At 48.2% G+C, this 71,813-nt stretch overlaps 3 protein-coding genes and 1 long non-coding RNA gene across 4 annotated transcripts in view; 1 reads left to right on the top strand and 3 right to left on the bottom strand.

The window, feature by feature from the left end:
• Positions 1–33,952: 33,952 nt before the first annotated feature.
• LOC103638883 (auxin-responsive protein SAUR71) lies at positions 33,953–34,948 on the bottom strand. Its single transcript, XM_008661671.3, has one exon. The coding sequence runs from the start codon at positions 34,747–34,749 to the stop codon at positions 34,465–34,467; it is 285 nt and encodes a 94-aa protein (XP_008659893.1). The 5' UTR covers positions 34,750–34,948; the 3' UTR covers positions 33,953–34,464.
• Positions 34,949–41,290: 6,342 nt separating this feature from the next.
• Positions 41,291–42,497, bottom strand: LOC103640196 (binding partner of ACD11 1). The gene is made up of 3 exons (XM_020544701.1): positions 42,486–42,497; positions 42,030–42,113; positions 41,291–41,944 (listed from the first exon to the last, which is right to left on the bottom strand). Exons 1-3 carry the CDS (start codon positions 42,495–42,497, stop codon positions 41,291–41,293), a joined length of 750 nt encoding a protein of 249 aa, XP_020400290.1.
• A 16,843-nt stretch (positions 42,498–59,340) lies between these two features.
• On the bottom strand, positions 59,341–61,636 carry LOC103640198 (uncharacterized). Its single transcript, XM_035962845.1, has 2 exons — positions 61,231–61,636; positions 59,341–59,709 (listed from the first exon to the last, which is right to left on the bottom strand). The coding sequence occupies exons 1-2, from the start codon at positions 61,348–61,350 to the stop codon at positions 59,410–59,412; spliced, it is 420 nt and encodes a 139-aa protein (XP_035818738.1). The 5' UTR covers positions 61,351–61,636; the 3' UTR covers positions 59,341–59,409.
• Positions 61,637–71,452: 9,816 nt separating this feature from the next.
• The window catches only part of LOC109942330 (uncharacterized), a 530-nt gene continuing 169 nt past the window's right edge, over positions 71,453–71,813 (top strand). The window contains exons 1-2 of the long non-coding RNA XR_002265075.1: positions 71,453–71,559; positions 71,638–71,747. This is a non-coding gene — a long non-coding RNA (uncharacterized lncRNA). The remainder of the gene's footprint in view (positions 71,560–71,637; positions 71,748–71,813) is intronic.

Below are 71,813 nucleotides of genomic sequence, written 5' to 3'. Positions count from 1 at the left end.
CCTGAATTGAGAACTATGCTAAATGCAACTTATGAGCACTAACGTTAAAGCATCACATATGCACTCAAAAGGGAGGAAAACATCAAGCGAAATTCATTTTGAAATGCCCTAGGGGGCAACACAAATAGAGTTTTTCAAAGCACGGGACTACACGATTAACTCTCATACATGCAGGGCTCTAGCCAAAGTGAAGAAAAACTTCACTACCCAATGCATGCAGAGGACTGGGCATACTAACTTCAGACCAGACAACTTCTCTTCTGGCAGGGCTGGCACACAACTTCAATCTGAGACATCTCCTGGATGGGTCAAGAGGGAGCTGACATTGATGACTTCTTCTGGCGGCGACTGAGATAGCAGGACAGGGTCGAACTCTTCTTCAAGCGGGACTGGCTCTTGTAGCTCCTCTGAGGGCGGCGGTGCTGGCGGGGTGCTTGCAGCTTCTTCCTTGACCTCAAGGGATGGTGCTGGAATCTTCTTCATGGTGAGGGGCTCAAACAACTCTGGCGGGGGATCTTGGGAGGATTCAGGGTGCTCTTGCTTATCCATAGCCTGAGGGGAGACTGGAATTCCTTCCAAGACTATGGCTCCTTCCGGGAGTTCCCAAGCCTTCTTTTCTCCTCTGATAGAGACCGGGTGACCTTCAAGAATCTGGGGGTCTTCAGCTCTCCTGGGTTGAACTGGGTTGGATGGAGCAGGCTCTTGGATCCGCAGGGCTCTACGTTGGTTATGGGTTACCAAGTAGGCCTCCATCAACTTCTGGATGTGCTCATCCTTGGCTTGCTTCAGGGCTTCAACAGCAATGACTTCACGACTTTCCAAGGCAGCTACACGGGCTTGAGCTGTGGTGAGATCCACATGGAGCTTACGGTTGAGCTTCTCTGCATCTTCTGCTCGAGCAATCATCTGACGGTGGTGCCGAGCCAAGAAATCATATTGTGCATCCAGGGTGAGCAGGTATGCAGTGAGGTACACGACTGTGGGGTCATCCTCAAGCAGCTGCTGCCCTTCCAATGCACGCATCCTGGCCATCCAAGCGGGACAGTTTCTCTGAAAGGGCGGAAAGAATCTGAGCGGAGTGTCAGCCACTTCTTCTTCATAGATCTGACACAGGGCCCTCAATGCCTTGCGAGCGACGACTTGGCAGGTGTCTTTGAATCTGTGCCCAGCAGCAGTGACACTCCATTCCACATGGTGTGGACTGGATCCAATGTATACAGTCACGACACACTTCTCTGTGCCATGCTCGACGAACTCACGACCATCATACTCTGGCTGGCTCCTGATTCCGAGGCGGACTGTGCATGCTCTCAGCAACTTGGGGAAACCATCTTCATTCTGGCAAAAGCTGGTTTGGCAACGGACCTCCATCTGACTTCTGAGAGAAGGAAAGGGGGAAAGCATTTTTGAAATGAAGGGATGAGAGCAAGATTTTTTTTAAGAAAATAGTTTGGACTCAAAAACTTTTGATCAGGCTAAGGGTTACGTCCTGCGGCCAACCTAACAGCTCCGATACCACCTGAAGCGTCCCGAATCCTCTGGGACTCAAATGTGATACAATTACTAGTCCCAGGAGGCTAGTAAACACATTTATACATCAGATGATACCAAATCTGCTTAAACGAGACAAACCTACAAAGGTGGCGAACAACTTTAAGAGTTGGTCCACAACTCGGGACATATCATCAGAGTGGGGCTGAAGCAGCCCGATATACGCAGCGAAGCAATTCAGCGGTCCAACAGCCACAGGCAAGGTTGGGAACAGTCATAACTCTTACCCGATCTCCTTTTTCTGAAAAAACAACAAATAAGCAAGGGTGAGTACAAACGTACTCAGCAGCCCACCTTCACCCGCGGAATGGGGAAATCAGATATAATGCATGGAATATGTAGAGCTCAAGATATTTGCAGAAACAACAATATTTTATGCAGGGTTGTTTTGAAAAACATTTTGTATTTTGCAAAGCGCATCCTCTCCAAAAGGAGCAGGAAGTTTTTCAGTATTATAACAAAATCCCCTGGACTAAACCATCCAGGTATCTCAGCAGTTTCCCACTGGTTTTCCTTTTCAAAAACAGCTACTGGACTTCCCGTCCACCATAGCTCACGGCTCAACCGCCGAACCTTTTAAAAACCACTTTTCTCAAACGCACCCTTTTTTTGGAAAACAAAACATTAATTGCCATACCATACCAGACTCGTCCATTTCTGTGGACACAGACTATTCGAATAGGTTTTCAAACTCTGCGCAGAGGTGTACACTTTACCCACTAGTTCGGCTCTGCGATCTCATGGCCGATGAGATCCGAATCCGAATCTCTTTCTTTCCTCGCACGTCCTAACCTTAACAGTTATACCGGAAGGAGTCAGGCCACCGCCATGTCCAAACCGGACAAAACTTTCCCCCTCCTTATCCTCCCGGTGCTCCCCAGCCTTCATAACCCTGGGGTTGGACCGTACGAGTTCAGATTGAGTGACTGCCCACACAGTCTCGAGTGGTTGTACTTATCATAAGTACAGGTAGTGAAAGATGACAAACCGGTCCTTATAAGAGGGGACAATCCTTCTGCTCATGCCTAAACCAGCTGAGCCATCACCTTAGGCCCTCCCCTAAACCAGGGAGTCCTTGATCATCCCTACTCAAAGGTGATAAGGGTGAAAACCCTTCATCACACACATTTTGAAAAGCATTTTCTTTTGAAAACTCACACCTTTCCTCAAATCATTTGTAACAATTATATCAGGGATTGATTGCGGCAAGTGGCTGGGTGGCCATAATAACTTGTCTCAAAATCATATTATGCATAAAATAACAGGCTGAGGGTTGTGGTTGTAAAACATAGGTAATTTATGCATCAAAGGGATCCAGTGAGCTTGCCGTGCTTATTCGGCGAAGGGGGAAGGGGAGCTCGTGGAACTGGCTTCTGGCTCCACCGCCTAGCGTAGACTTGCAGATCTGGCCTCCATGAGACGGCACGAACGCTCCGATAACTATGCAACATGAACAAGCAAACATACAAACCAGCAAGTATACCAACAAATATTTAGTATAGTGGTCAGAATAGCGATATATGGATGGGTAGAGTCTTGAGTAGAATCTGTGTCATGTGGTGTTGTGATATTACTGGTGGTGGAGCGGAGGTGCTTACCAGGAGGGTGGACTGGAGGCGAAGCGACACTATGTGTGTAGCCGGCAGAGCAGAGTAACTGAGTGGGTGGGGTGTTTGCCTTGGCTGAGGGTGTTGAGTGTGTGTGGAGAGGGAGAGGGTAGCTGGGTGTATTTATAGCTGGGTGTATGTGGTGTAGCACAGTGAAGTTCACTGTTGGTGAGAATAGTGACGAATGAATCGTCTGACTTAGTATGAACAGGAGAGTTATAGGCAGAATATGGGACAAGAGTATTTTGGGAGTTTTCTGGAATATGGACCATGCTTAAGGGATGACATGGTTGGGTAGGGAATAGTTTGATAAGAATTTAGAAACGAGATTTATTGGAATCTGAGTTTGGGAGCCTGGTTCGAAGGATTCTCAAAGTTAAGCGTGCTCAACTTGGAGAAACCTAGGATGGGTGACCAGATGGGAAGTTCCCTACTGGAAGAAAAATCACAGTCACCGGAGTTCGTATGACTGGAATATGGGTCTAGCTGGTCTTAGGTGGACTGGACAACATGATGTACGAGTAGTTGAAATTTGGGATGACTAGATGACCGATGAATAGTAACGATGATCAGTAACGATGAATAGTGGCGATGGAAAAGAAATTATAGATATCATCGATGAATAGTAACGATGATGAATAGTAATGATAAATAGTAACGATGATGAATAGTGTATGTGAATAGTAACGATGAATAGTAATAGTGAACAGTAATGGTGAATAGTAATGGTGAATAGTGATAGTGAATATTTCGTATGAACGAACGATGAACGATGAATAGGAACTATGAACGAACGGACGAACGATCGAATGATCGGACGAACGAACGATCGGAATTTCGACAGCATAACGGCAGGAAAAGATTATTTGGACGAACGAACGGACGAACGATCGAATGATCGTACGAACGAACGATCGGAATTTCGGCAGCATAACGACAGGACAAAGATTATCTAGAAGAACGATGAATAGGGACTATGAACGAACGATGAACGATGAATAGGGACTATGAACGAACGATGAACGATCGAATGATCGAACGAACGAACGATCGGAATTTCGGCAGCATAACGGCAGGACAAAGATTATCTGGAAGAACGATGAATAGGGACTATGAACGAACGATGAACGATGAATAGGAACTATGAACGAACGATGAACGATCGAATGATCGAACGAACGAACGATCGGAATTTCGGCAGCATAACGGTAGGAAAAAGATTATTTGGACGAACGAACGGACGAACGATCGAACGATCGAACGAACGGACGAACGAACCATGAACGATCGGACGAACGATCGAACGATCGGACGAACGAACGAACAAACTAAGAACAGGGGGACGAACGATCGAAGAACGATCGAACGATCCTTGTGCTAGTGTGTGCTTGTGTGGAACATGGAGTGGGTGTGTGTGGGGGGGGAGAGAGTTGCCATGAAATGGCTTGGGGTGGGATGAGAGGAGGCCCTTGCCCCTCTATTTATAGCCATGGTGGGGGGGATTAGGGGGAGGGATGAGAGGATTAGTGGGAGGATGAGATGATTAGTGGGAGGTTAGCATGTATTTGTCTTGTATAAGTGAGATTTGCTTGTAGAGCTCACCGTATGACACTGGAGGCATACGTATACGTATGAGCATGAGGAAAGTTATGAAGAAAATATTTGTAGGGACTTGAAAAATGATTCTGAAGGTATTTCTCAAGAGGAAAATATCCGGAGATACATCGGTGGAATATTTTGGCAGTATTTCTGGAAAGAAATCAAAGGGGGGTTACTAGGGAAATATCTGAGCAGTATTTCTGGAAAGAATTTGAGGGGGATCACTGGGGAAATATTTGTAGGATATTTTGAGGAGGATTTTAGAGAGAATATAGACCACTATAATTTATTTGTTGATATCAACTCGCAAACAAACATTTTGAAATGAAATTTGAAATTCATTTTGAATTTAGGGCGAGTTTGAGAAAATTTTAGAATTTGAATTTTTGGGATGCTACACAAACCTCTTACTCCAGTGATATTCAAATGTCATTGGTTTGACCCTGAAGTTACGAGACGGACACATTCTAATCTTGGGCTAGTCGAAATTCGACAGGATTCCACCTTACCAGGAGACGATGTCTATATTGTGGCCCAACAGGCCACACAAGTGTATTATCTTCCATATGTGTGCCAAACGAAACAACATCTTAAGGGTTGGGATGTTGTGTATAAGGTATCACCGCACGCTAAATTACCTGTTCCAAACGATGAAGATTATAACTTAGACCCGGACACATATGACGGAGAGTTCTTCCAAGAAGATGGGCTCGAAGGGCAATTTGAGATAGACTTAACCGAAGCGATCGGAATGGAAGTAGATATTGAAATGGTTGTTGATGACGAGGATGATGAGGTGCAAAATGAGAATGACTTAGAAATACTTGAAGGCAATGCCAATGACGAAATTGCGCCTTCAGATGATGTCGACTATGAAATGGTTGATAGTGATGATGACACTTATGATCCGGCTAACCCGGACACATATGAAGATTATTTTTAATCGATGTAATGCTATATTTCATTTATTTTGCATATGTTTCTAAATACATATTTTTTATCTGTGCTTAATTGTTTACTCTTAATTGCAGGTTGTTGGACAAAGATGGTGGGCGGTGGGACGAGGACGAGGAGGGGGAGGGGGGAGGGGGAGGAGGAGCACCCGTAGGACGGAGGAGCAGGCGCAGCAGGACGACGCCGTACAGCAGCAGGTGGAGCAGCAAGCCGCTGTCGATGCGGCACAGCAGGACGACGACGATGCGGCGCAGCAGGACGACGACGACGACGACGTCGCTCAGCAGGACGTCTCAGGTTCTGGCTCCTCAGGTTCGAGGAGTATCTACCTGCGAGGTCCCGCGAGCCTCCCTAAGCGACCCATACTTCGTGACAGACGTCCGCTGATACGACCCGATGGAGAGAGGTAGGTAACTTTAGATATTGTTGCTGCCTTTTCATATTATATGTTCAAATTAATAATAGAAACTAATACTTCATCTTAATCACTTGGACAGGTCTTGGATGGTTTTGGAGACTGCAGGGGGTCACGGCCGCAACCCCAATGGCATCCTGGGCCTTCTATGCCGGGAACACTTCCCTGGACTTGTCGAGTACACCGGAGTGACGAGCCCAGCATACACCTTCGACCACTACGCCGTCGCCCCCGATGCAGTAGATCGGGACGGCAGACAATTCAACAACAAGGCGGAGCGGGTGAAGCAAGAGCTGTGGGTAAGTCTTCCTCGCACTATATTGTTTAATAAGTCGCATTTGTTGCATATTCTTGAAATAATGTATGGATACATCGTCTTTGTATGTAGGATTTCTTCAGGCGCGATGCTGGATACGAGGCCAGGGCGGATGTGGTGTCTACGACATGCTGTAAGAAGCTCGTCGTGGACATGCACTACGAGGCGCGCATCCAGGCCATCGTCACTTACCACGGCTCCGTCCTTGGGGAGAAGGTGAACAAGAAGGACGCCCGAACCATGTCGTTGACTCCGGACCAGTACTTGCAGGTAAATACAAAACTTTATTATTGGTACTAAATATGGTTATTTTTTTCTTCTGATATGCTGTGTACTTATATTTTTTTAGATGATTCCTCATTGGTGCGCCGCGCATCCTGAGTGCTGGGAGCAGATGGTGCAGAGGTGGTGCTCGGCTGAGTGGGATGAGGCGCACAACGCTAGCCGGGAACGGCGTTTGCTGATGCAAGGTCCCTCCCACCATCAAGGCAGCCGCAGCCTGGGCAAATACGCGGAAGCATGAGTACGCGCTCTTTTTTATTTAGGTATATAACTTTCGATTAGACATGATTTCTAACCATCTCGTTGGTTTTCTCGCAGTCGGCGGCACATGGTGGCGCGCCTTGCTCCACGTTCTCGGCATATGCCATGGCCCACAAGGGGAAGGCGACGTCCGACGTCACCTACAACCCGGATGACGGGCCCGAGGTGTACACCAACCCCGCCATCCACAGCCGACTCAGTGAGTACACCGCCATGGCCAAGGAGGTCCATGGGCCAGATTACGATCCGAGGACCGAGGACATCGACGGAGATGTCCTCATGAGGGTCGGAGGAGGCAAGAGGCATGGGCGGTACTGGATTGCCGACGGGGCAATCGACTCGTCCTCCACTCCCACTCTCTCTCAGGTGCGAGCAAGGAGCACGAGCGCGAGCCCAGCCATACGACCTCGGCAGGACACCTCACAGCATCGTATCCAGCAACTCCAGGTTATTCCTTATCTATTCATCGTTCATTGATTTTTATATATCTTCTCTTTGCATTATCGTAACATTAGGGCGAAATATTACAGACTCAGCTAGATGATGAGAGGAGGCAACGTGAGGAGCTAGAGAAGAGGATGGCGGAGATGTTCGCGTACATGCAGAGCCTTGGCGCCGCACAGGGTCATGCTCCACCACCTCCGTTGTTCCCTGCAGCTGACCCTACAGAGTTCACTACTCCTGTGAGTATCAAAATTTTAGTACTGCATGATATATATTCATATGTTCTCACACATACAATCTGTTCTCTGTGCAGGGTCAATCGGCAGCGTCGGACAACCCTCATGCTTCGTCCAGCCCTTCGCCGAACCAGTCCAGATGCCCATCTCGTTGATGATTTGTTTTGTGATGATCCAGACTTACCTTTATGAGTGTTGGTGATGTTTGTTACACTTTATCTTGTGAGATACTTGGTGATGTTAGTGATGATGCAGACTTGTATCTGTTTTGTGATGATCCTGACTTTAGTGAGACTTGTGATCTGTTTTGTGAGACGTTGTGATATATATGGTGTTGATGATAAATGTGTTCATTCTGTGATGTGCTTGATATATAATGTGATGTGAATGATATATATCTTTTGTTTGTTTGGATGGAACAACAAAAGCAAATAAAAAAGGGGCATTCTGGTCACTTTGCCGAGTGTAACACTCGGCAAAGGGTTGCTTTGCCGAGTGCTATGACCATGGCACTCGGCAAAGAAGGAAACCTGGGAACCGGTAAAGACATCTTTGCCGAGTGCTGACAGTGGCACTCGGCAAAGAAGGAAACCTGGAAACCGGCAAAGACATCTTTGCCGAGTGCTTTTGCCAAGGCACTCGGCAAAGATACTGGCAAAGGGGCCCACTGGAGGGTTCTTTGCCGAGTGCCAGTCCACCAGACACTCGGCAAAGAAACCTCCTTTGCCGAGTGCCTACTAGGGCTCTCGGCACAGGGACTGGCTGTGGGGTCCACTAGACCAGTCTTTGCCGAGTGTCGCCGTTGGCACTCGGTAAAGGATCCGTCACCGTCACTTGGCGCCGTGACGGTGACTTTTCTTTGCCGAGTGCCAAATGGCACTCGGCAAAGTCTTTGCCGAGTGCCCGACAAAAAGTACTCGGCAAAGAAGCTGTTGCCGATGTACAGTTCGCCGAGCGTTCTTTGCCGAGTGTTACACTCGGCAAAGCCTTTGCCGAGTGTAAAATAGCCTTTGTCGTGTGTTTAGAACACACGGCAAAGAAGCTGATTCCGGTAGTGCGTTTTAAGTCGTCGCCAACTTAAGTCGATTGCTCCGTTAGTAGGGTATAGTGGTCACCCTAAATCAAGTAAGCGCGAGCATGTTGCACCGTTTTTAGTCGTCGCCGACTTAAGCCGATTGCTCCGTTAGTAGGGTATAGTTGTCACCCAAAGTCGAGTGAGCGCGAGCATGTTGCACCGTTTAAAGTCATCGCCGACTTAAGCCGATTGCTCCGTTAGTAGGGTATAGTGGTCACCCTAAGTCGAGTAAGCGTGTTGATTCCTAGTCCAATCGAATCGAAGTCAAGTGATAGTTAACAGTTTGAATGCCCTTGAAAATGAAAACTTTATTGATGATGTATTCTCCCATTATAGAGTACAATGTTGCCCCGATAGCTTTCGAGGTCTTGCTAAGGGTAAAACTTTCTAAGATGCTCTATGTTCCATGAATTCCCCACTTCCGTACCATCTCTTTGAGTAAGTCGATATGATCCTGGCCGAGTGACCTCCGATACAATGAATGGCCCTTCCCATAGTGGTGACAACTTATGCCGTCCTTCCCCCGTTAGAATTCGGCGAAGGACCAAGTCCCCACTACAAAGGATCGATGTCGTATAGCTTTATCATGATAGCGCCTCAAGGTCTGCTGGTATCTGGCTGACTGAATTACTGTGTTCAATCGCTCTTCCTCCAGCACATCAATATCCTCTAGCCTAGTAGCTTCTGCTTCAGCTATGCTTTCGAAGACCAGCCTTGGCGCCCCGAACTTGAGGTCGGCGGGTAGCACCGCTTCCGAACCATAGACCATGAAGAACGGGGTATTTCCATGCAGGGCTCGACTAGGTTGAGTTCTCAAGCTCCAAACCACATAGGGAAATTCTCTGATTCACTTTCCCGCAAACTTTTCAATTTTGTCGAACACCTTCTTCCTGAGTGCTTCCAGTATCATTCCATTGGCCCTTTCCACCTTATCATTGGCTCTTGGGTGTGCTACTGATGCATACTTGATCTGGATACTCCGTTGTTCGCAGAAATCAAAGAATTCGGAGCTAGTGAAGTTGGACCCAGGTCAGTTATGATGCTATTTGGTATCCCAAACCTGAATATTATGTCTTGTATGAACTCCACTGCCTTGGCTGAAGTTAAAGAAGCAATAAGTTTGTATCTATCCATTTGGTGAATTTGTCGATGGTGACCAACACGTGAGTATAGTCTTCCTGAGCTTTCTTGAAGGGTCCGATCATGTCCAATCCCCAGCACGCAAATGGCCATGTTACAGGTATGGTCTGCAGCTGCTGTGCTGGTAAATGTTGTTGCTTTGACAAGAATTGGCAAGCTTCACATCTCTGGACTAACTCGGTTGCGTCACTCTTTGCTGTTGGACAATAGAAACCAGACCTAAAAACTTTCCCAACCAGAGTTCTGGATGCTGCGTGTATTCCACACTGTCCGGCGTGGATCTCATCTAATAGTTGTTGCCCAGTGACCGAGGAAATGCACTTGATGAGGACTCCTGTCGCACCCCTTCTATACAGTACGCCCCCTATGAGGGTGTAGTGGGCTGACTGTCTCGCGATGCGTTCTGCTGCAGCCTTATCATCCAGTTCTTCTTCATTCCTTATATACCTGATGATAGGCTCTCTCCAGACATTAGGGTCCGATTCTAGTTGGCTCAGGGTGTTGCACTCTTCCGCCTGATCTGAGGGAATACTTGGGCGTGGCACCTCCTAGACGAAGACTACATGTGGGACCTAGGCCCAACTGGATCCTAGCTTCGACAACGCGTCTGCTGCTGCGTTGCAGTCTCTTTCCACGTGATGGAATTCCAAACCTTCAAACTTGTCTTCAAATTTTCGGACGGCCGTACAGTATTTGCCCATGGAATCAGTCGAGCAACCCCAATCTTTATTTATCTGGCTTATGACCACTAATGAATCTTTGTATACCATCAATCTCTTAATGCCCAGTGATATGGCAATGCTCAACCCATTGATTAGTGCCTCATATTCTGCTATATTATTCGATGCCAGGAATAATAGCTGAAACTTACTTGAGTTGCCCACCTCCAGGGGCAATGAAGAGGATTCCTGCGCCTGCTCCCTGTAGTTTCAGTGAGCCATCGAAATACATCCGCCATACTTCAGTAGCTTTCGGGTTGTCAGGAACTTGTTGCTCGGTCCACTCTGATACGAAGTCAACTAGTGCTTGAGTCTTCACTCCTGTGCGCGACCAAAATTCTATGTCATGAGCTCGCAGGCCCACTTGGCTATTCTTCCAATGGCTTCTTTATTATGAAGGATATCCCCTATTGGAAACCCGGTAACTACTATGACTTTGTGGTCATCAAAGTAGTGACGGAGTTTGCGAGTAGTTAGAAGTACTGCGTACAATAGTTTTTGAACTTGGGGATATTTCTTTTTAGAGGGCCCCAGAACTTCACTGATGAAGTAGACCGGATGTTGTACTGGATACGTGTGTCCTTCCTCTGCCCGCTCGACTACTAATGCGGTGCTCACCACGTGAGTCGTGCAGGAGATGTATAACAACAGGTCTTCTGTCGGCTGATTCGGTGTGGCTCGGCATGGCGGCTTCAGCACTGGTGGTGTGGTCAAGAAATTTGTCAATGCTTCAAGAGCTTCATGTGCTTCTGTGGTCCATTGGGACTTGTCCACCTTCTTGAGCAATTTGTAGAATGGTAAGCCTTTTTCGCTTAGCCTTGATATGAACCTGCTCAAGGCTGCCATGCATCCAGTAAGCCTTTGCACTTTCTTCTGTGATCGCGGCGCTTCCATTCTCATGATGGCCTCGATTTTTTTTTGGGTTGGCTTCAATTCCTCGGTAGCTGACAATGAAACCGAGCAACTTCCCGACTGGTACTCCAAAGACACATTTTTCTAGATTGAGCTTCCACAGGTATCGCCTCAGGCTGTTGAAGACCAGCTGCAAATCTTCAATGAAGTTTTCTGAGTTTTCTGTTTTGATCACCACATCATCAACATAAGCTTCTACCCGCTTGCCCCAGTGATCGGCTAAGCATGTCTGAATAGCTCTCTGGTAAGTCGCTCCTGCGTTCTTGAGACTGAACGACATGGAGGTATAGCAGAAAGCCCCAAACGGGGTAATGAATGCGGTTTTTTCCTCATCTTCTTTTGCTAAGCTGATCTGATGGTATCCAGAATAGCAGTCTAGGAAGGACAGCATAGAACATCCAGCGGTCGAATCAACCACCTGGTCTATCCTAGGGAGCTCGAAGGGATCCATCGGACATTGTTTATTGAGATCTATATAATCGACGCACATGCGCCAATCCACTTTATTCTTTTTGAGTACAAGAACAGAGTTTGCCAGCCACTCTGGATGCAGTACTTCTCTAATGAACCCTGCTGCGACTAAGCGAGCTAGCTCGGCATGTATAGCCTCTCTCTTGTCAGGCGTGAAACGACGTAGTTTTTGTCGGATCGGCCTTGCTTGGGGATAAACCTTCAATTTGTGCTCGGCCAGTTCTCTTAGGACTCCCGACATATCCGCAGGCTACCATGCGAATACGTCTCGGTTATCTTGCAGGAACTGGACGACCGCGCCTTCCTATTTGTCGTCCAGGCTAGAGCTGATGATGGCAGTCTTGCGTTCATCAGCGAACCCGAGGTTGATTCTTTTCGTCTCCTCAGTTGGCCGCATAGAGGTCACAGCTTGAGCTTCATTCACAGGTATCGCAAAATCTTCCTCAGACTTTGAGTTTGCCTGCGCGGAAGAAGTCGTCGGTGGTTCGGTAGTGAGGGCCGCCTGAATGGCCACTCGGAAACATTCCGCAGCGCCTTGGAAGTCGGCGCGCACAGTGATGATCCCTTGTGGTCCTGGCATCTTCAATATAATGTACGAATAGTATGGAATGGCCATGAATTTCGCCAATCCTGGCCTGCCGATGATGGCATTGTATTCACAGTCGAAGCTTGCCACCTCAAACCTTAGGAACTCGATTATGTAGTTTTCCGGAGTTCCAAAGGTAACAGACATGTAGATGTGTCCAAGCAGGTATTCTCCTTCGGTCGGCACAATGCTGAAGAAAGGATTGTCCGACTCATGGAGTTCTTTGAGTGCAACTCCCAAGCCTAAGAGTGTTCGGGGGAAGGTGACGTTGATGCTGCTTCCCTCGTCCACCGATACTTTCTTTACCTGCTCTCTCGGATCATCGGATCGACGAGGAGCGGGTACTTGCCCGGATGATCGAAGTTGAGCCATTGATCCGCCCGAGTAAAGGTGATCGGGTGTTCTGACCACCGATAGGGGGCGGGAGCACTGGTGGTCGCCACCAGTATCTGTCGGTCGTTGAGCTTCTGTTGCCTTTTGTTTTCTTGCGACCTGTGTCCTCCAAAGATGACGTTGACCTCTCTGTCGACTCGTGGAAATGCTCCACCTCCTCCCTCTTCCTACTGCTGAGGTCGTCGAGGTTCACCGGGCCCTCCTCGCGGTGGGGGAGGTGGTAGAGGTTGGAAGGTTCGGACATTCCCGGCGGAGTGCTTGAAGTCTCTGCAGTTTCGCAAGGTGTGGCGCATATCCTTGTGATACGGGCACTGGGCATCGAGGATGTCGTCCAGTGTTCGCTCGCCTCCGTGGGGCGCACCTCGAGCACGAGAGACGGGTGGTTCGACGGCCTGGACCTCTTCACGAGGCCTCTTCTCCCAACGCTTGTCGGTCTGCTGGTTTGCGTCACGCCGTGGTGCAAATGGAGCAGGCGTCGCTCCCCCGATGAGGTCCTGAGCTCATTTGTCAGCGGTGATGCAGAGGTCCGCCTCCCTGAACATCTGCTCGGAAGTGGTCGATGCCTTTTGCAGTATGGCTCGGACGAAGGCCGGGTCATTGGATCCCCGGTAGAAGTCCTCGATCACTGCTGCTTCAGCGACCTCGGGGATGCGATTTCTCATGGTCTGAAACCTCTTGAGGTACGACCGAAGAGTCTCATCCCCTCGGCAACTGATGGATTTGAGGTCCCATGGCTGCGTCGGCTTGTCGGAGAGGGATTAGAAGTTGGCGACAAAACGCCGACTAAAGTCGCTCCAATCGTCGATGCAGTGTCGTGGTAGATGTCGCAGCCATTGCAATGTGTCTTGCCCGAGGACGATGGGTAAATACACGGTCATCACAGCTTCAGTTGCCCTAGCGGCCCGAGCAGCGGTTGTATAGACGGCCAACCAGCCTCCCGGGTCCTGCTTAGGCTCGTATTTGTCGACGTTGGAGACCTTAAAGTTTGGGGCCATTGAATGGCCCTAAGACGCGGAGTAAGCGCAGATACCCCACACGTGTCTTCCTGTGGACGATCGTGGTGCCGGTCCCGGGGAGGGTAGTTGCCGATGTGCCGCGTCGGTCGTCCTCGGGTTGTGCCACCAGTTGAAGCCGTTGTCGACTCAACTTTAGCGGCCTGACTTCGTGCTGGGACTCCATGTTCCCGATCGTACTCCTCTCGGCGCCGTATCTCATTCTCATGTCGTCGTTCGCGTGAAGCGTTGACGGAGCTCCGCGCGTCCCATCGACTGTTGATGGCGTGCCATAGATCGCTCGGGGGATGAGCGAGGGGTAGAAGATGATTAGCCGCCCGAGTGAGTAGCCACCGATAGCCTTCAGCGTCTGGAGTCCGGGGGAGGCCATCGGCTATCCGAGCCAATACCCCACCGACCTCACTCGGTGGGTTCGTGGCACGGGCGAAGTCAGGATTCAGGTTTCGCGCGAAGAGAGGGTTCTCTTGGCGTTGCCTCGCATCCTACTCGGCTTGCTCTTGAGCCTGCCAACGATCACGTTGGCGAGAATTCCTCCTCTCTCTGAAGATTTGTTCGTCAGGAGTTTCTCCCACCTCCGAAATTTCATCTCGGGATACAGGCTGCGCCGTGTCCCGTTCCCCTGCTTCATGATGTCGCCGAATATTTCGGCGTCGGTTCCTCCATCGGCGAGCTTCTCGCTGAGGAGGTTCTTCCCCAGGCATGGTTGGCTTGTCATTGGAGATGAGAGATGATTCCACTCTTCCCCCGATGAAGAGGACGTCGGGGTAGAAAGGAGTTGTTATGGTGACAAGCTTATTTCTGTCCTCCTTTGAGGGCGAAGGCGCTAGAAGAGCAGCTTGACGAGCCTCTATCATGTTTGCTTCTTTTTTTCCTCGTAATCCGTGTCCACTCTTCCATGGACGAAGTGGACAACGGGGTTCTTCGGGTAAATTAATTCTCTGTTCCTGACTTGCAGGAGGTAGTCTTCGCCCGGGGCGCTAGAGGTTGCACTTTTTGCTACCACGTTCCAACTTTTTCGGAGATTTTTGAGGAAGGCTTCTTCTCCGGTGGATCCGCTATACGATGCAGAATTCCTTCTTCGTCTACCATGGACGAGATGGTCCCGAAGCAGAACACGGATCCAGGGCGGAGAGCAATCTTGTGTTGGAAAATGATGGCCATTGAGCTAGCTTGGATCAGCGACACACCCCCTACCTGGTGCGCCAGCTGTCGGTGTTTGGGACCCGACCACGCACCCGGGGTTACCCCTCCAGGTGCTTTTGGGTAGGACGGTGTTGTTGACTGTAGCTCGATGGTTCGTGCTAAGCGCACGAGAGACGGTAGACAATTTTTTACAGGTTCGGGCCGCTTGGAGAGGCGTAATACCCTACTTCCTGGTGTGGATCTTTATGTGGTGGGTTACAGGGGGATTCTCCAGTATGAAGGATGCTAGAGAACGGAGTAGATGGCTGATGAATGACCTGTCTTTTGATGGGGTGCCCCCTGGGCCTTATATATCCTACCGTGGGGCATTTACATATGTGTACGATAACATTGCATGCCTAAGTAATAGTGAACCGACCGAACTTATCTTCCTACAATCTTGCCGACTTATTCTCACCCAGTTCCAATGTCCAGGGTGGTCGCGCGGGAGAATCGGATCAGAGCTTCGGATAACACTCAAAACCCCGCGAACCGCCTTGGCCCGCGCTTGTTCATTCCTTGTGTTGGCCTATTCCGTCAGCAGTTCTCACCTGGCTCACAAAGGGTGTTGGAACTTGCTCTCAGTAGCAAGGGGATCCAACAAGGGTGAACAGTGATGTCAACAGGGTACTCGCGCTAGATGGCAATAACTCTGTTAATCTGGCCTCTCACGGGCACTGTGCAGGGGTATTTATAGGTACCTGAGCGCGCAGCGCCTTGAGCTAAGGACGCATGTGCCCTCAGCTACCTAGGTTATCCCCAGAATATTCCCGTAAAGCAGGGTTACAGACCGTAATTACAGGGATGCCTTTACAAATTAGGCCTGTAACGCACGGCGGCCACGCGGGGCCCGTTACGATGGGCCGGATCACACGTGGGCCTCTGAGCTGGACGAGGCCGCACTGTGGGATGCCCTTCGTCGTCGGTCTTCGTCTGGTGCGGAACAAGCGAAGGGTGTCCCTGCCTGTTTTGTTTCTGTTAGCTCAGCTGCTGCAGCGAAGGCTTCGAGCGAAGGGTGGCGCCTTTGCCTTCGCCCCAACATTTGCCCTACGAGGGACCAGTTCGACAAAGTCACCTGGTGCCGAAGACGTCGCTAGATGGCGGAGACGCTGCCCTCGCTCGAAGTGGTTCCGCGGGGGTTTTTGATATGACCGTTGATTGACGGCGTACTATTGGATTGCGGGTTTCCCGAAGCGCCGCGCCCTGTTGGATTGCGGGTTTCCCGAAGAGCCGCGCCCTGCCTATAAAAGGGGGCGGGGGTCGGCGCTTTTTGAACTTCACTTTCCGCGCTCCGCGAAAACCCTAACCGCCCTTTCCGCCGTCTTGCTGCTCGTCTGCCCGCCGTGCTCTTGTTCGCCGGAGATCTGGCTCGAGTGAAGCAGACCGCCCGCCGCCGCCGACGGTACGTAGCGATGTCGTCCTCGTCTTCTTCCGTTGTCGCTACACCGCCGGCCGATCCCTCGCCGCCGGCCGCCGCCTCGTCTGAGGAGACGCTGAGTAGTTTGATGGCGGAGGAGTTGCGCGCCGGCGATTCTGTTGATTTTGGCGTATCGCGGATGTCGTCGGTCCGCGTGCAAGATATGCAGCGGTTGGGTTACTTCGGCGGCGGAGTCGCTCGAGTCCCGGGGACGGAGGAAGTCCCCGAGCCGGAGGGCGAGTTGGTTGTTTTCGAGGCGTTCTTCGCCGCCGGACTCCGCTTTCCTGCGCACCGATTTGTTGGCAAAGTCCTGCGCAGGTTCAACGTTCAAATACATCAGCTGACACCGAATGCGATGGTGGCTCTGTCGAAGTATGTCTGGGCGACGACTTCGTACGGCGGACAGCCATCGGTCGAAGTTTTTGCGAAGTATTATTGTTTGCACTGGCAAAAGAGGATGATTGGAGACGAAGTTGCTCAGTTTGGGTCCTGCACATTCACGCCGAAGACCGGCAAAACCACGATGCAGGTAGTCGAGTTGGTTCCTTGCGCCCGCAACAAGTGGGGCAACTGGAATGAATTTTGGTTTTACGTTGCTGAGGGTACCGTCGAAGGCCATGAGGGACTCCCCGTGTCCGAGATGTGTTCTCATTTTTACTCAGCGTACCTGCCCTTTGAAGTGGCAGAGGAGGATGTGGACGAAGGGGCCCTTCGGTGCGCCGCCGGCCTGAGCAGTGGTCGCGACTTGGTTGAAGAATTTGTGGCGTACGGGGTATGGCCCTTGGCGCATGGCTGGGCGTTGGGCGAAGTGTGCCCTCGCCAGATGCCTTTCCATGGTGGAAGGGTGGTGCGGAGTCCCGCCTTCGCGCTGAATCTGCAAAACCGCGATCCGGCCGCCTTTGTGCGTGAGGCGGAGGATGGGGCGGTGCGGCTCGTTGGACGTTACGTGCCGAGGACAGAGGGCCAGCGCAGCAGGGATATCCGCGGGTCGAATGACCGTTTGAACAGGGTTTTTGAATTAAATCAATTGCCATATGACGGCTACCCTGGTCAAGACGATGTGGACCGCCGTGGGAAGAAGCCGGCGGTGGAGACTGGAGACGACCCTGCGCCGGCGGCCGCCCCATCCTCTAAAAAGAGAAAATTAGCTACTGCTATGGGAGGACTTGGGGTTTCTGATGGTTTTGCTAGAGAGTTGATGAGGACGTGCGCGGCCCCAGGGGGAAGGATGTCTTCGCCCGAGCTCCGGGAGTCTTCGGCTCGGATGATGAGGGTTACCGGGGGTTGTTGGCCTAGGAATGTTCCTATCCCCCGCGCGGCTGGCGAGGACTTTTTTACATCTCGCATGGTTCGTGAATGGAGGGTTTTTCCTTACGGGCGGAATATTGCTGCTGTTGTGTCAGCAGTGATGGACAAGGATCGTCAGGGAGCTGCACAAAAGCGCCAGGCGGCTGTCAGGCTCGTTGAAGCCAGGCCGAAGAGGCAGCGGGGGGCTGCGAAGGCTGCGGCCCCCGGCGGAGGCAGGCCGCCGCTGGCGGCGAAGTCGGGCGTTCCCGCATCTAGCAAGGCGCCGGAGGCAACGGCGGGCGCCGGAGGCTCGAAATCGGCGAAGGCGGTGCCGCCGTCCAGCGGAGTGGCGGAGGTCGCGAAGGCGGCCCGAGCGTTGCCGTTGTCGGGCAAACGTGTCGCCGACTTCGCCACCGATATTAGTGTGGACGACTATCTCGGTGGTAAGTCGTTGGCTCTATTTATTTATTTTTTAGATTTATTCGTTGGTACGTCGCAGGGTCGGGCGAAGGCCAACTTGCTATGGTTGTGCCTGCCGCGGCGACCACGACGGCTGCCGCAGTGCCGAAGGCGAAGGGCGGGGCTCTTAGCGCCGGAGGCGAGGTATCGACCCTCGCGGTTGTCAGGGATGAGGCGGGCGCTGCGTCCCGCCGGCTGAAGGAGGTGACGGAGGCGCTAAGTCAGGTCCGCTGAGCTGGACTTCGTCCCTTTTTTTATCGGCTTGCTGGGGCCGCGGTCTTACGATTGCTCTGCAGGTGGCTGACTTCGCCAGCCGCACTGCGTCGGGGGCCCTCACGGCAGCTGTGGCTGCCGAAGTCGAGAGACTTCGGACACAACATGCTGACGCCGTCCGTGAAAAATCGGCCGCCGACAGCAAGTGTCGCAAGCTGGCGGACAAGGTGGCCACGCTGGAGGGAGAGAAGGCTGCCCTCCGGCGCCAGCTGGCGGGGGAAAGGAGGGAGACCAACGAGGCCCTTGTCAAGGCGCAGGCTGCGCAGGCGGAGGCTAACCTGGCACGGGCGGAGGGCAATCTTGCCAGGGAGCGCGCCGAGCAGCTGCAGGAGCGGCTCACCGCCCTGGAGAGCCGCGTGGAGAGGGCCGAGGCCGCGTCACGCGCGGAGGCAGAGCGGACGCGCCAACTGCTTATACATACATACCGTGGGCTGGGCGCGGGGACCGGTGATTTCGAAGTGCCGGACCGAGAGCCCGGACTTCGCTGCCTGGAGTGGGTGCAGGAGGAGTTGCAGGCACTCCCCACTGTCGTGGAGGGGTTTATGGCGTATGCCTCCCTGGTCACCTGCGAGGGGGCGATGAACGCGCTCTCCCGCGAATGGTGCCGGCACTTCGAGGTCTTCGACCAAGTCGATGAAGATTTTGAGCAAGATATCTTTAAGGTTGAGGACCCCGTAGTGAAGGAATCCGCCGGAGCCATCTACGACCGGATGTGGGGTCCGCACGGTCGCGAGGTGGTCAGGGAGCGGGCCGAGACGGCGAGGGCTCAGGTAACGTTTTCGTTTGTTTGGTGTTTGTTTGATGTAGGCTGTGTGTGTGTGCTGAATTTTGTGTGTTTTGTCTTAGGCGGCGCGTGGCGAGAGGGTGGACGACTTTGGGGCGTTGAACAGCATGTTGTCTGACCCGGAGCCGACCCCGGCGGAGGCCGTGTCTGGGGTCGCCCTGGAGCCGACCCCGGAGACTGCGGAAGACGCGCCGGGTGCCCCCGCATCCGCTGCGGCCGGCGAAGACCTGCCCCCAGAGGTCGCCGAAGGCGTGCCTGATGCCCCCGCAGCTGCTGCGCCGAGTGCTGAAGATCCTGCGGCGGTGGCGGCGGAAACAACAGCAGCAGCAACGGCGGAGCCAACGGCGGAGGCTCCCGCAACGTCAGGGCCTTCGCAGGTGGCGTAGTGGGTGTAGAGGGTTGGGGAATTTTGGATATGTTGCTGAATTTTGGTTGCTGCGCAGGTTCAAGATTTTGGGCCTGCACACGCAACCGCCACTACTATGTTTTTGGCAGCTTCGACCGCGGAAGGTGATAATGAATGTGGTGGATCTGCATCTGAGTTTTTTGATTTTGCTGACTCTGGGAGCTCGGTTGAGTGGACTGAGGAGTCGTCGGAGGAGGACTTGGACTACTTTGCGGCTTTGGATGTGGCTGCAGCGGAGGCTTCGCCGCACGCCGCGGACGCAGAAGATGTGCCAGGTCCTAGCACCGGGCGCCGACGACGAAGGGCTGTTGCGAAGCGTAGAGTTAGTGGGGCGGAGGGGGCTCGGCTTCGTGTGAGTAGGGCTGGCCGACAGGAACTGTTGTCTTTGCCGGCCGCCGCGAGTACAGGTGAAGGGGAACTGCGAAGTCTTTTTGCGGGTGAGGAGCTTAGGATAATGTTATTTAATTATAGGGAGATGGGAATTATTCCTAAGGTTGAGCCGAAGTAGAGTGTGGTGCCCTCGCTTGTATATGTGTGAAGGCTTGTGTGATGAAGTTGTGTGCCCTCGCTTGTCTATGCCTGCGAAGGCGTTGTGTACTTTGTCTGGTGTGTTTTGTTATGCTGTGCTGGTGGGATTATAGTCGGTCTTGGCGCGGACGGTTTGATGTTGTCGTTTCTGCATTTGTTGTGCTAGTCCGGCTGCACCCTTAGGCGTCTTCTGCACGGACAGTCTTCGCGATAGACTTCGGTTTTTTCGCACTTGTTGTGCTAGTCCGGCTGCACCCTTAGGCGACTTCTGCGCGGATAGTCTTCGCGATAGACTTCGGTTTTTTCGCACTTGTTGTGCTAGTCCGGCTGCACCCTTAGGCGACTTCTGCGCGGATAGTCTTCGCGGTAGACTTCGGTTTTTTCGCACTTGTTGTGCTAGTCCGGCTGCACCCTTAGGCGACTTTTGCGCGGATAGTCTTCGCGGTAGACTTCGGTTTTTTCGCACTTGTTGTGCTAGTCCGGCTGCACCCTTAGGCGACTTCTGCGCGGATAGTCTTCGCGGTAGACTTCGGTTTCTTTTCGCACTTGTTGTGCTAGTCCGGCTGCACCCTTAGGCGACTTCTGCACGGATTTGTCGCACGCGAGGGTGGCTAGCGCTTAGCCTCGCGGTGACCTCGTATTGGTCGAATGTCGAAGACCGTCGTTGCGGTCTTTTTTCGACACATGTTTTTGCGGGGGATTTTTCACACATATATTACATGGCTCCGCCTCGTTAAAAACCTCACCCCCCGGGAGGAAAAGAGTGCGGGCCGGTACAAGATTGTTTTTGCGAATTACAAGGGCGAAATCAGCCCTGAGGAGTCAAACAAAAACTTTGCGGAGGTTGTCGATGTTCCAGGAGTGCTCCAGGTCCTCGCCGTTTGGCGTTGTGAGCCTGTAGGCGCTGGGGGAAGCTTTTGTCTTGACTATAAAGGGGCCCTCCCACTTGGGCTCCAGCTTGCCCTTGGACTCCGTCCGAGCCGTTCGGACGAGTATGAGGTCCCCTTCGTTGAACTCCCTCGGGATGACTGTGTGGTCGCGCCATGCTTTGGTCTGGGCTTGGTATTTGTTGAGGGCTTGTAGGGCGAAGACTAGGTCTCCGTCAATGAGATCCTTTGAAGTTGGCTCGTCCACGTCGGGGACAGCTGACGGAACTGTTCGCGGGGACCCATGCTTTATTTCTTGCGGGGGTCATGGCCTCCGATCCGTATAGAAGGCGGAAGAGAGTAAACCCAGTCGCCCTGCACTCAGTCGTGTTTAGTGCCCAGACTGCCTCAGGTAGCATATCGGTCCATCTGCCCTTTTTTCATCAAGGAGCATCTTCTTGACAGCTGTGAAGATTTTCCCATTGGCGCGTTCCACGACCCCGTTGGACTGCGGATGATAGACTGAGGCGAAGGCAAGCTTGGTGCCAATATAGAAACAAAAATCCTTGAAGTCTTGGCTGTCAAACTGCTTGCCGTTGTCAACTGTTAGTTCGGACGGTACTCCGAAGCGGCAAACAATGTTTTGCCAGAAGAATTTTTGGGCGGTTTTTGATGTTACTGTGGAAACAGCCCTCGCCTCGATCCATTTGGTGAAGTACTCGACAGCGACGAAGGCGAACTTAAGGTTCCCCTGAGCGGTGGGCAGGGGCCCGACAATGTCCAGGCCCCAGCGCTGGAGGGGCCATGTATGGGCGATCAGCTTTGTATACTGCGAGGGGCTGCCTGACCGAGGAGAAAACTTCTGGCAGGCTTCGCAGGACCGTGTGACCTGATTTGCGGCGCAGATCATTGCGGGCCAGTAAAAGCCCTGGCGGATCACCTTAGCAGCTAGGGCCCTTGGCCCTGCGTGTGAGCCGCACGTGCCACTGTGGACTTCTCGTAGGATCTGCATGCCTTCGGCTTCGGTGACGCACTTGAGCATTGGCTGACTGACCCCTTTTTTGTAGAGTTGGCCTTCAATCAGTGCGAAGTCTCGGCTTCGATGTCTGAGGCGCTTGGCCTCACTGATGTCGGCTGGATGATAATACCCCTGTAGGAACAGGGTTATTGGTGCCCGCCAGTCTTCGGTCATGATAAGGTTGACTATGCGGTGGCCCTCGCTGTCATTTGTTATTTGGAGCCCTTCGGGGCTCCGGACGGCTGGCGTGCCGATGACATGAAAGAACACGTCGGAGGGCAGAGTTTCGCCCCTGGCGGCAGCCTTGGCCAATGCGTCGGCCTCTTCATTCTTGGCCCGATCCACATGCTGCAAGGTGAACCCCTTGAATTGCCTCTCGAGACTTCGGATGGCCGAGAGGTATTGCATAAGTGCGGGGTCCTTTGCTGCGTAGTCTTTCTCGACCTGGCCGGCAACTATCTTGGAGTCTGTTTTGATGATACATGTGGTGACTCCGAGGGCCCTTAGCTTGCGGAGGCCGAGGATGACTGCTTCATATTCTGCTATATTATTTGTGCATCTGTCGGATTCCAGAGCGAAGCTGAGGCGCGCTGCATATCTGTGCTTGACCCCGGCTGGTGAGGTAATGACTGCAGCGGCGCCTGCCCCCGCATGGCACCATGCGCCGTTGCAATGGATCATCCAAACCTTCTCTGTGGACGGGTCTGGTTGTGTTATTGGCCCAGTCCAGTCGACGACGAAGTCTGCCAGGACTTGTGACTTGATGGCTGTCCTGGACTCGAAACTGATGTGGTAGCCGGATAGTTCGGCTGCCCACTTGGCAATCCTCACCGATGCCTCCGGGTTTCTGAATAATTCGCCGAGTCCCCTGTCAGAGGTGACTCGGACCTTGAATGCTTCAAAGTAGTGGCGCAGTTTGCGCGAAGACATAACGACTGCGTAGGCAATCTTCTCCAGCTCTGTCATGTTGCACTTGGACGGTGTCAGTACCTCGGAGACATAATACACGGGGCACTGCCGGACCACACCCTCGACAGTCTGCTCCTGCACTAGTGCCGCGCTGACCGCATGTGGCGAAGCCGTGACGTAGAGCAGCAGGGGGAGCGAGGGGTCGGGGCTGGTAAGGATGGCCAACTCTGTCAGGTACTGTTTTAATGAGGCGAAGGCCGCCGCCTGCTCTGGTCCCCAGGCGAAGTCTTTTGCACCACGGAGTGTCTTGAGGAAGGGGAGACTTCGCTCGGCTGACCTGGAGATGAATCTGTTGAGAGCGGCCAATCTGCCTGTCAGGCGCTGGACGTCCCTGACGGACTGCGGAGGCGTCATGTCTATGATGGCCTGAATCTTGGTTGGGTTGGCCTCGATGCCGCGGTGTGATACCAGGTAGCCCAATATTTTGCCTTGGCGAACGCCGAAGACGCACTTTTCCGGGTTTAGGCGGAGTTGTGCGTCTCGCATGTTCGCGAATGTTTCGGCGAGGTCGGCGAGGTGGTCCTCCTTGCTCTTGCTGGCGACAACAATGTCGTCCACATATGTGAATATGTTTCTGCCAACTTGCCCTTCGAGCACTGTTTTGGTAAGCCTGGAGAAGGTGGACCCGGCGTTCTTGAGTCCCTCCGGCATTCTGATGAAGCAATATGTGCCGAAGGGTGTTATAAAGCTGGTGCTAGCCTTGTCTTCTTCCTTCATGTATATCTGGTGGTAACCGGAGAAGCAGTCGAGGAGGGACATGACTTCGCATCCGGCCGCGCTATCGACTATTTTGTCGATCCGCGGCAACGGGAAATTGTCCTTTGGGCAGGCTTTATTGAGACTGGTGAAGTCGATGCACATTCGCCACTTCCCGCTCTTTTTCTGCACCATCACGACATTGGAGAGCCATGTGGGGTAAGCCACCGGCTCGATGAATTTGGCTTCCAGGAGGCGGTGCACTTCTGCCTTGGCGGCCTCCGTCTTCTCGTCGGACATCTTGCGAAGCCGCTGCTTTTTCGGCCTTACCGAAGGGTCGATTCCCAGACTGTGCTCAATTATTGAACGGCTAACCCCGACCAGATCGAGGGCCGACCAGGCGAAGACATCTTTGTTCTTGGACAGGCAGCAGAGGAGCTTCTCTTCTTCATGCGAAGTAAGGTCTTCGCTGATAACGACTGTCTGCCTGGGCGTGGCCTGGTCGAGGGGGACAGTCTTGGTCCCGTCGTTGCTCTGCAGCTGTGCCTTGTCGTGCTGCTTATTGGTTGGGCTGGCGGGCGTGGGGACCTCGCGTTGGGTCGTGAGGCAGTGCACGTTTCTTTGACCGGGCACGAAGTCCCGCTCTATGTTGCGCGCAGTCTGTTGATTGCCGAAGACTGTGATGACGCCTAACGGACCTGGTATCTTCATACATAGGTACAGTCCGTGAATGGCTGCTTCGAACTTATTGATGGAGCCCCGGCCCATGATGGCATTGTAAGGATATACCATGTCCACAATGTCAAAGGTTATTTGCTCACTTCGGGCATTGGGTGCTACACCGAAGGAGAGAGGCAGCTCTATTTTGCCGACGGGGAAGGTGCCCTTGCCGCCGATGCCATACAACGGGTTGTCCGAAGGCTTGAGCAGGCTGTGGCTTATGCCCATGCGATCGAAGGCGTGGAGGAAGATGATGTCCGCCTGACTGCCGTTGTCAACTAGGACTTTGTGCAGGTCCCAGCCTGCCACGCTGCAATTGATAACCATGGCGTCGCAGTGGGGGGCGCTGCGCAGGTCGACGTCTCGTGCGTCGAAGGTTAGCGGTATGTGGGACCTCCTTGTCTGCACGACTGGGCCAGTGACGGCGACATGGTTGATGCTGCGGTAGTGGCCCCGCTTCTGCCGCTTGGTGTCGAAGTCAGTGCTGGACCCCCCAGTTATCATGTGGATGACTCCGCGATATGGTTGATCGGTGAAGTCTTCCTGCTTTGGAGCATGGGGGATGTTTTGATGTTGCTGGTGTGGTGGTGGGGGTGGAGGAGGTACGATTTGTACTTCCTGATGGTGTTGGTAAGCGTGGTGCGGTGGATGTGGGGCGGGAGCGTGGATATATGGTGGAGGGGGTTGCTGGTAATTGTGCGCGACAATTCTGGGGTTGTCGGCTGGCTGCGCCCGTGCCATTCTGTCTCTGGTGGCCTTCGTTTCGGGGCAGTCTTTGGTCTGGTGGGCGCAATCTTCGCCATGGAAGAGGCAGTAGAATCGGCGCGGCGGCTGCGCACGCCCTCGGCCCCTACCACGAGTTCCATTTCCGCGGCCCTGGGGGGATATTCCTGGCGACAAGGGGGTCAGCAGCGGGATGCTGGTTGGCGATGTTGTGCACTTGCTGCTGATTGCGGCCGTCTCGACCGGAGTCTGGCTGCGGAGTCCTCGTCCACGTGCGGCTAGACTGTGGGGCATCTTTGGGTTTCCGCTGTGACTCAACCTTGCGCTGGTGGAGCTCCTCGGATTTGGCATATTTTTCAAAGAGTTGATATAGCTCCTGGAGGTTCTTGGGCGGATCTCTGATACAGTGGTTGTAGAGGACGCCGGCACGAAGGCCACTGATGGCGTAGTGGATAGCTATCTGATCATCAACGGAGGGCAGCTGTGACTTGAGTGTTAAAAATTTGCGGTAATACTCCCGCAGAGTCTCCTTTTCCAGCTGCTTGCAAAGCGAGAGCTCGGCCAAGGCGTCGGTGTCTGGGCGGTACCCTTGGAAGTTGAGCAGGAACTTGTCCCTGAGACTTCTCCAGGAATCAATGGACAGCGGAGGCAATCTGGTGAACCAGGTGAGAGCTGGGCCCTCTAGGGCGATGATGAAAGACTTCGCCATTGTGGCGTCGTCCCCTCCGGCGGATGCAACGGCGACCTGATAACTCATTATGTATTGCGCCGGGTCGGTGCTGCCGTTGTACTTGGGATAGGTCCCTGCTCGGAAGTTAGGTGGCCAAGGCGTCACTTGCAGGTGTGGCGCCAGGGGACTTCGCTCGTCGAGATAGTTGACCCCTTGGAATGGCGCGGCGTGCGGGAAGGTGTGGTCGCGCTGGGGGAAACGCGGGTCCTCCGGTTGCGCGCGGTGTTGCAGGGGTGGCCCATGCTGCAGGCCGAGGTGGCCTTCGCGCGTGTCTTCGAGTTGTGCGCGCTGCTGGAGGGGTGACTCGCGCTGCAGGCCGAGGTGGCCTTCGCGCTGCATCAGCGCAATCTCCCGCTCGAGTTCCTGGGCCTTCTGCTCTTCGTCGCGTATCATTTGCCGCACTTTGGCTAGTGCGGACACACGCTGGCGCTTGGCCTCCAGTATCTCCTTCTGCCTCTGGAGGTTGCGGTTCTTGAGGCGCAGGGCGCGCAGCTGTAGCTGTTCTTCTGCTGAGACGCCGAGGACTTCACCGTCCTCGGTGAGGTCCGCGCCCTCCAGTGGTGCGAAGCCTGAGGGTGGCTGCGGTTGTCCCTCAGGGCCGCAGGTGCGGAGAGTGTCGTCTTCGCAGGTGCGAGGAACATCGTCTTCGGTGGCCTCTTGGTGGGTGGATTGGGTGAGGGCGAGGGCCTTGCCCTTTCTTGCGGCGAGCAGTGCTGCCTTCGCAGCCTCGTCAGCCTTCGGGTTAGCTCTCTTGGGTGCCATCGCGGGTGGTTTTCTCGTAGCACGAACGGTGGGCGCCAAATGTTGGAACTTGCTCTCAGTAGCAAGGGGATCCAACAAGGGTGAACAGTGATGTCAACAGGGTACTCGCGCTAGATGGCAATAGCTCTGTTAATCTGGCCTCTCACGGGCACTGTGCAGGGGTATTTATAGGTACCTGAGCGCGCAGCGCCTTGAGCTAAGGACGCATGTGCCCTCAGCTACCTAGGTTATCCCCAGAATATTCCCGTAAAGCGGGGTTACAGACCGTAATTACAGGGATGCCTTTACAAATTAGGCCCGTAACGCACGGCGGCCACGCGGGGCCCGTTACGATGGGCCGGATCACACGTGGGCCTCTGAGCTGGACGAGGCCGCACTGTGGGATGCCCTTCGTCGCCGGTCTTCGTCTGGTGCGGAACAAGCGAAGGGTGTCCCTGCCTGTTTTGTTTCTGTTAGCTCAGCTGCTGCAGCGAAGGCTTCGAGCGAAGGGTGGCGCCTTTGCCTTCGCCCCAACAAAGGGATGGCCTTGCGAGACAGTAAGCCCAAAACCGTTCGCGGGGCCTTCTAACCTTCTAGTGGACCCGGGGGATATCTATCCCCCACACAGACCCACCATACCTGCACTAACAAAAAGAAGTATTGCTTAACTAACTAAACTTTATCATCTTATAACCACATAAACAGAGTCAAATACTAACAGTTAGGGATGACTTATAAGACAAACTCAAATACCAATTGCAGAGTGACTTACCTAGCATCAAAGAATGGTTTCTGAATGCGCTTCTCTAAGAGTTTCCTAGCTTCCTGCTTTACCTAAACACCAAAGGAAAAATTGTTTGGCAGTGTCCAATGATGTTTAGTCAATTGACTCACATCAATCAAATACTAATGGCTTGCCTTGTTTTCCATCGAGCACAGAACAAATTTCCACCCACATTGTTTGTTTATATTGCATAATAAAGCATCTATCCACTCGCTTTTACCAGAATTCGGTACTACAATCAATTCCCTAGGAACAACGTGAAAAAAGGGAAATTTGAACAATGTGGCACATAGCTTAAGGCCATCTTTTCTATGCTCAGTAGCCATGTAAGTCTGTTCAGGTGATACTTAAATATCCCAAAACAAAAAGATGAGGCACTTCCCAATTAAAAATTAGCCAGACAAAGATTGAGTATAGACATATTCATAGAACAAAAGCAAGGCATTGTTGTACTGAACATATCGATAGTAAATTGAAAGAAAGTGTCATATGGTAAACAAATCAAACAGATTGCCAATTCAACTTCTGTGAACAATGGACCTGTGATGAGGTAAGCAAAAGCATTACTCTTATCATAACGAAGAAAGCCAACTCTTCTTGAGAACCCACCTTCACCAATAAATTAAGGAATATGGAATAATGCAATACAACTAAAGTTACCTTGTAAATATCATCCAAAGATTTCCATCCAGTATGAATACCAAGCTCATCACCATGTATTCCAAGAAAGTAATTATCAATCTCTGGGAAGAAGTATTTGAATGAAAAAAGGTCTCTTATAGGATACAGTTAGGGCTGGACAAAATACTCGTGGCTCGTCGGCTCGCTCGGTTCGTAGTTAGCTCAGCTCGGCTCGGATCAATCCGTTTGAATTTTTTTACGAGCTGAGCTGGCATCCTAGCTCGATTCGTTAATAAGCCAGCTCGGTTTGTTAAAGAGCCGGCTCACGAGCTAAACGAGCTATCACATTTTAGCAAAACAAAACTATATGCATATCATTTATGTAACAATTGATTATCATATTTAGATGTATGTGTGGTGTCTATAGCTTATGAGTTAAACTAATGATTGATGAACTGCGTTTATGTGTTAAATTAGTCTATACGAATATAAGTGTGGGTTATACTAATGAACATGTGTGAATAGTGAATTGATGAATGATGAGTTATGTTAATTTGATGTTACATTGATGTGGTATGTGAAACTATGAGTATAATTACCATTTTCTATTGTTAAATTAGTTTGAAATTAACTAGAAATTGATTATTATATATTTATTTTTTCTGCACTGGCTCGCGAGCTAAACGAGCCAGCTCGAGCTCATAAACGAGCTGAGCCAAGTTGATTCTATGGCTCGTTAATTTAACAAACCGAGCTGAGCCCGCTTATTAGCTTAATGAGCCAGCTCGAGTTCGAACGAGTCGACCCGAGCTGGCTCGATATCTAGCCCTAGATATAGTTCTGCATTTTCTATAACCTTTCTCAATGCTTGTGGACTTAAAAACATTAGTACCTGTAGGTCAAAAACGGCGTTACAAGGGCTGAATATTTAAAATGAACCCGTGCCGCCGTGCATTCCACAACAAACCTCATTTGCATCTTTGCAAGTATTTGTATAGTTCTTCTTTGGCCACTTGACTTTCCAACATCTGATTGCATCAAATCAAATGGGAAAAAAGAAAAATGAATGGACATGTAACATTTTTTCACATTAGTTAAACCATGCTGATGCACAAACATTTCTTTACCAAGTCGACGAGCAAGTTTCTCGGCCAGAGCTTGACCTGGACAATCATCATCGATTGCTAATATTATCCTAGATGCCTATTCCCATGTGTCAGAACAAAATCAGTAAAGTGATCTTCTAGCCTCAGAAAATAAGTTAATAAATTGATTTCTGAAGAAAGTATTCACCGAGTCGAGATAGTCTATGCAGTTCCAAAGATAGTTATACTTCCTATCCTAGCTCGAGATAATCTAACTTCTGAACTGGCTCTGTATGAGCAACATTTTCTTTACTTGAAGATGGAGCTTCCTCCCTTCTGACCAACAGAAGTTCTACTGACTTGCCAAGAATTTGTTCAATCCCTTGATTTTCTCCCATTCTTACTAGCAACACAACTTGATTAGACCCACCTTTACAAACTCAGTAGCAGCTAAACTTTGCTTCTCTCTTCACTAGAAGCAGCAACAAGCACAACAATCTCTTTACTAGAAGCAACAACAAGCACAACATGTTATTCTCTTACCGTGAACCTTGAGCCAGAGCAGGCATGACTTCCTCCTCTCTACAGGATCTCTTCACCTCGGCTTGGGCACAGTCACCATGAGCTCTCCCTCCTCCACCTGCTTTGTCTCCACAGACAGGCTCCGTCGGTCGCCAGAGAAGGTTTGCTCATTGCCTTCTCTGGCTTCTTCGCCATCACGTTGTCGCCGCCTAGTTAGATGTCCTTCTACCTTCCGCCACGTCACCTAACCCACTAGGTCAAGGTAGGAGGCATGTACGTGCTGCAAGGACTCATGCACGGAGATGCCGGTCACCGTTGCTTCCTTCTCGCTCCACTCCAGTTCACCCCCACGCTGTCAATCCTAGCTCTGGTACCATGTTAAAGCTTTTGGAATACACTATCTATCTAGGATACTGTCACACTCGGATTTTAGGGTCCAAACCCGAGCGCGAACTTCACCAAGTGTGCTGGGATCAAGTCTCACACATATAATGACTCATGGTACAGAAACGAATGTCACATCATTAATATATAACGAAGTTCTGTATAAAATAGTTAAATAATTACATCGTATGAAGACAACGATACAACAACCATAGTTGACTGGGAGACGACGACCTAGACTACTCACGAACTCATCACAACATCCTTCATGCACCTCATCCTGTGGTACCTGTTCTTGACCTGGTGGATGTGAGTAAAACAAGGGTGAGCTCACATATGTTCATCGCTTAACAAGATGTGGGGAATAATGTGTATGAACGCACCAAAGGTGGGAGCTCATGTGAAGTGTGAGGCTTACCAAAAGAGATGGTTAAAGCTGAGCATTGCTTTTAGAGTTGGTCAAAATTTTATTAGTAGTTACTAAGTAAAAGTAGATACCATCCCAAATAATTAAGAGATCAAAATTAATAACAACACTCACACTGCAATGCATATGACAAATTAAGTTTAGTTCCATAAATTACTCATGTGATGGTCCGAGCTGCTCATGATCGTGAGCACGGCTGATATACCAGTTTTACACTCTTCAAATGTTGCACATCTTTACCCATAAGTCGTGTATCCCATCTAGCCAGGGTTTGCAAGGCCCTTAGACACTTCCGAGGTGAATGGCTAGGGATCCACTACGAGGCCTTAACAAAGTTTCACTAGTTTCAGAAAACCTGCTACGGTTTTTGAGAAGGACAATATCGGAATCCCTCATCCGAAAAGCCATCGCAGCATGATCGACCCGAGAACCTCCCTATACGCAGCTCCTCTACCGCCCTTGCCCCTTTCGGGTAAGGTAGTCCTCCACTAGCTTTTCTAATTAGTCAGTCAAGGGCATCTCATACCACCCTTGTGGTAGCACTGTTTTCCCGGGTGGTTCTCCATGTTCCAATTAACATGATGATCTTATCATGAAAAATAATTAAAACAACAACATAATTGGAACATGATCATAAAAACATTAATTTCTCAAAACCAGGTAGAGCAATAGCAAACCTACCCAATAGTTCATCTGTTTGCAAGGTGGGGGATAAAAAATGCTAGGGAAGCCTATTAGGTCCCATCAAATTAACCTGAGCATGTCACAGTGATTAACAGGAACATTATTGAGTAAAGAAAAGTGATCAAGGTCACAACTTGCCTTAGACTTGAGATTACCAGGTACTTCACCAACTTGGTCTTCAAGTGACTCGTGACCTCACTTCTATTCGTAGCAATTCATACAATCAAGCAAATAATGAATATGGTAACATTACACCAAAGCATAAGAACAAACTACGTAAGAATATTTTGTGTGTCGCTAGAGTTTGGGCGGGAATCAAACTTCGACGAGCTGGTCATGTAGGCTTATGGCTGCGAGCTTAGCTGGTGGCGGACTACTGTAGCTTGGATGGCGGCAGTGCTGCTGCGAGGCTATAGAGGAGATGAGTCTATGATTGATAACTTGAGGTGTTATGGTGGCATGTATTTATATAGGCTGGGAGGTGGGTAGTTACATGACAAATCTAATCTTGTACTTATCTGTTACAACCATATCCTATATATTAGAAACTCTAACAAATTCGAAACCAAATTTGTTATATGATAGATCTAATCTGGTACTTATCTGTTATAATTCTATCATATCTATTAGGAACTCTAACAAACTCGAAACCAAATCCGTTACATGACAGATCTAATCTGGTACTTATCTGTTACAATCATATCCTATATGTTAGGAACTCTAACTTATCTTTTTTATTCCAATAATATTGTTGTTAATTTGTACTAATCATATTAGTCCTTCAATTTAAATAAATCTTAGAATATATTTTTATTTAATTTTGTAAATTAATTTTTTCGACGTTACACACGAGTTGAAAGGAGTATTTTATTAAATATCTTATTATGATATCCTAATTTATATCAACTTTACCAAAAGGACGTCGTGTACAAACAAATCAACCAAACATACATTAATCCATTATATTAGCTTATATTTCTATTTTTTCTTTCTATTTTAAATTTAAAATTCAAGTCTAATTTAGAGATGAGTTAAATTTTCTATTTCAAGCATAAATTGCAACAAACAAAAACTCAACATGAATGCAAAACATTTTTATTAATTAATTTATCCATTTAAACAAATGAAAATTAGTATGAATAATTGATGTAAGATGTTTTACAATAATAATTATTAAAGAAAATAATTCAAACACGTAGCCATATTTTAGAAGTATAATAAAATAAATTTATAATCTTTACATATTTATTTAAAAGGATATAATTTATTATGTAAAATCTATATGAAGAGATAGTTTAACTTAATTATTTTTTTAAGAATAAATCTTTGACACAAAGGATAGTTCACATAAGAATCTTTTAGGTAATGTATTATTTGAAAACACATTTAATTAAATCATGGAATGAGTTTTTCTAATTTATTAAGAATAGGATTTTAGAGTGTTACAGGTACACTACTCGAAGACTTAGTTACATTACATACTACACACATGCAAATGGGCCAAGCAATACACTATGCACGATCCAACATAAATAATATAGGAGCGCATACAACACCCTCCCAAACGTATGTAGGTGTTGCTTAGGATACGACAATATAATCGATAGCATTGTCGAGGAGAATCTGGTCAGCGAACACAACTTATCTAGCTAGGCAGGGACGGAGGACCAAATATTGCTATGTATTACTGGAGTAATACCTTAGCTCAGTCCAATAAGATACCAATAATGATTTTTTTGTCTATCTTTAACCTTAACTAGCTCAAACGCTTAGGATCGCCGCCGCCCGCCAAGCAGTCGAGGACTACCTCTGCCTAGTCCCAGGACCGCCTCCGCCCATGTCACATCTTCATGTCGCTCCTGTCCTCACGACGCACCTTCTAGCAGTGCCGTTCACGGACCTCGTCGGCTCCTGCGTGGCGTGCTGCCGTACACTATGGCGGTGTTCCACAATATGCTCTTCCGCATGTATGAGGACGCGGCGTGTCGTGCAGCCGAGGCGGTTGACGTCGCCATGTTCTCCTGCCTCGGCGGCCTCGACCCGCGCTCGCTCATGTCCTCGCTCCGTCGTGTAGGGCGCCTCGTGGACACCGCGGGTCTCCTGACTCAAGCGCTTTTTTCTGACCAGTTTTTCTGAAAATCTGGCTATAGGGGAATCTGAGTATCGTTACGATTACGTGTGGAAGAAGATAAAGTTGTTCATATGGCTCAAGATCTAGAAAGTGACGGATTTCTACTATTACAGCGACTCAATCGATTATGTGTTTATGTTGATTTTGGATGATTTTTGCTCCAACGTATTTTATAGAAGCTAGCTGAAAAGCTGAGTGTTTGACAGTCTGCAGCAGCTTTTGGTGACCAGAAGCTGCCAGAAGCCGAAACAAACGAGACCTCTATCTCTCCGCGTCCGTCATCACCGATGGGTTATGCAAGTCAGGGCTCGTGGACGGTACGCCCGCTGCTCAATGATATGCCTCGCCATGGCGTGAGGCTGAATGTGTTGTGCTACAACTTGCTATTTGACTGTTACGTGCGATAAAAGGATGACATAGCAGTAGCAACACCTTAGTTCTGGCGTGCCCTCCGCCGCTGTAGCTGACCACATTATCGAAAAGTTGACTCCACCGTGTACTATATAGCTAGATACCTAACTCGAAAATATGTGCTCTTCATTATCATCCAGACTCTGAAAACCTGATTGATAGAGATCATTACAGGATGAAGAATTTGGCCCATATCTATCTGTCTGTCTGTCTATCTATCATAAAATAGCACAAGTATTATATGTGCAGAACATCTGACAGGAGGGCGGAGGCCTAATCTTAGTCGTTTTATACACGCACTGCAATGCGCGGATGCATATATAGCTACTACACCCTCGCCGTCTTGTCCCAGCAAGAAACAACCAATGTGAACGTAATTAAAGGCCAAGAAGGAGGAGGACGCGACGATCGAGGAAGAATAAATTGAAGAAGAAGAAGGTAGGTAGCTAGGTGTCCCAAGTCCCAACCAACATCAGCACTATAAACTCGCTACGTAATGAACTGGTTAGGCACTTGATTCAGAGCGATGCCCGACTTGGCTAAGTGGGGGGGATATCGGATTCGGAACACACACGGGCGATTGACGACGACGCCCGCCCGAGCAGCTGCTAGCAATTCGATCATGCGTGATCAGTAAGTAGTTCATCGGTTCCGAGAGCGCGGCGAGGAGGCGGCGGCGAGGACGACCTCCTTGAAGTGGCGGACGTCGCAGGGGACGCGGAGGACGCCTTCCTGCTTGTAGCCGAACTCCTGCGCCGCCATCTCCAGCAGCGCCGCGAACGACGGGTGGCGCAGCGCCTCCACGCGCACCACGAACCGCTCGGACTCGCCGCCGCCGTCGCACACCAGCACCGGGACGCACCCGCGGGGCACGCCGCCGCCGCCCGCGCGGTCCGAGAAGCTCAGGCGCCGCATCAGCTCCCTCATCCTCGTCGTCGTGCCCTACGCCGCTACGCGTGCCTTGTGATGACCGATCGGCCGCCGCCGGTGAACTGGTGGGTGTACGTACGTATATATATGCACGTACGTACGTAGACGACGGAGGTTGCTAGCTTCTAGCTAGGTATTGATCTGCATCTGCATGCATGCGTGTGGATGGGGCTCTTGGCTGGCCTGGATGAGAGCTCCTTTTATAGCTGTGCCCTGCTAAGCAACGCTGTGTGCTTGGGGAGATGATGATGCGAGAGTAAAGTAGAGGATGGACATGGACCAGTGTGAGAGAGAAGAGACCGCGTGTGTCCTGTCCTCACAGTTCATTCAAGTGCGTGGGGGTCAACGGACAGACCACGGCGGGTCGGGAACGGAGTGGTGGGTTCAAAAATGTTGTCTACCATGAGCATCTTTGAAAGTTAAGAGAGCCTGCTGGAATTTCCTGCCACAAACGCACGTACGGAATTCGAACTGAAGATATGGATTAAATTGTTATTAGTACAGGCGATATAACTACGAGGAAATAAATGAACATCATTTCGATATGCGCTCGTATCATTCTAGCTCCCAATTAACTAATTGGCCTGTCTGGCTAGATAAATGGAATGAGGCAGTCCTATACATCGCCAACAAACAGCCTCAAAGGACAATTATTCATGCGTGAGACGGGGCCATAAACAAGGCCTATACTACCACAACAAAAATCTTCGTTCCTTTCTATCCTTTTTTTCTAGAGAAAAACGTGTGCTCTCTACAACAAATAATGCACTACTACTACCTAAATGATTTTCGTCAATGAATTTTTATCGCCGATTTTCACCGCTAGTTCATAACACGAACCATTCAAGAAAATCATTGCAAATCAACCACAAAAATCGGCCCCATCGTCTTCAATATAATAAGTTCAAACTATGAGCCACCAGCGAAAATGATTTTCACTGACGGTTAGTATATATTATGAAAAAGAGACGGTGAAAATGATTTTTACGTCACGAATGATTGGTGTCATTTAGAGAAGCAAGTACGCATCCACCATTTTTATTAGCCTTGGATAGGTTAAATGAAAGTTTGTGCTTGTTACTATTAGTGGTTGGTGTCACTTAGATGACTTTGTAGTGCTCAGGAGATTGATGATTACCCAGAGAGCTTATGAATGATCCAACTTAAGGTGTACAGTACACGGCTGTGGGCGGTTCACCGTGCCGAAGTGACAAATAATGAGCTCATAGTAGAGAGCACTTGATACTTGTGCGGGTACTAAAAAAAGACTAATTAATAATGGAGAGTGCAAACTCTTCGTTACATTAGAAAAAACATTAAGACATTCCTAATCATTGCTTTACTTTGAACATTTACATTCAATAATTTACATTACTAAAATTGACATGTTAATATAAGATTGGAACCTAAGATGCAATACTCTTGATAATAAGATAGGAACACTTCTAGGCACAAGGTGCACTAGTAGAAAAGAGCGCGGTACACAGAAATTTATACTTACGGTTTCAGTTACCGCGCGCCAGTGAAAATAAACAGCTGGACCCGCATTAAGGAACCATCAGTATAAATAAATTTTCACTAACGGTTCACCTAAATAAACCGCCAGTGGAAAGGAGTTATTTCCACTGGCGGTTGCCTTAAGGAACCGCCAGTGTAAAGGATCTATTTATATTGGCGGTTCTGTTAAGTGAACCGCCAGTGAAAGGAGCTATTTACCTTGACGGTTGTGTTAAGTGAACCGCAAGTAGAATGTTATTTCTACTAGTTGTGCACTTAGCTAACCACTGATGATTTCACTGGCGGGTTGTTTAAGAAAAACCGCTAGTGAAAATAACATTTCCACTCGCGGAAAGGCCGATTTCGACTGGCCCCTAGCACTAGCGGCATAAAAACGCTAGTGTAGTGGGGTGAAGTAGGTTTGTTGATATAGGTTTTATTTTGTGCAAGAAATTTTGGGCAAGGTTCGTCTCCCCCTCATCTTGATCCTTTTAGTCGGTTCATAAACAATTGATGCCACTACATGATACAGCCGTCGTAGACTAACGGCTATAAACCACTAGCTAGTGTAGATACATCTTCATTGGCAGATTTTTAAGTTTACCTCCAAATTCTCTATTATTTATTATACTAGCGGGGGACTTGAATTGTTTTTTTTAAATTTCAAACGATCTTGGATGAACAAATCAACTAAATTAAATTTGTAGTACTTCAAATTTCAAAAGATCAACTCTGTAGGCGACTATTTTTTATTTGAGATCATTTAGGATATAAAACTCCATTTTAAGGTCAATGACCTTGAAAATAATATTTTATTTTTTAAAATGGCCTTGAATGAAGAAATGACCTGAATTTTTTTAGTTTGAACTTTTTCCATTTGAACTTTTTTTTTAAAAAAAATCTTGTTTGGATCCATAAATTATAGTAAGTGACAGGTTAACCTCTTTGCTGAGTGTATTAGGTGACACTCGGCAAAGGTAATTTCTTTGCCGAGTGTCACCTAGAACACTCGGCAAAGGCATTGTCTCGTTACCAGGTGTCGTGACAGCCGCTTTTATTTGTCGAGTACCGAGTGACACTCGACAAAGACGTCCGATAAAAAGTACTCGACAAAGAAGTCGTTGTCGATGTACTGTTCGCCGAGATCTCATTGTCGAGTGCCTCGCTCATTTCCGGTAGTGGTTGTTGTCGATTCAACTATATATAACCTCTTATTATATCAGCAGGTTTAAGATAGTTTGCATGACTAAATGATATGTCGGTATACTCTAGTTCATAACCTCGTGTTCATACCATCTAGACATTGCTTTACTATCTTAGATTTACTTTAATCCAAAGTTGATCCAAATAGGCGGCCCCGGTAGCCTCTCCTCGATAAACACGAGAGACGATGGAAAAGGCAGAAGAGTTTTTTTTTAATAAGGCCATGCACGATGTAGCTAAACTGAGCGGGCGGCCTGGAAGATTTCGGCCATTTAAGATTAACATAGCAACAAAATCCTGCATGGATCTGGATTAGTGGATTCGGAAGCACACAAAGCTAGCTGGTAAAGGACAGTGAGTCCATCGGCTTGCTGCACGTGCGTCCCCTGGGCCATGAAATTCTACCTTTTGGTCTAGTGTGGACTTTGGGGGGTGTTTCTGAACGTGCGATCTGGTATGTTAAGGTGGGCTTGAAACTGTTGCCGCCGGCGCTAAGCGCGCGGCGACCGCGACTTGCGAGCCAACGACCACATCAATCAACTTTTTGCAAGGGCGACGAAAGCATGCTGCGTTGCTGCCGATAATGATGTACTACTAGTCCTATAGATAACGATGTACGCCACGGGGTGTTATTAATTTGGATTGGTTCTAGTTGTTCTCTAAAATTAGGAAGATCAAACATATACGACGAATTAATTAACTTGACCATTTTGAATTAAGTTGAATTCCTGTGTAACATGAGTAGAGCTTAGCTATAGGCTATAACAAATGATAAACAAGTGAGGGAACGAGTATAGAGGAGCTGAGATGGTAAGTTTTAGAGATTGTTTGGTTTACTACCTAATACGCTATAATTTATCAAGCTTAGTCGATCGAATGGAAAAATTAAGCTTAGATAGAAAAGTTAGACTCACCTTAGACAGCCAATCGAATAGCCTATCCACACAGTTATTATTACGGGGAGCTGGACATTATAGCCTAGCTTGTTTGATTTGTACCTGTCAGACGATTCCATCTAGTCGAGGCAGCATTTCGAGGTGTTTGATTTTGGACACCTGGGGCTCTGCAACTGCAACCGATACCTGGCCGATGATGCGCAACACAGCTAACCATCTGAAAAGATTAATTCCTACTAGTGGTGGTTGATATCACGGACCATCGTCACTAGAGAGATTAATATTTACTTTTTTTAGAGAGCGTCGATCGCTAGTGTTAGCCACACATCTATGAATCAATTTTTATATTAAAAGTTAAAAAAAAAACATGCGCGTTCTGTTCTCGATGATAGCGCGAGTCCTTTACCAACACGTGACGCCACTTTTTTATTTAACTGTTACGACATTGACGAATCATTTAACTGCACGAACCCTCTTTTAGGAGGTTAACAACGCTATCTAGCTGACTACTCTAGTTGTAGAGAAAAATTGACGTTTTGGCTCCCCCGAATTTAGAAGTGATAATGACCTCTGAATTTTAGACTATATCGAATTAGGATTAGACTTTATTTCTATTCATTTTTAAACTAAAATTAATTTAGAGTATAAATAAATTATGAAAAAAATATTTTGATCGCGTTACATTACCACTCCACCACTAATTACTTTCGGGACAACATGCAACAACTTATCAGTCTCCCGTGTGCCCTACCCTCTGCATGCACACTGAGACGGGAACTTCGCATGGGTTCGGACGATGAGAAGATGTGATGTGATGACTCACGGACCGCACTTGGTTCTGAAAGCTCGTTTCCTGCGATGGGTCGGATCGGACTGTTGGTGTCGGGGAGTCAGCGTCCGACCAATGGATCCGCGCCGCGTGCGCGGGCTACATGATTTAGACTAAATTTTCACTATTATATACATCACATGTAAATCTCTACTACTTATTAAGTTAGCAATAGTAGTCTGCCTTTTTGTGTTCTGCCGTTTGGTCTCTGACAGGTAGGGCCCGCTTGCTCCTGCGTGCATGCTCCCGGTTCAGCCCATAACGCATTTTTTACAAAAAATAGTACTACTACACATGTCACGCGCACAGGAAGGCACATGCGCCATGTGATAACAATCGTACTACTACGCGCACAGGAAGACATATAAGCAGGTTTCAACACCAACCGATGGGCAATGTGGTACTAATTTTACCTTGCAAAAAAATGAAGACAGACACATGCGCCGTGTGAGGCCCATCTACCAATTTGTCCGAGGCCCATCTCCCATGAAACCCTAATCCGTGGCCGCGGCATCCAGCCCTGCGCCACCGCCGCTTGTCAGGCTCCACCGCCCCATCTTCTCTCCCGCTGGACAACCTGCAACGCCCCAAAGCATCGCCCGCCGATGGCGTCTCCGCCCCACTCAGTCGAGGTCCGGACCCCCGGCGACTCGCCGCGGCCCACCGCCGCTCTCCTCTCCCCCTCTGTGGCCGCACCCCAGCCCTCCACCGCCTCCCGCCTCCTGCTCCTCCTCACCGCGGTCGTCGCCGCCGCTACGACCTTCGTCCTGCTCCGCCCGCCCATCACCGTCGTGACCGCGGCGTCCGCCACCGCGCGTCCGCTCTCCAAGCCCGTGGTGCTGCTCACCCCCTGTCATCCTCGGCGATTCAAGGTGTTCTGGTCACCCCCTGTCCTTCTCGCTCTTTACTCTTTGATTGAGATTAGGGTTCTAGGGATTTACATTGCTCTCCAAGGAAGGACAGGGACTTGCTCTACCCCGTGATCCACTCCCCCACCGAGCTGCTTTCCTACCGAGGTCGCGAACTCCTGTGCGAGATCCACGCTGCTCTCCATGGAAGGCCGGGGACCTGCTGTACCCCGATGTGGAAATCTCATCCTCGGCGATTCAAGGTGTTCTGCTCATCCCCTGTCCTTCTCGCTCTTTACTCTTTGATTGAGATTAGGGTTCTAGGGATTTATTGCTTAAAGATTACGTGCTGACGATTTGATCTTTGGCCAAACCTCTTATCCCTCCTGTTGGTGAGTTAGTTTAATTGTTCTGGGCGGAGTGTGTTCTACGTAGGATCAAGGCGAGTTGGAAATTCTGAACTTGGACAAACATAAAAAGTGCCTTCAAAGTAAATAGTTGTTTAATGTGCAGTAGGCTGATTTCTCATCGGAAAATTTTGAATCAGCTTTCACACACCCCTCTAGACTATAGTTGCCTGATCGGTGCTTCACCCTCACATTCTTCTTTTCCCTAAACAAGACAGGAGCAAAGTTGAAAAAAATAACTAAGATGATACTTCCAGCACAGATGGTAAAACAATCTGTGTCAAGAAATATAGAAGACAGATCAAGTTGTAGCTTCATGGAAATAATATTCAAAGAACAATAAAATGTTGCTACTACGACTTTGTAGCCTCTATTATGCTCAGAAACGACATTGAAGGATATCAAAATCAACAGCAAGAGCTGAATAAACTACTGCCCGAAAGCAACACTAAAGGGTCAAAAATTTAGCTGAAGAGCTGAATAAAACTATCATTGCCTGTGAACAATTAAGCAAGAAGGATGACAGATCCAATAGAAAGAGCTGAAATGAACTTTCATCATCACCCCCAATCTAGATTTACAATAACATATCATAGAAAACCCTCAGCAGAATCAGGCTTCTTGGGACCGTTGCTAGAGTTCCCGTCAATAGTGGACACGGTGACCGGAATAGTGACAGGGCTTCCTGAATTCACCTTCGGGTTGATTATGCTCTCGCTCACTTTGCTCTGTCATTAGAACGCTATCATGAACATTGGCCTTGGATACTTCACTCTCGTGGCAGCTAGGATCCTTCTCAGCTGTATCTATGTTTTCTTGCATGTGGGATACTACTGCTATTTCACCCTCGTGATTTTTCTACTCCTCTATACTCGTTTTCGAGTTACCTGCTACATTAGTCATTTGACGTTCACCCGCCTGATGCTCACTCTCCTGACAAGTCATTTCAGGACTTTCTTGAACGACGTTCTTTGTAGAGTCATCTTCATGACGCTTCCACTCTTGCTCATCCGCTTCAGAGATTTCAAGCAAATCAACTTTTGCGGTTTCACCGCTCTGATTGGCTCCCTCCTGCTCAGCCATCATCCTTTCCTTTATCGACTTGCTAGCATCAGTTGTAGTGGTTGCAACCTTGTTGTAGGCATCAGTTACCCATGCTGCACCTGTAAGGATATACCTGTTACTCATGATGACAGAACTAGCAGTAGAGACAGTCTGTTCGGCTGCAGCTAATGCTGACTTGGTCTTCTCTGCAACCTGGTACTTCTCATCCATCTCCTTCATTTTCTCATTCACCACTAAGGTCCCGGTGCTGAACTTCTGGCTTAAGCCCATTGTCCTGTCAAGGGAAGCGACTTTGGCAGTTGCAGTTGATGTGAGCTGATGCTTTTCAACGAAAGCCTTTGCTTTTTCAACTGCGTCCATGCCGAGAACAAACCCTTTGGCTAACATAGAAACTGCAATATCCTCAGCCTTCTGAAGAGCAGATTCCATGCCACCAGTGTTTTTTGACTGATAATGCAGTTGGCGGCATTAGGAGTCTGAGCTTGTTAAAAGAAATTTTGCTAATGGGGGATTTGATGTAACATGGTTCTACCTCTAGATCAGCTAAAACAAACGCTGGTAGCTTGTAATCGGTGGCTGGTGTGATGATGACAGCCATATCTTCTATAGTCGCTCCCTGCATTAAAGCACGGATTTACGTAATAGAATTCATAAGTGTAGAAAGGTTACCTTTAACACAATGTTAGGTAAAAGACAAGAAAATCAAATGAGATGGAAAATATAGTAGTTAAAGACCAATAACAAGAACACATCATACACGGCAGTTTCATGGAAGAAACCATGTATGCAAACTGCATATTCATATTAAGTTCAGGACTCTCAAATCTAGAAAAAGAGAAGTAGTAGTAGTAACCATCTCTCATTCAACAAAATCAGTGGATATAATACTAAATTTGCAGGCCCTTATTTCATTGGCAAAGTGTATGAAGATGATCATCGTCATAAATAATTTGTAGCAGACCGTAGAAACCAACGCAAAAACTTATACCGTAAGAAGCATATCCCTCTCTGCTCCTTGATTATCTCTGAACGTGATGTAGGCAAATTGCGACCGCTCATCACAACTGCAAAAGCATTCCAGGTCAAATCATGCATGCGCTTATGCTACCGAAATATATCATGGAGATGATATTGGCACTAACCTTTTCAATTCTACATGCACAATCTCACCAGAAAATGAGAAGAACTCACTAATATCTTGCTCTGATGCTTTAAGTGAGACGTTGTGGACCTTTACCGTGCCTGTGCCTGCCATGGTCGCCTTAAAAAAAGTTGGAGGACAAGAATCAATCGGCAGTTTCGATAAATACATGTTTTATATTCTTTAAACTACCATATCTAGAGAATTACTCAACAAGGTCGTTGATCTCATTGACCTTACATCTGAAAGGTGGGATAAAGACTTAATCTAAGGAATTCATTGTGTTCTTTTTTGTGACAAATAATGCGCCAAAAGCGCCTGCTTCTACCAGTACCGGAAGCGCGGCAACTAGCTAGAGCAAATCTCAACTTGTCCGTTGGAAAGCAAGTGAAATAGGTATATCCTTTTTTTACATTGAAATATCAAAGTACCATGCAGATTTTATTTCAGCTCTATGGCATGATGCACTCGCACTATTATCTCTACTATTTATTAAGACGGTAAGGGTAGCCTGCCGTTATACCATTCTGCGATCTCAGCCGTCCATTCTCCCGATGTCTGATATTGTTCGATCCCGCACAGCCATCAGGCACGCAGCGTCCCGGCCACTTGCCAAAAACCCTAATCTCCAGCACCCCGCCGCTTGCCAGGCGCCAGCCATCAGGCACGCAGTGTCCCGGCCGCCCCCGTAGCTTGCCACCGCGGTCTCTAGCGTCCCCGCTGCTTGCCAGCCGCCAGCCGCGGTCTGCAGCGTCCGGGCCGCAGCTTGCCAGCTTCCACCCGTGGCCTCCAGCGTCCCCGCCGTTTGCCACCGGATTCGAGATCCTGCCCTCGCCCTTCATCCTTCTCCAATCTGCTCACCCCCTCCTCCGCGTGAGCCGCAGTCGGCCCCCGCTCACGTCCCCCTCGCCTATACCGCGTTGCCCCACCGCCCACGCCTCAGCCACCCCTCGTACAGAGCCCAACCCTAGAGCACCCATCGAACCCCGCCGGCCCGAGCCCCGGCCCCGACGCCACCTCGCACCGCCGCATAGATGGAGTTGCTGGTGCCGGTGCCATGGCAGTCGGTGTCGACGCACCGCACAGATGGAGTCTCTGTGGGCGGTGATCGATTGAAGCTTGGCCAATTCCGCACCGGAGCGCTTCATCACCGCGTGGTCGTCTCTCATCGCAAACAGAGAACTACACTGCGTGGAGGCCGGTAATGAAACCCCACCACTTCACTCTCTGGTTCTCTATGCTTTGATCCATCGGGCTAGGGGATTGGGGTTCTTAATCATCGGGTTTTAGTGCTCTGGCGAGACTCCACCGTGCAAGCCTGGGCACCACCGCGTCCGTCCGGGAGGTGGGGGAAGCTTCGGGCACCGTTGATCTCGGGAGGTTCAGCCACTGGAGAGGAGTTGGATAGGGAGCATTGGAATGGTCGCCGCCGCATAGGATGGAGCTGGATTCCTCCGGCCACTGCTCGGTTGCTCCCTAGACGACAAAATCGAGCACGACGCCGACGAGGACACGCTGAGCCGGGACGCGCCGCAACACAGCGCGCGACACTTGCCGCCCTTGCCGTGCCGCATCATCCCCGCAGCGACATGGCACTGGCCGCCTCCGCCGATCCTGTGTTCCTTGCTTTTTTTCGTTTTCTTCTTTGCGCCCTTACCACCTGGACCACCGTCTGCAGATTCGAAGGCATCGTACTGCAACAGATGCTTCCTCGAACTCTTCAACGCTTCGCTGAAGGACTGACCAGAGGCATCTGGATTGTTGGTGGCTGATGGCATGCCATACGCCCCCATCTCTTTGTTGCTAATAACGCAGCCTTCCATACCCTGGGCTACTGAGGCCAATCCTGATTCCATCTTATTCTCTGTACAGTAAGATCATCAAAATTAAAAATATTGGTGTAAAGCAGACATAGCATTTCGTAGATAAATAGCAAGGTACTCCCTTCGTTTCTGATTAAATCAGTTCCTACACTTGCCTTAAGTCGAACTTCTTCGATGTTTGGCCAAATTTATAGAAGAAATTACAGATATGACACCAAAAGAACACAATATGAAAATATTGTTTATAGTGAATCTAATGATACTAAACTGATGTCTTTAATCTTAATGATATTTTCTATAAATACAGTCAAACTTAAAAAAAAAGTTCTACTGAAGACAACTCTAGAAATTGATTTATTCAGAGACAGAGGGAGTAACAAGAAAAGTACTTCGGGTTGCCTATTATTGTGCAATAAGTTGCGCACTAGCATTGTGCTCGTTCAAAATATCATAGAACATGCCTATAAGCCACCCACACTTCAGGTTTGTGATCTAGACAGTTTTAAGTTAGCAATTGACAGCTTTGTTTTAAGTGAAGCAAATTCAGCTGACTTTTATATAAAACCTCAAAGTAACATTAACCAAAGTTTGAAAAACATACCATCAAAAGATGCAAGTCCTGCTTTCTTCAGCCTGATCACTGACAGATCTGCAGAAACAGATTGAGATGTAGTACTATGTTGGGAGGAGAGGACAGTGGCCCCAGTATGCAACTGGGGTGCACAAAAAGAGGACGGTGCTCCATTGTAAAGCGAACAAAGGCAGGGGCGGGCGGGCGCCGCCTTTTGGTTCTTTGATTGCGCAAATTTTCAAGTCATGGGAAAGACATGGTAGGAATAGCTACGTAGCTCGTTTTGGGATGTAGCCGGATCATGCTGTCCCCTTGCTAGCAACAACTTGGCGTCTCCAGTGTGCTGCAATCGCCTTTGATGCCCAATTCTCAATTGGGGATTAGCTACCTAATCAAGTTAAAAACGTGACTGGCTGAGTATTAAAAATCCTAGGCATCAATCATGTTTCGTAGTCACCGTTGCTTAGTGTGCCAACACATCATAATTACAGCGACACGCGTCTGTGTGCTTTTAATCGGATGAGTGTAGAACTGAGATTTTCAGTGAAGAGAGGATTTAGTACTAGATCCATCTAGCCTACAAGCAGCTGTTTACAATACTGGATAAAACCTGCGATTAGGCTCTTAGCAGCTCAAATGCCAACCTGCAAAGTGCTTAATCCTGCCTCAGAATTCAGGTTTCCTCAAAACAGCATGGGCAGTTGGCAAAGTGCTTAAGCTTAACCTTCTCTTTCAAATCTACCCAACTAATTTCTCATGGTGCCGTGGGTTGTATTATTGCCTCGTTAATTATTTAATAATGGGATTCACAGCTAATTAAATCATGGATAAACGTCCTGTCGCGTGTTAGTCTTGCAGAAACCTTTTCCTATCCCTTAGTTCAATTCATGGATAATTTTTTGTTTTAGGCTACTCTTTTGCTGTGTTACATTATTAAAAAAACAACTTGGTTTTGGTTCATTTCTGACATGAAAGTAGCCTCTTGCTGTTCTTATGCTTCCCCTAATATAACTTTTATTTTTTTGAATAATTTCCCAGCTTGTCGACAATTAGAGGCTCTCCCATTCTTGGATCCACTGAAGCATTTTAGAGGTGCTCTATTCTACTATCAAAGGTTAGCATGATTGTTTCTGCACATCTCCTACTCCCTTCTTTGCTTAGTAATGGTTGATAAGTATATAATAAGCACACGAATAGTATGAAAGAAAAAAAGATAATACATTATTACAAAAAACAACTTGGTATTGGTTCATTTTCTGACATGAAAGTAGCCTCTTGTTGTTCTTATGCTTCCCCTAATATAACTTTTATATGACATATGTTAAGTAATACAATGCCGAGCTTGTGTGTATTGGGGGTTTTTATTGGGGTATAAAGTTTATATGCATTCTTCTGGTATATATCGGTTGATGTTAATCTCTACTACACCTTAAGGGTACAGCGAGGGCGTCCACGGCATCACCGTGCCCCCGCCGCCCCGCACGCGGCTTCCTCCCCGCGCGCCAATCTCGCCGCACGCGCCAGCCATCGCTCGCACGACATGGAAGGAATTGATGCCAAGGTCACGGTATCTCGCCCGCGCCCCCACCAACCTCGAGCCCGCCCGCCACCAATCTCGCTGTCGGGTGCCCTTCCTTCCTCTACTCCCCCAAATGCTGCCAAGTCCCCCACCAACGCCGCCCTTCCTTCCCCGGCAGCCCGCCCTCGCCAGATTCACGCTCCGCGCGCCCCACCAGCCACGCGAGCCACCGCCGGGATACTCGCCACCAATCATTGCCACCAGTTTCGCGCTCCGCGCGTCAAGAGCAGCCGTCACAGTGATGCCGCACGAGGGAGAGGAAGGAAGGCCGCGTGAGTCGCCGCCGGGAAAGACGCGCGGCATCACCGTAAAGCGAGATCCGGTTGCGCGCGAGGGAGAGGAAGGAAGGTCGCGCGAGTCGCCGCTGGGAAAGCCGCCAAGCATCACCATAAGGCGAGATCTGGTTGCGCGCGAGGGAGAGGAAGGAAGGCCGCGACCTTCGCGCCCCCACCAACCCTGCCCCCGAGCCCGCCCCCCTCCAAGCTCGCCCTTGACCTGCCTCCCACCAAACCGGAAGGCGAGATCCGTGGACGCGCCCCATTCCATACGCGGCGACAACATTCACTGCGCCCCCTTCCTTGCCTCAATCGACTGCTATTAGAAGGATGGACAGAGGTGAGTCCTCCAACCCATCCCCACTCTCCTCAGATTCACCGATTCACAACCGTTCTTTTCATCTCAGAGGTATTGTTAGACATTTTACACTTTCTGAACCATTCCTTAAGGTTGTTCATGTTCCTGCCCTCTGTCCATTCTTTTAATCCCTGAAGAAATTAGTACCAACTCAGAGGTATTGTTAGACATTCTACACTTTTATTAATATGATATGCTTATGTTCCTGTCTGTTTAGTTCCATCTTGCTTATTTTTTACTCCCAAATGTGGATTAGAATGGGGGCACGGTGATGGAGTTTTGATAGGCTCTAAAACACCCACATGCATGCCATGTACAAGACAAGAGCATAGAGACCATACTGCTTAAGCCAAGAAGACAAGAGCAGACCATTGCAATGCTCAAGAGCAACTGTTGCAATGCTCCTTTTAGTTTTTTGGCAAAAGAATTGGTGCATAGTTTTCCAATATGAAGACAGATTTGATGTTCATGATCCTGTCTGTTGGAGAGGTGAATCAAAGCTTGTTTTAGTTTTTTGTCTCAGCAAAATATTCTCTGTCTGTTGAGCGCATTGCAGTCTTGCTGGGTTGTGCTGCTACTGCTTGGTATTGGTCAGCTTCTAAAAAAAATTCAAAACGAAGGAGATGGTTATTGGTACTAATTCATGACTAAGTTTACTGCTGACGTATTTTAGCTGTCGGAGAGTTCATTTTGTCACTTTCAATCATTACATTGCATTTCATCTCCTTCAGTGCACACTATGACAACCTACTGTGATATTATTACTGACAGTATTCTTTGCATATTTTTTTCTCTTTTAGTTGGTTACAACATTAGCCGGATCGATTGCAAAGGGACCACCATTTTGATGCTCTGGTAACAATCTACGTTTTTTTTGTTAGGTTACATACATGTAGTTCTCATTTATCAAGTGGGACAGTGAAGCCAGACATTACATGGCACTATAATTTCACACCGTGTTAAATCTGCCCATACGCACCAGTAAAATTTCAATATGAAGGAGATGGTTATTGGTACTAATTTCTATCCTCCTTCAGCTGTTTTACTGTTTCATCCAAGTGCAATTGACCAGCAACATCTTAATTTGGAGCGGGTGTTTGACACAAAATACTTGCAAGTGGGTATTTGAAAAACCCCTAAATTTGCAAGCGTGTTTATGCAGTTTTCCCTAATTAATATTAGGTGTCTACTACTTCTTAATCCACTGACCACGCTGCACGTAGTAAACTGAAAAGATTAAAAAACTGAAAGACATGCTAGATTGGTAGGATAAAACTGAAAGAGTTGAGAATGGCATGTCTTTGGGCCTGAATTTTGCACAAGATGTGTCTGTTCATTTGGTTTGAATCTTTGTATTATATATTAATACATTATTGATTCAAACCTAAAATGCATTGTTATGTTTATGCTTTATATTTATATTATGAAGTTTTTTAAACGTGCGTCCATCACAGGTTTGATCCCTCTGCTTGATGTCCTAGCAAACAAAGTGAAGGCTATCAGGAGGCTTAGGGAACTCTTGACAACCAAACTTCATATCTGTCACGTTTCCAGCCAAGGTAAACTATCTGGCACCTTGAATACATTACTCGTGCTTCTAGCATATTACATCTTGCCATTTATTCCAATCAAAGGATAGGCTAAAGTCTTTGAACTTGAATTTTGGGCCACACGGCTCTATTTTTTGTACTGGTTGATTTCAGTTAGTTTATTAGATGGCAATTGAATTGAGTTTGGTTTCTTTATGTGCTGTTGTGTAGAGTCTAGCCCTTTCGTTCTGCTTAGAGATAGATGACTGGTTCGGTGAAACTCAATTTATATAGTAATACGTTCGGTGAAACAGCATGCCAGAATTCTAATGTTTCTTCTTAAAACTACTACCTGTATTTGGTAAATGTGTATGGGAGTCATATGAAATCTGCCAAACTTTGTCTGTTCCACTTCCATGATGTTCTCTCTTTTTTTTCTATTCTTCTTTTTGGCTTGGTGTGGTCAGTGCCGGTGCTGCTGAAATAGCTGCTAAAAGGTGACTACTTTTTCTTCTTCTTCCCCAGGAACATCTTGTGAGGACGAGATGTGGTTCTATGACTGTTGCCGTGTACGGAGACGGGGACAAGCCAACGCTTATAATGTACCCGGATGTAGCTCTGAACTGTAAGTGCTGTCGATCGAAGATTTTTTCTGATTCACTGCCAAGACTTAACATTGTTTATATCTCGCTGCTTCCTATTGGCTTGGACAGACATGTCCTGTTTCCAAGGATTTTTCTTCTGCTCGGAAGTGGCGTCTTTGCTGCTACACAACTTCTGCGTCTACCACACCAATCCCCAGGGGCACGAGGTCAGTGATGCTGGTTCAATCCCTGTGATAAGGTGTGCTGCCTCTGTATTTCGAGTTGGTTACTTACATGATCTTTGTTGTGTGGCTTTTGTTAAGAGTCCTACAGATGGGAGCAGCTCCAATGTCGTCAGATGTGCCGGTGCCATGTGTTGCTGATCTCGCTGATCAAGTCGCAGATGTGCTTCATTTCTTCAGGTATCGTATCATGACATGGCAATAGTCCTAATGCATGGCTTCTTCATTCTTGAAAACTGGAGGCATAATTGGAGGAGGCGATGTTGGCCAGTACCAGCTCTACGACGACCTCCAGGCTCGACTGGAGGCAGACACCGTCGGGATGGCTTCTTCATCCGTAATTGGGATGATAGTTTTATTATGATTTACAGGTTGAGGGAAGAAGTTTTGTTGAAGTCCCCTCTTAGTGTGGTGGAGATTAGCAAATGACCTGAAAAGATGCTGGAGCAAACGAGCCTTCACAGGAACCATCACAAGAACCATCACAACCAGTATATGATAGGTGAATAATTGATCCACTACATTTCTATGGTCATCTCGTGCTACCATTCAAACCTAAGAATGTTTATTTTTTCAGTTTCTATGTAGTCGTCTTGTGCTATTTTCAATAAGTGGATGTCCATCCTCAACTGTGTTGAGTACTGAAGTTCAGGTTACACAAGGTGAAGCAGCACAAGTGATGCAGGCAGTAGTAGTTGAAGGGTGGCAGGCATTAGCAGTGCAAGGCAGTACCAACGAAGTTTAGGCTACATCTAGCCAAGTGAGCCCAAGTGAAGGTTCAGGTGTTTGTATGCTTAGAAAGAAGTTGACACTAAGGAAACTGCTGCAATGTAGGACGAATTAAGTTTCTTGTACTTCTATGAACTTGTATTGGTCGCCACCTTGTAGCTCTGTGAACTTGTTCCAGTTTCAATTTATGTGGACTTTTGTGAACAATTTCAGTTCGTGTGAACTTCCATGAATGTCATATATGCTTGTGTTATATATGTCTGATAACTGATGGCTATATGTGAATGCTATATGGGTTCTGTTACCAGTATAGCATGAATATCCTAAATTGTTCTGTAACCCTTATTGGTTAATGGACATTTATGTTAGCTATCTTAAGACTTATGTTATGCTTATAGCTTAAGACTCATGGTAACAGGGTTTTTACAATTATTTTCTTCAAGGGCATTTGATTTTTTCTAACGTTAAATTTTTATTACTAGATATTTGAAATCAATGATGTAAAGGCTTGGACATCAATGTAAAGAAAGAACACTTGTTCTGTTTTCTTCTCATTTTCTATTGGTGTAGGAACTCACTACCATTGCCAAATTCCATATATGTTTGGTCAATATTTGGTTTTGCTAAACTGTTATTCTGTGCTTGGGCTCGACTGATCTGTGCAAACATTTATGACTCTGTAACACAGATTAGTCCAGTTGCAATTGGATTTATGCTTTTTTCCTTTTGTTCGTGGCATCTTGTTTCCTATGGTTTTTATGCAGGTCTGTTATGTTGTGTTAATCATGCCTTAGCAAACTTATGTGGGTAATAGCACTGATCTTGATGATGAACCAGATGGAGAAAATCCTTGCGGCGTAAAGAAAGACTTGGAAGCAATGGTGTTCCACCCAGAACAAGCTGGCTCAAGGTATGACATGGTCTTGTTGGCCCCCTGTGGTAGCCGTTGCTAGCTGCACTGATGTGAGTAGTGACTTTTTGTCTACTCTTTGCAAAATAGTGAGGCAACGGGACAGGAAGCACACCATGGTCGGATGAACGAAGAAGAAAAATCTGTGGCATGGAATGGATGTATGTTATTAGATTAAAATAACAAAATTTATGTATGGATAGGATCACAAATGGATTCCGAAATATTTTCTCATAACAATATAACACATATATACATAAGTTATCGTGTTATTATACGGTTCCGTTGTAACGCACGAGCACTCACCTAGTTATTATTATACATCTTTAAGACATTTATACACTTCTCTAATTTGCTCTAGGTTCAAGTACGACGCGCTGCAGCCCGCCCGGCCCAGCGTTGCAGCGACGACGACGCCCCGCTGCGGACCTGCGGTCCCGGCCGTCCGTCCGTCGGTATGCGCCAGCGCCACACGCACCTCACCTCAGCACAGCAACGTCAGTCCGATCCGTCCTGCGGCGGTCTCCGGGCCGGCCTAACTTTGACACGGCTAGCTAGCCGGCTGAATGCTGATTGTTGCCTACCACCACACACAGCCGCTAAATATCTCTACTCTCTGGAGCTTCGTCGTGCGTCCTTTGCGCGTACGTACATACGTACGTCGACCCCCCGTCCGTACGATCGAGTCACCGCACCCGCCGCCGCCGTCGACCGGCGATTTTTATCCACTACTACATGCCAAGCCAAGGTTTCGTCCTTGAGTCAGTACAAGGCTAGGATCTACCGCCAGCTGCGCGCGCCCTCTAGCTTCTTCCCTCCCCACGGCCATCGGTTTCAGTCACGCTCGCGCTCGCATGCAGTCCAAGCAACGCTACATCTCGACCCGGCCGGTCTGCTCTGCGGAAGCTTCACATGAGCTTCCGAGGAGGCACGCCGCACGCCGTTCCTCCCGCCGTGTTTTCTCTCTTTCTTCTTCTCCGTCGAGCATCCGAGACAGACAGGCATATGCAGGCGGATGGATACGTTATTTCTCGGCGCGCGTATAAATTTTTCCGTGCGTGGTTAATGTATCATATATATATATAGCACGTGCCATATCGGTCGATAGAAACTCGTCGCGTCGTATCGATCGCTGCCGTGACGACCCGTGTACGTTGTTCAAGTGTTCAAAGTGGTCCTACTAAACCCTACCCTGCTTGTTGCTCAAGCTTCAAAGATCTCTATAGCCGTTTAATTAGTTCCTTTCGTTCGTCGTCAGGTGATGCTACTAGCTGCCACCAGCTAGTTCTTGGAAATGTCCTCCACACCCCCTCTTCGCCGCATATACCGATCGACGAGTCTGGAAGTTCCAGCTCTCGACGACGAAGTCACCTCGCTAGCTCGGCAGATCATCATCAGTTCTAAATGCATGTTCCAGGGGACGACGACGAGGAGAACGTATAACTAATATAATCTATGGGCGTGTTCGGCTGGCTACAAGCCGACACTGTTGCAGCTGTTTGGATTGCTGCAGCTGCAATCCATAGAGAGAAAAATACTGTAGAAGCCGCAGCCGCAGCCGGATTGCAGCCGCAGCAAGCCGCAGCGAACAAGCTGTATGGTATCTATACTTATTTATCTATTTACACACTGTGCTTTTACACTTTTACGTGAATCGTGCACGCGTATGATGACTCCATGCCACCACATATATATATATAATGGTAATTTCACGAATCCTCAAACATGTAGTTGTTATCTCGGATGTTTTGTTCGAGAAATCATCACTCTATTCTACGTGAAGTGTTACATCATATAAGTCGATTCTTTAAATTTAGTTGATTCTTTAAATTTAGTGGAATGAGCCGGACTAATCCGCATACCGCTAGTTCTATATATTAGGTCATGAAACATGTGTCATGAGGCAACAGTTGATAAACCCTGTGTCTATTCCAGAAAACCAGAAAAGGGAAGAATAATAACATGATGGAGTGACTTAGTTTTCAAACCAGATAACACTTACTTCCTCAGTATCTATGTTAGCTCTTGATATATATATATATATAATGATGAATCTAGTCATATATAAAACATATACATTAAATATTGTACGAATACATTAATTATTTAAACGAATTTTAATTTAGAACGTACGTAGTGAGTATTAATTATTACCCCCAGAACTCGGTCATATACTCCTGTACGTACTACAGCATATGTGCATGCTAGCATGCATTGGATGTCAAAGGGTAAAAGTGGGCCATGTAGCCCCGCCTTTTTTTACCTTGACCTTGCAAAAAAATTTCCCAACAAGAATGGAACTATGTTTCCCGGCCTTTCCAGTTCCGAAGGGGCGAGAGTAGCAGTGAAAAGTGGATCCATGTATCAAATCAACCGTTCTAGAAAAAAAAACGTGGTCGTTCTGTGGTTTTCGGAGTATCAAATACCATGGACATAGTGCTGGGAATTAGGTCGGACCATGGTCCGAGATCATCGTGTTTCGTATCAAACATGTTCGTGCCAGAAAAGTCAAAAAAAACTTTTAGGCTGTGTCGTGTCAGTCCAAACTGTACAAAAGTGGTCCAGCTCGATCCTAAACCTCGTTGTGGCTTCGTTGGACTGTATCGATCCAAATCTGGACCATATATTTGACAACATAAAATTAAAATATTACAACCATATAAAATTCATATCTTACTAAATTAAAGATATTAAACAATTCTAGTATCATTTGACCACATAAACTTCAAATATCACAACAATATAAAGTCGATAACTTACCAAATTTAAGAAATTAAACAACTTAGACTTCATTGGACAGTGTCGGCTTAAGCTCGGTCCTATGTGGGCCGTGCCTGGGAGGTCAACAAGTCGAAATTTAAGGTCCCGTTAAGACCCGTCTTCAGACCGTACTAGCTCGATTCATATTATTTTCATGTCATACCGTACTTTGACTCCTATTTTTTAGATCGTACTTGTGCTGGTTAAAAAAAAACCGATCTATATTTCTAGCACTACATAGACATATATGGATACACGCACGCATCCCATGCATTCGCGTTTCACGCTCATCTGCTAGTAGACTAGCAGTTGACTGCCGGGGCCGGCGCGGCGGTGAAAAATCCAAGGGTCTCCTCCCTCTCCTACCTACGGCACAGGCACAGCATTCCCCATCGAGGCAAACCCATATCTATATCCATGGTCGGTCATGTAGTAGCTTCGTGGAAAATGGGCGACGGTCCCGATGGCCGCAAGCAGTCTACGTACACGCCGGCCCGTTGGTCTAGCTGCCGCAAGCAAGCGCGGTCGGTCAGGAAAATCGGTCGCGCAATTGTGTGGCTTTCTTTCAAACTTCACTGGCCGCTTTGAAAAGGAGGCGCGCGCGCGCGCGGAACTAGTGGCAAGACTTTGGAGCTGCACGTCGTCAACTTGTTTGGTTTGTTTAGTTGGGGCCGGAGAGGATTATTTCCGTTTCCTCCATCTCAGATCATCTCATCTCACATGCATGCATGTAGGAGTGCCATGCATCAACTGACTGATTAGCTAGCTAAACAATATTTATACAACGAGAGAGTACTCAATTAAGTAGGACATGAGTCCATCGTCACATCACGAGAGCCTTTTCGTTTCGGACGGCGACAGGACTTTCTACGTACGCACGTACTAGCTGGAGCTGGAGTAGTGGCTCGTGATAGAGCGAGCACTCGAGTATACCACTAGACGAACCGGCCGCCGCACGTTTCTCTTCTTCGCCGTACGTGTGTCTTCGAATCCAAGGCACGGAGTAATATATATATATATATTACAGTGGCATGTGGGTGCATGCGGTGTGTGACACTGCCTCTACTAGCCTGGTGCTCGGTAGGGCAGGGCTTGAGAGCGAAATTCGTTTGCTCATCATCCCTGCCTGCAGTCATGGAATAGCTCGCACACTTCGTATTTGACATTTGCAACGCCGAACTCGTGCAAATTCACTGGCTCCGTACCTTGTATCTGGTACCATCTTTTGCACGGTTCCAGATAAGCAGCCTTCTTTCCAGATTCGCAGCAATCCCCACTTTGTAGTTTTTTGTTCTTTTTTTTTGGACATTCACAATCAATGCAAGGACAAGCAAAACCAGCAGAGACCCAGAGGTAAACCGGCCCAAGCCCATTTGACCCACCAACCGATCAGTGGGCGCGTAGGCCCATTGCTGTTCAATCCCCAAGGCCCAAGTGCAAGGGCGAACCTACAAACGAGACTGCATTCCTATATATGGAACGTCGAACTGACCAGCCACCAAACGGAACATTCGTCTCTTTCAGTCTTTCACACGAAACCAAAAAAAAAAAAGCAAAACATTTGGTAGTACACATTAGTGACCGAAGACCACATTCCTGCAACCCCCCTCCCCTGTTTTTGCGCATGCCAAAAAGAAGTGCGTCGCTGGCAGGAGAAAAGAGCGCTGCACTTGGCCATGTGCAGCCGCTCCCCTCCGCCGCCACATTCTCTAGCTTTGATTCAGGAAGAATCAAGGTGTTGTTTGGTTCACATATTGGTAACGTAATGGATAACAAATAATGTTAGATCATGTTTGTTTAAGTCCATACCACACTACAAATGGATACATCCTTATTCAAATTTGTTACCACCGGTATTCGAGTGTGAGTCGTTACCATTACCATTTACGTTACATTTCGTGAACCAAACGGCACCCAAGAGGGTCTCAGTAATGAAGTAATTGCTCCCCCGTCCCGCGTCTACTCTCTTGGAGCGTGTTCCCACGGAGGCTTTGTTTGGGTACTCTAGTATTGACCTCAATCCACATGTGTTGAGGTGGATTGGGGTGTAAATTAGTTTAAGTTACACCCCAATCTATCTCAATACAAGTGGATTGAGGTTAATACTAGAGTACCCAAATTAGGCCGGAGATGGAGCTCTCCTCCGGCTCCAAAGCTGTGGCGGCTGCCTGGCGTCGTCGTCGTCCTTCGCTGCATTCAAACGCATGATTGGCAGAGCTGCAGCTGCCTGCGTTCCGCGTCAGCTCATGATCCTCCTCGTCCTTCACGCAGCAAAGGACGACCTATGGTATGGCACACTGATTATTGCTAGCTTGGCTATGCTGGCATTTTGAGTTGGATCGACTCATGTTAATTTCAAGAGGTCTATAACAGACATGACCTTCCTAGCTTACTCGTTATACAATGGTGACCTATGTCTTACTGACTGAGGTATCCAAAACACACGATCGACGTACGTTTAATCAGTTTTCTTTATTCCTTTTTTTCCAACCATCTATTGATCCGATGACCAAGGATATAGCGTCCTAGACTTGACGACCGACCTATAGGGCAACCCGGCAACATCCTTACCTGACGACGGGGTCTCTTCCAGGCGATTTCTTATCATCTGGTACGGTGGTTTAATTTCCTCGTAAATATAATCTCGTCGTTCGTCGTTCTTCGCCACACACACACACACACACACAAAAAAAAAAACGTTGGTTACCAGCTACATTCTTTGATCCATGGTGACCTCAGCCCTCGTTGGTGTCTGATCCTTGAGATCTAGCTTCACCCATCTCGGCGTCAACCCAGTTTATAACGATCTTCACTGAACAACGAAGTTCTCAGGACCTCTATGATCATTAATTAATTACTGTTACTGCGGGGAGATTGTCGACAAGGATTCACACAACGATATGGATTTCATTCTAAGGTAAGTATGTAGACAGAAATAATGTATATGTTGACATTGCTAGATTTTTTTATGAGCGTAATGTATCGACTAGTCTGGCCTAAAATATTTTGTTTATGCATCTGATTACAAAAAAAAGACTATGCAACAATAATTTACATATTCCAAATAAAAATCGTCACAGTAGTACAGTACTAACATCATATAATAATATATGTCTATGAATTCTTGTGAACTAGTAGTCCGACCAATTCATATTCCGATAAACACCATTATATGAGTTCAATTAATTACTATCAAACATCATTTTACGACCAAAATTTTAATAGATTACAGGTTGATCATTATTCTTGTTATTAGTCGGCATCAAGTAACTAATTAATATGTGTGAGCTCATATCTACAAACATGCCGACCGATGGCTTCATTTCTGCTACCTATTATCCAGTGACTCTCAAGCATATACGGTACACTTTTATGTTACTAACTTTTAGCACCATATGCAAATTTTCACACTCACAATTCGGTTCGCTTCATATTTAACATGTGATCGTGCATAGTCGAATGAATAAAATCTTAGCAAGCATGTATATGCCTTTATCTACTAATACTACTGGTGGCATAAGATTTACCCTGTGCATATATTTAGAAACCTTTTTGACAGCACTCATGCATGTTTCTTTGCCAAAAGCGTCAAAAATATCTTGGGGGTAATCCTGGACAGAATGCATAAACTTACGTAGGAAAAGCGTATATAGCTGGAATGAATAAAATTACCGTTATTTTCATTGAAGGAGAAAGTAAGGGGAACAAGATAGGTTATTGCAAAATATGGGCCACAACCGAGAAAGAAGAAAATATATTACTAGCTGATAGTGTTAACAAAGAAAAAGAGATAATTTTTTTTTAAAAAAAAATCTTTCTGTTCACCACTCAACTTGTTATTGGAAAGGCAACGAAACCGAACCAGTGACGGAGATGGCGGCAGGAGAGTATTTGGTTTCTAGGAACTAAAAATAAACTAGCGAAATTATTAAACTCCACCAAAGGACGGCGGCCCGTGATTCCGGACTGTACGGCATGGCCGCATGGGCGCGCCACCGCTGGACACGATGGTCTCGGCAGTTGCCTTGGCACCGCGCGTACGTCCGTCATGTTCCCGTACCGTACTTGACAGTTGTGCGGCCTGCAGCGAGTGCGATCCTCCCTGAATCGTATTTTTTAATGTTTATTTTATAGGCAGGCAGGAGGGGCGTACGGTGGGGCACGCCGTGACAGGTCAGGTCAGGTCAGGGTCCTCGCATGTGCCCGGCTCGGCATGCGCACCTGCTCCGTACGCCCCCAACCCAAAGAGCAAACCTGCTGCCGGTGGGCGGTGGGGCTGTGCGCTGCATGGGCGAGGACCGTGTACACTGTTACCGCCGTACGTACGCGGCGCGTAACTGCCACGGCGAGCTGGCTACGCGCCACCGGCCAGCCTATACGCGCGGACGGGATTGGGAGGATGATGGCCAAGTTGCATTGCATGCATTATATCATTATTATATATATCTCTACAACTATTAAGAGCCATTTGTAGACTGCCCCGCTCCCGTCCAGCAACGGCCTCCCGCACCGCACGGCAGCACGCCGCAAACCCCTGCGCAATAGCTGCCGTCCAGCTAGAGATGGCCAAACGGGCCGCCCGGCCCGGCCCGGCCCGGGCCCGGTGAAGCCCGGCCAAAAACCGGGCCGGGCCTGCTGTACCAGCGGGCTTAATTTTATGTCCAAGCCCGGCCCGCAGCGGGCCTAAACGGGCCGGGCCGGCCCGTTTAGCACGAAAAAACGGGCCAAAAAGCGGGCTAAACGGGCCGGTAAGCACGTTTTAGTGTAAAAAAATCGGGCTTAACGGGCTTAAAGGTAAACGGGCCGTGCCGGGCTAGCCCGCCGTGCCTAGTTTCCTGTCCAAGCCCGCCCGCTTATTCTACCGTGCCGGGTTCGGACCGGGCCCAAAAAGCGGGCTTCGTGCCGGGCTCACGGGCCTCGTGCTTTTTGGCCATCTATACGTCCAGCCCCCGCCCCTGCTCCCCCACGCTGCGCGCGTCCGTGATGCCGGGGATCTGCAACCCCCCATCCCCTAGCCCCCTCCCCACCCCTGCTCCCCCCACGCTGCGCGCCTCCGTGATGTCGGGGATCCATCTCCTCTCCCCCATCTCTCCTCTACGCACTCTCTCTCTCCTCCCCAAGCTGCTGACTGGCTCGCGAAGTCGCCAAGGGATCAATCGAGATCTAATCTCGTTTCTGAGATGGGTGCATCTACCGCCATGGGAGCGCTCGAGCAGGCCCACCTCGCGGTCGTCGCTTCCGCATGCGATGATGATGAGCAAAACGACGCCGCAGACCTTGCACGACGGCGACGAACCCGTCGACACCGCGTCGCCGGCGACGAGCCCCGACGGGGATGCCACGAAGCAGCAGGACTGCGCGTCCTCCGCCACGCCGCATTCTCCTCCGCCGACGGCGGCGACGGCGGGCTGCTAGAGCACCTTGTCGAGCGTGGCGCGGAGGCCAGCGGCGACGGCCTCGTGGCTCCTGGCGACTCCCAGCCACGCCTGGCCCTCCCCGGCCAGCTGCCGGAGCCGCTCCTCCAGATCCGCGCCGCGGCGGCGGGCGCGCTCCAGCTCTGCCTCCGCGGCGCGGAGCCGAGCCTCCGCCGCGCGGCCCACGGCTGGCTCACGGTCCAGCATCATGGCAACGTAGAGCGGCAGCACAGCCGTGAGCACTGGTCGGGCGTGAAGATGCGCTACCACCGGATCCTCCCAAGAGTTTGTTTCTCTGCAGAGAACCCATGGTCATGCGACGAGCCACGACTCATCGACGAAAGCCGCTTCACTGCAAGTCTGCAACATGCTCACCATCCAGCATTGTCGTCATCTTGTACACAATCCTAGCTCCTCTCCTCCTTCAGACTGTTTAGGCGCTGGAACGCAGTGAGTCTCCAACTGTGTGCCTCGCTGGCCTTCTTTAGTAATCGGGCCTTCAAGATTGCCATGCAACAAACGCAATGGAGCAGACAAGCAAGCCAAGGACAATTAGCAACTTGAAGGTATTGGACATGCCATCGTAGGTGTGTGCATCATGGCCCAGTCGCTAGCACGAGCCCAGACAGGTTATTGTAGGAGAAGTCTATGGTCGTAAGGCTCTGCATTGCAGCAATGGTTGCCGATATTTCTCCACCAAGGTGGTTCCGGGACAGGTTCAGGTAGTTGAGTATTCGGCTATTAATGGTTATTTCGACTGAGGTCCAGGTAGGTGTAGAGATGGCAATGGGTACCCGAAACCCGAAACCCGATGGGTTTTTACCCCATTAGGGTACGGGTTTGGGTCAATTTTCATACCCATGGGTTTGTTAACGGGCATAAATCTGTACCCAGCGGGTTTATGGGTACGGGTTTGTTCCTATAGTACCCAAACCCGTGAACCCGTGGGTTTTTTAAACCCGACCAAACCTAGTGCATATTGTCATTTTATTTTATAAACGAACAACAAACTTGTTTTTCCTTATTTACTTCATATTTTTTATCAATTGGTGAATGTATCAGTAGTCGGTGAGAGTGTTACTTGCTTGATATTATAGTTTTTACTAGCGTTATATATGTGGTGGATGGATAACTTAGTGCAAGGTCACTTAATTATACAACTTATTATTTGTATTTCATTCTCTCTACTAATAATTTTTATACCAAATCATGAACTCGGTGTTCATTACATAGATTTTGGATCATGATATCATTAATCATTACGATACTTATTGATTATGAGAAGAACAAGTATATTGGAGATGAAACCCGCGGGTAACCCATGGGTACCCGTTAACCCGATGGGTACGGGTTTGGGCAAAATCTCAAACCCGTCATGGGTACGGGTTTTTTAATGGGCATAGATATTTTTCACGGGTACGGGTTTGGGACGGTAAAACCCAGCGGGTTTGTACCCGTTGCCATCTCTAGGTAGGTGAGCAAGCGGTACTTCCCATCTCCGGCGACGCACCAGTGCCGGAAATCGGCAGGAAGCTACCGGACAGGGAGCCGGTCGTCGGCGATCCAGCGCATCGGATCGGGCGGCAGAGAAGGACTCAGGTCGTTTTGAAAAACGGGGTAGGCGATCATAGGGCCACCTCCTTCGTTACTGAGCTCCGGCTATGGTTGATGATGCTCGACAGTGGTTAAATCTGGCGAGAAGCACAAAATACCAAAGTTGTGGGTGTTATAATACTAGAAATGCAATTGGTTGGTTCGGGATAATAATTTTACGAAGCCCAGACATGGGATACCTCCGTTCCAAAAAAACTCTCAGAGACACCGTGTCCGTCGACGAACAAAGGATTTACTGTGACGCAACGCACGCACCTCGACCCGCACCAGCGCGTCGACCTCCACGCCCTGGTGGTACAGCTGCGACAGGACGCCACTGGCCATCGGGCGGCTGGTGTTGGGGCTTGACGAGGACGACCGCCATGAGGGCCTGTGCTGGACACCCAAGCATGTCTCCAAGGCCTTCCGCGATGGCACCCGAGGTACAGCGGTCCCACTGCTTCCAACTCTCCAATTTCCCTCTCCCCTGACATCGTGGATCCGTCTGTAACTGTCGTCCCCGTGCTTTGTCTCTCTGTGGAAAATGGTGTCTTCCTTCTTACTATCTCGTTCTACACCCTCCACATGCTTGCACGGTGTTTGGGTTGACGTTCATGTCAGTGTTAATATTCTAAGCAATCACGCCTATCTTATAAGATTAGTGACCACAAATATATTCACTTTAAGTTCTTTTTGGTACAGTCTTGCATGTGGTTCCAAAGTGTAGTTTATTACCCATGTTTCTTCCTGTGAAAATAAGGCTATATAATTTGGTCAGCAAAAAAAACAAGGTTAAATATGTTGTTTGCTGGTATTTTTCATGTAACCTATATGTTTACATGTTATTTGCAAATACCCCAGCAGAAAGTTATATGCACACTGACTAACTGTGTTGAATGCATAAAGCAGGCGCACAATCACACCTGCCTGGATGGCACTTTGGCTATTCTTTTTCCTTTTTAATAATAGAAAAAACAGGTAAATTATATATGCAAATAACCGTTGGAAAAATCCTTCCTTGTGAGCATTGCTAATAGTTTGTGAAATTCATCTATATGCATGGAAACATCTTGCAGAGCATGCAGGGCTTTATATCCCATTAGACAGAGCACATTAGACGACAGAGTGGTGTCAACTTTGGGCATATCGGGAGCTAGGAGAGCAGGGGCGGCAGGCTTCTGCCATGGTCAATTTTTTTGGTTTTGGCTCCCTCATGTGCAGGGCCGATGCAAGCGAAGGTGATATTGAGGGCCCCTTTGGTAGGACTTATTTTTCAGCTTCGGCTCTGGCTCATGCAAAAGTTATGCCAAACACCTCTTTTTCAAATGGCTTCACCAGTGAAGTGCTTTTCCAAAATGAACTAGAGGGCATGAGCCAAAAAAAGTGGCTCACCCGGCTTCAGCTCACGTCATTTTTGCACAATAGCCCTCCCACCAGTCCAAATTATTTTTTTTTGATCCTGCCCTCAATCCCTAGCCACGTACAGGAGAGATAAACTATACAAGGGTCTTTCTGAAAAACAACCTATAAGCCGTTTTGCCAAATAATTTTTCAGAATGGCTTTGGCTCATCTAAAGAAGTGGCTTCACCTCGTGAGCCAGAGCCAAAGTCGTTTTTGGAGAAGCCAGAGCCCTGCCAAAGGGGCCCTGAAACATCTAAAGAGGAGGGGCTCAGCAGTATCTGAGAGAGCTAAAACTATGTAAATTATTTAAGGGGGTGTTTGGTTTATAGGGACTAATTTTTTTGTCCATCAATTTTATTATATTTTAGTCCCTAAAATATTAAATATGGAAAATAAAACTCTATTTTAGTTTAACTATTTAGAAATTTAGTAACTAAAATAAAATAAAATAAAGGGACTAAAAATTAGTGATGGAGTACCGCTAGGGTTAAGCCAGTAAACTGGCGCATGCTGGTCCAGAGTAATTAAGGTAAGAATGTAGGATATGGAGACTGGTAAATACATAGGGTTGTTTTTAGTTATTACTATACTATTTTGTAATGTAATTAATGTTCGTCGCTACTTCCCAGCAGTGGTGTAGTTGCTCCTGATTTGTTCGCCCATCATGATGTACATGATCATCACTCATGTTCTCTCCTTACATGCTTAGGCTTCTGATCGTTTTGTAGCTGTTGTGATAGAGATCTGACAAGTCTAAGCAGGAAAGTGTGTAGAACTCCCCGCTGTCAAAATGTAATTATTTCTGGTGAAATCTAGAGTTCTGTAGAAATTTTGCATTCCATCAAACAGTCAATACATTACACATGCATTTGTCGATTGTTCTTTTCGTTGGAAGTAGTTTGATCATTCCCATATGTTCATACCTAATGCAATAGTCACTTTCGGATTGATGTGGCATTACACGAACATAGTTCTTATTTTTAACCCATGTTCATTGACTTGCAGATTCTGGAAGCACTTACAACAAAGAATTGCCGAGAGGACTTTTCGCAGGAATCATTAGAGACACTTGGGGATTCTATTTTCAACTATATTACAGCCCAACACTTTTTTGGCAAATACAAAAATCAGCATGAAGGCGCGCTGACCAAGATGAATAAAAACGTGATCTCGAATGCAGCTTTATGCCAGCTTGCTTGCAGTAACAGCCTTGCAGTAGTCTTACCTAACCTGGCTTCTTTTTTGAAATCTTAAGTTTTGTTTACGTGAGTTGTCCCTAGAACCGTAGATTTGCAAACATAATCTACCGAATACAGCAGTTTGGATCAGCATAGTATATGAATTTGCTCCTGATTGTATTCTATGCAATGTCGTGTAATATACTTGCCTGATTTATTGTGTTTCCCTTATAATTGCCGTGTAATATACTTTCCCGACCTATTGATATAATGTTGTGTTAATACTTGCTTCATATATAATGTCGTGTAATATCCATTAATATATCGCCTGATTGTATCAGAAAATCGTGACTGACTGTTTCCCTTGCCTAATTTATTGTGTTTCCTTTTTTATTCTGTGTTTTCTTTCTGAGCGCATGCATGATTATATTCCTCGAGCTTCCGATTAACCTCGAGCTCTGGACATCACAATTAAAAACCGTTCTCGTAGCTCGTGCCGACAATGGCGACCTCTGTTGAGCGGCATCTGCCCCCCACCCGTGGTCGACCATTGTGCCTCCCAAGAGCTTCAACATGTTCTGCTCCGGTGGCCCAGGAGGCAAGCATCGCACCCGCCCCGATTTTGATTCCATGGAAAAATACAACATTCCCGCCGGACTGGCGATCATCGTACCTCCTGTGCCTCGAGGTGGAGCCAGCCGTCTGCGACTCGCGTGGCGAGGCCACATCTGACGCGTGGGTGCAGCGCCACCCGGCGCTTGTCCGGCTCACGGGCAAGCACCCCTTCAACTTAGAGCCTTTGGTGTCGTGGCTGATGGCGCACGACTTCATCACCCCGGCACCGCACCACTACCACTACTAGAAAAATGTCGGCTAGAAACCGTGTTCTTACTCTAATAGATCAACGTTCTTATGTTAAGAATATCGGCTTACCGACATACTTAACCGACATACGTGGTGGTGGGGCTCGTGACTCTCGTGAGACGCCCCGCCAAGCTGACCATGGAGCAGCTGGTGACGGAGTTCGAGGCCTTAGAACTCCCCGTGACGCTGGTATGCGTGGCCAACCAACACAAGGAGCATAACAGGGTGTGCCAGAAAGTGGGCTTGAACTGGCCTCAGTGCCATCTCCACGTCCATGCAGTGCGGCACGCGCCTCTGCGACATGCTGTGTCACTACGGCGTCATGGGCGCCACGGACGACGTCGTCAATGTGTGCTTCAATACTGATTCTTTAGAAATACTAAAACATTTATAATTTGGAACAGTCCCCGTGACGCTGGTATGCGTGGCCAACCAACACAAGGAGCATAACAGGGTGTGCCAGAAAGTGGGCTTGAACTGGCCTCAGTGCCATCTCCACGTCCATGCAGTGTGGCACGCACCTCTGCGACATGTTGTGTCACTACGGCGTCATGGGCGCCACGGACGACGTCGTCAATGTGTGCTTCAATACTCATTCTTTAGAAATACTAAAACATTTATAATTTGGAACAGTCTTACCACATGGATTTAACATATCATAGTGATGTTTGTATTTCTGTATCTATGTTTTATACTAAATTTTAACTCCCGTGGCAACGCACGGGCATCCACCTAGTATAATATAAAAAAGAGAGAGATCGCGTTCATATCCTCGTCCATTCGACTCAAAAACAGATTAAATAATGATCTGCCTTCATATGTTAATTATATATGTGACAGGGTGCTGGTACGCGTACTGCCACCGGTGGACGACGTTCGTTTTTGTCGCGCACACAACCGATTCACGACATATACGCGTCTGGTACAATGATTAAGGGCCTGTTTGTTTACCCCCAGATTATATAATCTGGATTAAATAATCCTAAAAGGCAAACAAACAGTCTAGCTTATTTGTCCAGATTATATAATCTAACCCCTTGGATTATGATAATCCATAAGCAAGTGAGGAGGTGCTTATTTCAGATTATTTTTTTCCCACTTCCCCACTACCCTTTCAAGTTTCCTAGAAATTACCCATCATTGCCATTATAATCTACCGAATTGTTTTTGCGCCTATCGGATCAGAGAAGCCCGTCGCCCAACAGAAACACGCCAGATAATCTGGGTAAACAAACAGGACTACTCAGATTATATAACCCAAATTATATAATCCAGATTATATAATCCTCCAAAAATAATCCAGATTATATAATCCATTGAGGTAAACAAACATGCCCTAAACCAGCTCGCGCTGTTTTATTTTATTTTAGTTTTTTCGTTCGCAGCGACACGGATATGGAATATTAATTCAAGGGCCGCCGGAGCTAGCAACCGTCCTCGCTCTGGCTACTACTCCTCTCCATCCTATCCCTCCCCGTACATGGCAATCTGCATCGCCATATGCATGCAATGCAATACATGCAAGCGGACCACCGGCAGATGACAAGATTGGTCTCGTTTGCGTGCATGCATATGCATGCATGATGCACCGGTCGGTCGACACGGTACTGGAAGTCAGGAACCGGGCATGCCATGCGGGAGGCAAGCATGGTTGGCCGCGGCGCGCCCGAGAGATCTGTTTGTTCAGTCTCTCTGAGTGAGAGACGACAGTTTCCAACTTGCCGTTCTCGGACACGCAAACACAGAACGGTTGCGTGCCCGTGCCGGCGCCCAGTCCGGCCGGGAAGACCAATAAGCTAGGGCGGCCACCGGCGCCATCAGAATCACATCAGTTCCAGGCTTCCAGCGACCTGCTGCCTACTGGCTACTGCACAGTGCGCACTCCAGCAGTACTTCCGTATGGCACGGCCTCGTCGTCCATGTGGATGCATGCCGCGACGGTGCAGCGCCATTGCCGGCACGAAACGTGCTCAGGCGCGCGCCCAGCCGGTGGTGGGGCTGGGGCGTTTGCGCGGGACCAAAGGGCCATCCACCAGCGCCGGCCGGAGTCGTGGTGGGGGGCGCATCCCACATGGCCCGGTCACTCATGTTGTCATGGGCTCATCTCATGCATGCATGGACGCAGCACGCGACAGGCCTCTGACACGGAGGCGCTCGCGCGGCCGCTCTTTGCGGCGTTTGGCGAGGCTGAAGGGGGAAAGGCCTGCGCTGCGAGGATCGTCGACCACCCCCGTACTACGTCCTGAGTCCTGACTCCTTTTTTTTTTGGTGGTCACGTCGGGCATAGTGCACGGTTGGCAGCGACACTGGTACGGTGGTGTGGCAGTAGGCGGACGGTAGCCTTCTCCAGCGCGCAGGCTCGGCAGAAATGACCTCAGGAGGATCGGGTTCGGTCCATGGATCGACGGCAGGGTCATACAACTACGTACGTGCAGAGGACCGTATTTGTTTGTCATTGGTTCACACGTCGGCAGGAGCCCGGCACATGAAGGCCTGCTGCACACGGCACCACACCACCTCTGCGGGCGTATCCCAGTTCCCCGAGAGAGAAAAATCTTTGGACGTACTACCAAAGAAACGGACAGCCGACGGGGCATTGGGGCACGCGCCGGTTGCGCGCCTTTTGCCCGTGCACGTCCTAGCTATCGTGTCTCCTGTCCCGGACCGGGAGGGGGAGAGCAGCACACCACGTGGTGCCATCATACGCCTGCCTAGATCCCACGATCCTTCTTGGTTTTAACGACACCCCGCCCGTGAGGCCGTGACCAGACCACCTTTCCTTGGTCAAGTCAAGCTACTGCTTCTGGTGGAGTGGTGGAACGACGAGTGCCTACAAACGACATTCACCGCACTCGTGCCGTCCCTCTGAACTCGGCTCGGCTCTCGTACTTTTTTTACTGCTCTCTGCTCACTTGCCGACACACAGTCACACAGCGACACTGACTGCACTCGCCGTGACCGACGTTAGGAGGACGCCCCCCCCACGCCGGTATATGATAGTAGGTCTATATCGATATTTGAATAGCGCCAACGGTTTCATAACGACTAGTATTCAAATATCGAAATAACCGATAGCGTTATATATATCTGACAGTTTTCATACAGATAAATCAAAGAATATATATATCAAGAAACTCAGTCAATGTGCACCAAACGCCCGGCCACGGCCCACGGGCGAAGGGTGGGTGGGGGACCTGTGTGCTACGTGCTGCCACAGTGCCCAGTCTAGGACACTAGGTCCAGTGCCTACGTAAAAAAATATACGAGCACTGCCGCTGCAGGCTGCAGCCTGTAGACTGTAGCAGTAGTAGTAGGTGCGCACCGCCCTCGATGGGTGCCGAGACCGGACCTGCCCGTCGTCGTCGGTGTCGCGTACTGTGTAGTACGTATAGCCGTCCGGCATATGTACGGACAAGGGCGCCCTACACAGCCAAAAGGGAGGTGGCTTGTCAGTGTCACCCTGCAGTTATAACAGGTACCACTACACTACACCTGCAGTGTTGATAGCAAAAAAAAAAAAACACGAGCACCAACTTTTGTTTAATATTCGAAAGAATACTGAATTCCACGAGCGAGCTCCTTGAACTTATTGGCATATATATACTAGTACTGTCTTGTTGTTTTCGGATTATACAGAATTGGATTTACGGTGTATCTAAGTCATCCCCAACTAAAAATTCCAATTTTTCTTTAGAACGAGTTCGTTGGTATGTGTTTTTGTTAAACAGAGGCAAAACAGTTACATTTTACGACTCGCATACGCCAGTACGTGCAATGATGCAGGAGACGTGGACGCTGGTCAGCGCAGACCTCCACGGAGGACTAGCCAGGGCCCCGGGTCCCCCGAGTCTCGGCTCACCTCAAACACGCACTATTGAGCTACGTTGTTGTACTAGCAAGCTACTCGTAGCTACTACAAGACATGTGGTGATTGCATGCACCGTGAGGTTTGGCCATCCATGGTATATGCTCCAACTCCGCGCGCGCGACATGGCATGGCATGCCAGGCATGTGGTGCACGACCACCATGCATGTACGTACGCAACTCATGCTTGAGAATGAACTAGGGGCGGGCACAATGCAAACAATATGTCCACACAGGTTTATATCTCCTAGATAGAGAAGAGATGGAGAGATTTTCCTAATTTCCTTTATGTATGCCAATTTCCGCATCTTAACAAATAAACACTTGGTATCGCTTGGTGGACACCCGTAGTCCCGTACCAACAACACCATCGCGCACACGCGAACGTAGGACGCCGCTGCCCGCTAGCAAAGCAGATACCAGCCTACCAGGTAGTGTTGGTACGCAACGCAAGGAGGGGGGGCTCGAATCTCCCGGGGGGCCCTCTTGTACGTCTGGCTTCGCCATTTCCGGAACAAGGAGGGACGCCGCCGGCCGGCCGAAACGTGGACAGACACGTCCGGTGCGGTATCTATACTCCTACCTCGCGCACGTTACGTACTGTCGCTTTGGTGACGTCCTGTGCTGCTGGGCAGCACCTCTGCATAGATTTTTTTGCTGGTACTACATGTTGGTCTTGCTTCTCAGTTCTCACAACAATTTGGCACATGAAGCACCGTGCACAGCGCGTACTACGTACGTGATGTTTGCGTTTGAGAACCCGCAGGCCACAGCCACGATATCGGAGGATGTTTCTCGTGCAATTAGCGGAGAGACAAACAAGAAAAAAGAGAGGAAAGAAACAGCCGGCGCCAGCCTGCCCTTCTTTCTTCGGTCCAACACACACTAGAGTAGCCAGCGCGCGTATCCGTTTGGTGCCACTTCTTCAAACCCGACAAGCAGCCAGACTGCCAGAGTGACGATATATCTCCTCTCGCTTCTATGTGTAGACAACATCATGGCAATGGGAAACAACGTTCAACTACTAGCGTGAGTTCCTGGAGAAAGAACTACTACAAGGAGACCTCCAATTATAGATAACAATGGGTAACCTGAATGCCCGACGAGTTTTATCCGATATAAAATTGGATCTAAGATTATTTTTTAACTGCGGGTATGCTAATGGGCGAGAATCTCCACGTGTCGGGTAGATGTGTACGGGTATGAGTGGGTACTACCCATATCCGCGTACGCGTGTGTATAGGTGTACATTTGTGTTGTGCCTAATAGACCGGTCCAAAGCACACATTTGCAGGCACTGCCCAGAACTGGCATGACCTAACCTAATTGTGGGTCTGGGCCGGCACGACCCAATATGTGAGCCGTGCATGGGCCTAAAGTCAAGCCCACGGCCCGGCCTGACACAACCCATTTAATTAAGGCCCATCAAAATCTACTAAACATAGACTAAGTATTTAATTAAGGCACGTCAAATCCCACAAAAGCCCACTGGAGCAGCACAACTTGGAGAATTCAGAGCTTGAACAGGACTTCAAGAACAACTACCTAGATGGTGATAGTGATATGTATCCCGTATGGCTGTATAGTAATCAATTCAACACTGAACAGAGAACTGAATATTATTTCTAAGCTAGTTGAAATCTTTTTCTTTCTGACCAAAAGGTTTTAATGTGGCAATCATAAAACAACGAAGTATCCTTGTATGTTATGGCTAAAATTAATCTTATATGTTATGCCTAAAATTAAGTTTATGTTTGATTAATAATATGATGGGTGAGGACCTTCGATGAAAATTAATCTTGTATGTTATGGCTAAAATTAATCTTGTATGTTATGGCTAAAATTAATCTTGTATGTTATGGCTAAAATAAAGTTTATGTTTGATTAATAATATGGTGGGTGAGGACCTTCGATGAAAATTAATCTTGTATGTTATGGCTAAAATTAATCTTGTATGTTATGGCTAAAATTAATCTTGTATGTTATGGCTAAAATAAAGTTTATGTTTGATTAATAATATGGTGGGTGAGGACCTTCGATGAAAATTAATCTTGTATGTTATGGCTAAAATTAATCTTGTATGTTATGGCTAAAATTAAGTTTATGTTTGATTAATAATATGGTGGCTAACCGTTGCATATAGTTAGGTTAATTAAGCTTATCGTGAAAATACCAACTGGAGATGGGTAAGAGTATCCTTGCTTTGTTCTTATGTCTTACACTATTACACGACTACATTTTGTATTTGATAATTGTTCTTGTGCTCTTAGGGCTTGGGTGGATAGTAGTTTCACTGGCACAGGTCGTCGAAGGCAAGTAAAGAAAGTGTTGGGCAACATATGTCGTATGAAATGGCCTGGATTGGTGATAGAGGATGGTAAGGAGGTCCCTGTCACAAGATGGGATCAATATGCCCTTGCAACAAATGCGCAACATGGGAATGCACAAGCTGCAGTTTGGCACGACTTCTGGGTATGTTAATTTTTTTTTGTTAAGTTGTAATCTCGATAGGAATGCGACAAGTTGTAATTTTTTGTTAAGCTATCATATTATTGATTTTGACTATGCTTCTTTTTTTTAGAAACATTACAAGTTGCCTGAAGGAGATACTCATACGGAACACGCACACTCCGTGTTCCATAGGAATGCGGCAAGTGTTGTTGGGGATATGATGTACTATGCTCGAATCCAGGTGATTAGTCAAGCCATGTTTGGTAGTGAAGGGCGACGTCCAGAGAGTAAGAATGAGGCGACACAGTATGGACTCGATATGACTGAGCAACAATATCTTGAGGTAATGGATGTTTTTGCTTGTGTTGAAAAAATTTCCATTGCTTCTAGATATTACAGTTACTTATAAATGAATTGTGTTCATGTAGCATTCGATTCCATGGATAGCTGCCAATGATGCTGCTTGGCATGCGTTATGTCGTTACTGGGCTTCGGCTGAATTCAAGGCAAAGTCTGTGCGACACAGTTCCAATCGTGGAACCGAGTCGTATCATAGGTATGGAGGTGATGATCACTTTCGTTTGGCAAAACGAATGGTAAGTACAGTTTAAGACATTTTCGTTGATTGTAGTTGACTTGCTGTAATTTCTGGTTATAGTGTTTGTCAAATGTACATACAGGAAGCTAGCACTGGTGCAGTGCCCAGTGATGTTCAAATATACCTTAGGGGGCACAGAGGACCAGATCCTGCAAATCCAGATGTGTTGTGCAGCCAAAAGGCAACAGATCGTGTGGTGAGTGTTTGGAAACGTTTGGTAGGTTCTGTTTATATGGATTTTTGTATGTAAGATTGCATTGTTATTTTGTATGAGGCTGCATATGGCGAGGCGATGACTAGTCAGCACGGACCAGACTATGACTGGAGGACCTCACCTATTGATCCTCAGGCTGTGTATGCAAGTGGTGGAAAAGCTCATGGAAGGTGAGGACTCTACATATCTTATATTGTTTCATTGGTTGAGTGCAATACATGTATTCTTAATCCTGT

This window comes from Zea mays, chromosome 9 (genome assembly GCF_902167145.1).
Source record: "Zea mays cultivar B73 chromosome 9, Zm-B73-REFERENCE-NAM-5.0, whole genome shotgun sequence".
NCBI classification, from domain to species: domain Eukaryota; kingdom Viridiplantae; phylum Streptophyta; class Magnoliopsida; order Poales; family Poaceae; genus Zea; species Zea mays.
Note: the sequence above shows the minus strand (reverse complement) of the source record. Positions and strands in the feature narration are given on the sequence as shown.

Coding starts and splice junctions, on each gene's coding strand:
- LOC103640198 (XM_035962845.1), bottom strand. CDS start 61,350: ATGGCCAGTGGCGTCCTGTCGCAGCTGTACCACCAGGGCGTGGAGGTC. Junction 59,710..61,230: donor TTCGTCGACGGACACGGTGT/CTCTGAGAGTTT, acceptor TGGGTTCTCTGC/AGAGAAACAAACTCTTGGGA.
- LOC103640196 (XM_020544701.1), bottom strand. Junction 41,945..42,029: donor TTGTTTTAGCTGATCTAGAG/GTAGAACCATGT, acceptor CTGCATTATCAG/TCAAAAAACACTGGTGGCAT.
- LOC103638883 (XM_008661671.3), bottom strand. CDS start 34,749: ATGAGGGAGCTGATGCGGCGCCTGAGCTTCTCGGACCGCGCGGGCGGC.